The sequence below is a fragment of the Cupressus sempervirens genome, chromosome 9 (genome assembly GCF_028749045.1).
Source record: "Cupressus sempervirens isolate cs-2001-9-10 chromosome 9, ASM2874904v1, whole genome shotgun sequence".
NCBI lineage: Eukaryota > Viridiplantae > Streptophyta > Pinopsida > Cupressales > Cupressaceae > Cupressus > Cupressus sempervirens.
Window position 1 is genome coordinate 307,230,030 of NC_143126.1, and position 72,089 is coordinate 307,302,118.

Here is a 72,089-nt window from a genome sequence, read left to right on the forward strand (position 1 = left end):
GTACATTTGATTGTTGACGACTGTTCCTGCTCACAAAAGACTGGCTACTCTCAGCTGGCTGATTGGACTGATTCTATTTATTGCATTGAGCATTGCAATTGTTCTTGGTGTTAGAACCCTTGCCACTACCTTGAGCTTGAGAATTTGAGCCCTTCTGTTGCTGTGTCTGCTGAGACTGCTGCTGATACTATTTCCCCTTTGAGAAAGAAAACTTCTTGTTACCACCTGAATTATAGTTGCTTTTAGATCCTGATGCTTCTGGCGCTCCTACAAAACCACCTTGACCAAGGTTGACACTTTTCTCAACAAGGATAGCTCGATGTACCACATCCTTGAGGGTTTTTGGCTCAAATACCTTGACTCCCCCAATAATACAGTTATTCAAACCCCTAATAAAATGTTGTGTCAATTGAGCTGAATTTTCACTGAACCCTGAAAAAGACATGAGCTCATAAAACTTACACTCATACTCGATCACTGACAAGGTATACTATCTAAGATTATGAAATTCATCAGCCCTTTGCTATTTCCATTCCTCTAGTAGGAATCGTTCATGAAAACTCTCTAGGAATAACTTCCATGTAACACTGCTCATATCGATTCCCAAATTCTCCTCTATCATCCACCAAGTGGCCTCTAAAATTTTCTAGATTAGTGATCACAAACCTTGCCTTAACATTGCTGTCAAACTCCTGCATGGAAAAAATCCTGTCGAGAGAAATAAGCCACTGCTCAGCCACATAACCAGAACCTTGCCCATTGAAAGGCTTAACCTTGGATCTTGAAAGATCCTTCATCTGAGTGGACACAATGAACCTCTGACAATCCTTTCGAGGACTTCTAGATCTGGGTCTATGCTCTTGTTCTGTCTGATGCACTTTGGGCTGTTCTCGAATAGGAGGTAGACGTTCTAGAATAGTTTGCATCATCTGCCTCAAACCAACCTCTTCAAACTCAACTTGGTCCTCTCTATGACTCTCTTCCTACTGCCTACTAGAGTGCTCTTCCCTACTCTCTACATGAGCCGATCCCTCATGGGCAGAGTCATGGACACTGACAGCTCTGCCACGACCACAACCTCTACCACAACCTCTACCACGACCTTTAACAGTAGACCTAGTCCCAAATACCATCCTACAATAGTACAAGGTACTAAGTTTAGTTCTATCTTTAGGTTTAAGTTAAAATTTCAAGTTTTGAAACTAAGTGTTGAAGTATGAAAAATATTCAAGTAACAGTTCAAGTTCTGCTTCAGTTCACCTAGATCAAGTTTGAAAAGATACACTTAATAGTTCAGAGTTCTAGTTGTTCCAAAATACCTAAAGCTCCCAATGTAGAAACTCGGGCTCTGATACCAAATGTAATGCCTCGCCAAGGGATCCAAAGAATTAACCTAGAATTTTACTAAGTTTGGTAGTTTTTTTTTCTTCATGAAAGTAAACACCACATATAACTTATGCACAATAATGGAAGCAATAGTAATGTCCATTTGAAATTAAACATAACATACATAATAGATTACATTCTTTAAGATCCCTTAACGTTGGATTACATCTAGATCCATCTATCATACATGAATCCATCTAGTACAACATCCACATGAAATAATAATGATAAGTCCAATGTTTATACATTACATTTCAAATACTCAATCATCCACTATACATGTCACAGGGTATGACAAGCTCAAAAGAATATACATACATAGAATAATGTACATCATCCTATTCTAATCCATGATACATCAAAGTAAAGATAATCACATGATATACATGATACATCATCATAGAAGACATATACATCCATCATAAAGATCAAACATAATATACTAAGTGCACGGTTCCTCCCAACCGTTAATAGCATCATTAGACCATCGTGGATCCCAGCCATCCCTCCGTGCGTAACATTCCAAATCATTGAAGAGATCATCGATACTAACATAATAGGAATGTCACTCCTAATATATACAACATCATATGTAGAAAGTAATCTAACATGAAAATAAAAGCATAAGATAACATCATCTAACCTATGCTAATCATCAATGAAAAGGATACATATCCACCATCATGAAGGATGCATTAGCCACGATGTCTCAATGAATCTTAAATGATAAGAGTTGAAAATACACTACCACCCAATTGCGTGGTACCTAAGTGGTCCACTCCCACCGTGCTGAGGAGATAATCTCAAGTCCCAAATAGGCTATCCATAACACATAAACAAATCTCCATAAGTCCAGGAATCCTAAAAGTATACTAACTCAAAGGTTCCAAACACAAAATCTGACATCTAATCCCATAGGCACACAATGACATGTAGGAACCTACTATGCAAGCGGAAAAGTGTCATCGCAATTATCACGTACAAGTTACCCTGGTAGTTAGCTAAACTCTACAGGTCCATACTGATTTCATGCGGCCACTAGTATCCTCTCATACTGACAAGGCATACTACGGAATGCAAGGTCGCAACCATGCGTCTCACTACTCCCATCCTAGCCTGTACAAGCACTCAAGGCATGGGCAAGAAAAAAACTCTTATCTTTTTATGTTCATTCAGTTAGTATTAGGTGTGAATGTTATCACTTATTAATCCAACTTACAATGAGTTACCCTAGCAGCCTCTTAGGGCCCCAACCCCCATTGCAAGCCACTTCCCATCACTACATGCAGATATCCTACCCTAATGCTCATGGAATCATAAATCTCAAAATCACAAAAGATAATCCATAATAAAATCATCAAATATGCATAAAAGCATCAAATCTCCATGAGCAACATCCATAGAAAATAATGAACACAACAACTCTCTATCGGCAACTGAAGTATCACTGATAATCAAAGTATCCAATGGTTCTCAATAACCAAAATATATCTCAATCAAACTGATCGAAGACTCCAAAAATGGTTGAGTCAAACATGTCACATCATGACATCATCAAGAATAAATCTACATCACAGTCCCATCATGGCGACTAGAAAATAACCAAGGTTAACTGATTGATGACCAAAAATAATGGTTAAGTCAAGTGTCTCATACATAAGAATCTCAACTATAACAATCAATAATTACAAACAATACATAGAGCATTCCATCACATAACCATGGTTGGGTTTATAAAGATCGAGATTAAAACATCATCATGACATCACAATCACATAACTCCCAAGCCTCTGGTAGACGTCCTATAACTGGTCAACACTAGTCAACTCAAAACCCAAAACAATAACATAATGAATACACAATGTAAACACATGTTTTGGTTTGCTAAATTTTCAATTTGAATTTAAATGCAAAAGTCTCGGTTTACGTTTCCAAGTTTAGAGAAAGAATTTGAAAGAACATTTATACATTTAGAATGAATACAAATCCATTCTTTAATTATAATTTTAATCCAAACATCCCCCACCAAATCAATATTTAATATACTTAATAGAAAAATTAATTTTAATCATGAGCCTTTGATATAAATCAATTATCAATTTACAATTCTAAAACAAATAATCGTATTTACATATTATATACATACTTATATATATATATATATATATATATATATATATATATATATATATATATATATATATATATATATATAAATATAAATACATATATGAATATATAAATTATTTAATCATTTAACAAAATCGAATTAATCAAATTTGATTGATGCCAAAATTGAATATGACAAACATTTTTTTTTAAAACAACACACATTTATATTATATGACTGCCGGTACGCAGGACCCTGCGGTCGCAGGGCCTGCGACGTCAGTGGTACTGCGTACCACTGCCATCGCAGTACCTGCGATGGCGATACACTGCGATCGCAGTGGGGGGTGTGGGTCTCGTTTCCCCCTCGACTCAATGTTTATAATGTCTATATCATTTTTAAAATCGCTAACGCAATTTCCATTTGCGATTTGGTTTAAAACATTTATTAAAACATTTTCACCCACAAGTATGTTATCAATTTTTTCAGAATTTCCCCATAAAATTTTGATCTGCCAAAATTTCCAATAATTAATCTAATGGGTTTGACTATGAATCTCAACCCTAGCCTCATGTTCTTTTTAGATCCATGCATATAAAAATTCTCAAATAAATAAATTTACCCATATTGAGATTGCACAATAAATTATGAAATTCTTCAGAAGACATATAGAAGACATGAAGAAGACAGGGAATGCATGATGCAGAAATAGCATAAGTAAAATCACAAGAATCTACCCATATTTTGATGCTAATTCGATCTTCCTCAGAAACTCACGGAGCAAGCTCCTCCCTTCTTCAGAGTTCTTGAGTCCTCCAATGCTCCAATTTGCACTCCAACCGCTATGTCTAAGCCTCTATGAATGCCTGAATATAAAGAGCTTTTAGGAAACATCTAGAATGCTTCTAGATACAAATAGAAGGTGTCACCAACTAAGCATGGGTCTTTTCCAACCTTCAAGATGAGCCATAGGGTTGTAGACACCATGTGCTTATTTGATGCACTAACCCCCGTGTTGTTGACACATGAGAAATAGAAAAGTGCGTTAACTACCATGCAAGCTTATAACTCCAATTCACTTTTTATATAATTTCTATTTAAATATTTATAACTTCCATTTTAATTTTTATAACTTTTATTATTATTATTTATTTATTACTTTATTATTATTTTTATAACTATTATTAATTTTAATTTTCTTTTATTTAATTCTTTTTCGTCAATTAATTCTCATTTAATTAATTATAATCAAAATATCAAATAACATGATATTTTATATTAATTTTTTCAAATATTTAATTTATTAATTAAATCTATTTATTAAGACTTAATTAATAGAAAATTCACCATAGACCTCCAAGATAAAATATGAAAACCCATCATAGAGCAAATCACTCAAAATCAGTCTAAAGGTTAAAAATCATGAATCATGTCATCCGACACATTCGGTGGGTAAAATATCCAGATACTTGTCCTACCTCACTAGGAAAATTGGCTTAAGGGTTTGGGATTTGGACTTGAGAATTTATCTCCCTTCTCTTATCATTGAGATAGTATAATAGGGTACGCTCATCTTGGCAATTCAGGGAAGTCGATACCCAGTACCTGCAACCTGTATAAAAACCATGCATGTACATACTATATATAAAATGCTAAGCTAAATAGACAATGGCAGGAAGTGGTGCATCGTGTAGATCTTGACTAAGCAGGTGACTTCGACTCCCTTCCTTAACCACATCAGAAATGCCATACAATAAGAAAACACACACACCATACACATGCAAGTATGGGGTAAGTATCTATAATAAAACACATAAGATAATAACCATCAACTAATCATCAATAATATCTGAAAAAAATATAATGATCATCATGTATGCATGAAACATAAAGTCTAAATGATCTCATCACATAACCTTTGAATCCATAACATAATGTCTGATAGTGTCAAAACAATACCACTAATTCCATCAACATAAAACTAGTCCATCATGGTCTGATAATAATAGCAACAATCTATCCAGAAAAAATGTGAATGAGGGTAGGCACTACATCCACCCTCCCTTGGGTTAGGCTTACTCTTGGAAGCCTACAAACAGGTAGGGATATAACTCCCTCAATCTAGCTGCATCCTCCCATGTAGCTGAAGAATCATCAGTAGGGTCCCATTGGACCCTTACCTGCTCGATGGTTCGACCCCTGAGGGTCAACTTCCACTACTCCAAAATACAAACTGGCTCCAAAGCCAACTGCCTGTCCTCTACCTGCAATGCATTCCAATCAAGAACATGTACAATATCAGAAATATATTATCAAAGCACTAAAACATGGAAAACATCATGAATGTGAGCTAGGCTGGGCGGTAGAGCAAGACGGTAAGAAACTCGGCCAATCCTCTCTAGAATCTCAAATGGTCCCACAAAATGAGGTGCTAGCTTAGAACCCTTTCCATATCGGATCGAACTCTTTCGCGGTCACACTCTCAAGAAAACCTTATCTCCCATAGAAAACTGCTTATTAGTGCTATGAGCATCAGCATACTTCTTCTGCCTATCCTGTGCCGTAGTCAAGTGCTCACGGGTACGCACCACCTATTGCTCCGTATCACAAAGCATCTCAGGACCCAATAGGATGTGATCCTCAAGACTGTCCCAACTCAATGGTTTATGACAAGGATGTCCATATAATGCCTGAAATGGTGCCATGCCAATAGAACTATGATACCCATTGTTGTAAGCAAACTCCACTAGGTAGAGATAATCCTCCCAATGTGTCTGCCTATCCATCACATACATCCGTAACATATCCTCCAAAACCTAATTCACCCTCTCTGTCTGACCATCAGTCTCTAGATGATATGCCGAACTAAAGTTTAACTGCGCTCCAAGCTCATGCTGCAACGATGTCCATAATGCAGATATGAATACATGATCCTTGTCAGAAATAATCTTTCTAGGAATACCATGTAACCTCACAATATCATGCATAAAGACAGTAGCTATAGAAGCTTCTATGTAGGAAGACCTAATCGGTGAAAAATTTGCCACCTTAGTCAATCGATCAATGGTGACCATGATAGCATCATGATGCCGAACAGTCATAGGTAATCCTATAATGAAATCCATGGAGATGATATCCCACTTCCAAAAAGGAATGAGATTAGGCTGCAAAAGTCTAGCTGGGTGATGATGTTTTGCCTTAACTCTCTAACACTCAAGGCACCTAGCCACAAAATCAGCAATATCTCGCTTCATCCCAGACCAAAAGAACAAATGTCTCAAATCAACATGCATCTTCTTGACTCCTGGATGTGCTGAGTAAGGTGTACGATGGGCTTCTTCCAGTATCAAGGTACGAAGCTCATCTAAAAATGGCACATATATCCTCCCCAGATGTCTTAAAAGACCATCTAATTCTCGAACATAACCTGCAAACTTTCCTTCCAAAGATCTCCCTGAATCTATCTCTCTGCACACTTCCTAATACCAGGAATTCGTAGGAAGTGCCTGAAGAATCTGACTTCTTAAATCCACACTAAGAGTCATCGATAATACCACATGTCTCCTGCAACTCAAAGCATCCACCACCACATTCTCCTTACCCTGAATGTACTTAACCTCAAAATCATACTCGCATAGAAACTCCATCCATCACCTCTGGCGAGCATTCAAATTAGGCTGAGTGAAAATGTACTGAAGACTACGATGATCGCTGTGTAGCTCAAATTTGTGCCCCAACAAGAAATGTCTCCATCTAGTCAAAGCATGAACTACTGCTGCTAACTCAAGATCATGCGTAGGATAATTTAACTCATGATCCTTGAGCTTGCATGATTCATATGTAATCACCCATCCTTTCTGCATCAACATTGCCCCAATCCCTTCAAGAGAAGCATCTGTACATACCATGAAATCACCTTCTGGATCAGGTACAACTAGAATTGGTGCACTGGTCAAAAGCTCCTCAAGCTTCTGAAAAGCTTCCTCACATTTCTCTGTCCATACGAACTTCTTTCCTTTCCTTTGAAGAGAAGTGATAGGATGTGCTATCCTAGAGAAGTTTTGGACAAATCTGCAATAATAACTGGCTAAACCCATGAAACTGCAAATCTTTGACACATTAGTCGATGTAGGCCAATCTATTATTGCCTAAATCTTTGCAGGATCTACTAAAATTGCATCACCTGAAATAACATGCCCTAAATACTAAATCTCCAATTTAAAGAATTTGCACTTAGCTGCATTGGCATAAAGTTGATTGTCCCTCAAACACTACAAAACCAACCGCAGGTGTTTCTCATGCTCCTTCTAAGTCTTAGAATATATCAATATGTCATCAGGAAACACGAGTATAAACCTATCCAAATAAGATCGAAACACACCATTCATCAAACTCATGAAAACCGATGGAGCATTAGTCAACCCAAAAGGTACCACTGTGAACTCATAATGCTCATAGCACATTTGAAATGTGGTCTTGTGAATATCTACTTCCTTAATGCGAAGCTGGTGGTATCCTGACTTAAGATCAATCTTGGAGAATACTGGAGCCCCCTTGATCTGATCGAATAAGTCATCAATCCTAGGTAAAGTATACTTATTCTTAATAGTCACCTTATTCAATTGTCTGTAGTCAATACAAAGGTGCAAAGAACCATCTTTCTTCTTCACAAAGAGCACTGGAGCTCCCCATGGTGATACACTAGGTTGAATGCTCCCTTTGGCCAGAAGTTCCTCTAGCTGAAGACATAGCTCACCCAATTCCTATGTTGTCATGCGATAAGGAGCTTTAGAGATAGGTTCCGCTCTAGGAATCAGATCAATACTAAAGTCAATGTCCCTCTTCGGAGGCATGCCTAGAATCTCACTTGGAAAAACATCTGCGTACTCCTGCAAAATCAGGTGATCTAAAGTCTTCCTCATGGAATCTTCCTCATCAAGATCATTTACCATAACAGCAAATATCTGACATCCCTTAAGGAAACTTTTCTTCAATTCCATAGTAGAAATCATCCGCAGAGATATAGGCCTCGGTATCCCAACTATCTGCACATCATTCCCTTGGTCATCTTGGCACCTAATAATCTTCTTCCTATAATCTATACTGGCTGTATGAGATCCAAGACAGTCCATACCTAGAACCACATCATAGGAACCAAGGGGTATGACTCAAAGATCCACTGCAATATCAAAGCTTCCTAAGCTAAGCCCACACTTATGAACTACAGAATCTGTGGAGACCTTAATGCTTGAGGCTAGTTCCACTTGCCAACCACGATCTTGCTTCACCGCATCTAGCTTACACTTAAAAATTATAGATGGTGAAATAAATGAATTTGTAGCTCCTGAATCAAATAATACTACAAGAGATATACCTCTAATAGCACCTGTGGTCTCAACCACTGTTCCCTGATGATCTGCTAGGTTTTAAAAGGACTTGAAACCAAAAAAAGGACTAAACATAGTTCAAACCTAGGTTTTACAAGGACCTTGAACCTAGAGTTAAAACTAGAAAAAGTTGGAAATCACCAATGTCATTGAGTTTGTTTATGAAACCCCACTTTTTCCCAATGACATTCTTTTCTTTAGGTCTTGACACTAAAGTCAAAGTATTTTTCTTCTCAATCTATTCAATTTCCTCATTCATTGCCTAAATCCAATCTTCATTCTCCAAAGCATCTTTCACTATTTTGGGCTCAAAGTCATAGTGTAAGCATGTATCACCTTTGAGTCTATTTCTTATCATAAAACTTGATTTAACATCACCAATGATTTGATCAGGTTTGTGATGTCTTCTTACATATTTTGTTAACACGGGTAGTTTCCTTCTTTGTTCTTCTATAGGTTCATCTTGAAAATAAATCTCAAGCTCATTTTCTCTTCCTTGTTCAAGTTCCTAGCTTTTGTAAGCTTGATGTTTTCTATCCAATGGTCGACATTTTCTATCTGTGACTCAACATATTCTATTTGTTGCTTGACATCCACTCTCTATTGCTCAATAATTTGTTGCTCTGCAATGTTTCTTTTCTGCTAAGAGACTACAACTTGGTTTTCTTGTTCATTAGGAGTTCTTGGAGTATGATCATCCACATAGATGAATGCACTATAGTCTTTAGGTTCTTCTTTGCATGCAGTGTCACTTCTTTTTGTAAACTCATCAATTTTTACATTTGCACTTTCCAAAACTTTGTTAGTGTTGGATTTCAAACACTTATAAGCTTTCCTCTTAGCAAAATATCCTAGGAATTATGCCTTCCCCACTCTTTGCATCAAGTTTTCCATTCCTATTATCTTTGGTTATATAGCATCTACTTCAAAATAGGTTGAAATATTTCACATTAGGAGCATATCCATACCATAGTTCAAGAGTTGTAGCATTTGTACATTTCTTGACTTGTGCTCTTTTCAAGGTATAGATAATAGTACTAACAACTTCTCTCCCATATTTCTTTGATACACTTTTCTCCATCATTAATGTCCTTGCATATTCCATTATTGATCTATTCCTTCTTTCAACTATTCCATTTTAAGGAGGGGCTCTTGGTGCTAATATCTATCTTTTAATTCCTTTGTTGTTGTAGAATGTATTGAAATCATTTGAAATTAATTCACCACCTCTGCCATATCTCAAGCACTTTAGACTCTTCCATGTTTCTTTTTCAACTCTAGCTAAATACCACTTAAATAACTGAAAATTATTATATTTAGCTTTAAGAAACATCATACTCATCATCCTAGAGTAATCATCAACAATTAGAATGAAATACTTATCTCCACAATAACTTTGAACATCAATGGATCCACATAGGTCAATATGAACCAATTCAAAAATATCATTAGAAGTATATGGTTTTCTCTTAAAACTAGACTTGGTCATTTTTCCTAGTTGATATTTTTTACACATAGCATTTGTTAGGCTTCTTTAGTTTAGCCAATCCTCTTACTTTCTTCATTTTACCTATATCCACCAAATTGTCAAAATTTACATGACATAATCTCTTGTACCATAACTAAACATCTTCTTGTTGTGCAAACAAACATGTCTCATTTAATAAATCTAGATAGAATAAATTACCTCTTGTATATTCACCTCTTCTTGCTTACAATCAACATCATGTATCTTGACCTTCCTATTGTGAAATTCAACTTTGTAACCCAATTTGTTTAGCTATGAAACACTCAACAAATTATAGTTAAGTCCTTGAACCCAATAAACATTGTCAAATTTTATCTTGTCAGTTAGTTGAATCGTCCCTTTACCTTTTACAACACATGGAAGATCATTACCAAACTTTACACACCCACCTTTGTATGGACCAATGTCCTCAAATTTTTCTTTATCACCAGTCATATAATTTAAACATCCACTGTCAATTATCCATCTGTCACTTTTTTTTACATATGAAATCAATGCAGTTTTCTCATCTTCATCAGAGTCTTCTTTCATAGTACCATAGACTACTTCATCATTATTATTAGTTTCTTAAAAAATATAGCATGATTTCTTACCTTTGTCATCCTTGCTTCTCTTGAAGTCTCAATCATCTCTTCTTCCTTTGTACTTGCTTTCCTTCCTTTCATCCTTATCCTCTCTATTACGACACCTAGCAACAATGTGACCTACTATATTGCATGAAAAACAAATAATAGATGGTTTACCTTTATATTTACCTTTTCCTCCTCCAAATCATTTTTCAATAAGGGTTTCAAGTTCATAAATATCATCATTAGAACTATCACTATCACTCTTCACACATTTTCCTTTCTTTTTGCTAAGGACCAATTGTAACTTAAAGGCATATTCAATAGTAGTAGGTTTGTAGTTATCAAATTTATACATTTCAAAAGTAGTAAGTCTACCAATTACACCTTCCAAGGTCAAAAGTGCTACTTGGTGTGCATCTCAATTCTTGGATTGCAAAGACTCTAATGGCATAAATAGTTACTAAAGTCCTCAATACCTTGCTTATCATAGTTTCATCTTTGATTTCTCCATTTGCACCATGAATAAAATTAACAACTTCTTTAACTCTTGTGTAGTATTGAACTATATTCTCACCTTCCATCATTCTCATATCATAATATTTACCTCTCATGCTTTTTTATTTGGCTCTCAAGACATTTTCATCACCTCCATATATGGTCTTTAGTTTGTCCCACATTTTCTTTACATTGTCACAGTCTTTTAGGTCATCAAACTTGATATATCTTAGGGCTTAGAGCTTTTATTTTAGTTGTTCAATAATTAGAGGAGTAGTTGTTATGTTTACATATTCATTATCTATACAATTGACAATAACATCATTGATACTGGATATGTGCAACCTCATCAAGGTTTGCTATGTAGGAAAGTTCTCCTTATTCAACTTGGGAACATCTCTCTTGTGAGTCATGATCTTTAACTTTAATTACCTTCAAATTTCTCTCTATAAGCATTGACCTCTAATACCAATTGTTAGAAATGTTTACTCAAGGTCCTTAAGTATCATTTGAACAATTAAACAATACAAATCTTAGTGTTCTGCTTATCCTATTGTTTCTCAGTCTCTATTGTATAAAAAAAATTATTGTTCCAAATATAACATGCTTTGTTAAATATAAAATCTTAAACATATAAAGCATTCAACACAATTTTGACACTAGGATTTTATGTGAAAACCCAATTTGGGAAAAACCACAACAACATGTCACCAATTTTTACTCTTTTGAAGTGATCTCTATTAGGAGCCAACCTTGTTAAAGGCTACAATACACACTATGAAATGTGACCTGATTAGAGGATTTAATCACTTTGTTAGGAGTGACCTTGTTAGAAGACTTTTCTCATTCCATTTAGAATGTCACCTTGTGAAAGGATTTGCAAAAACTATTAAGTCTTCCCAAAATGCTTATTAGGTCAACCTCTATTAAAAGGATTTCAATACAAATTGTTTACAATGATTAGAAACAAAATAGAAGGGTTTTGATCTGTGCGATTACAACTTACTTTGCAAGTTTAGTTCTCTATTTGGTTCAGGTGTTGATTCACTGATAAGCTCTCCATAGTCATCTCTATTCTTGATTGGCTCGTCAACCCTTCAATAAATTATTCTTCCCCCTTTAACAACACTTAAGCTTTCTTTCTCAGATTTCACTTATCACTATCAACAACATCTCTACAAACTTTCTCCTTTAGCTTCACATTCACTCACTCAATTTCGTGTTTCTCATCCATCTTTGCCTCTATGCACCTCTTGCATATACTTGCACTCCTCAATTATTTGTTTAGCTTTGTACCTCTTTAAATAGGAAATTCTTGCTTTACCATTTTCCATGATAACCTAGATCCTAGGGTTTATGATTAGGTTGAATATGATTCACTATATCTATCCATCTTCTTGATCTTCTTCTAGAAATTTCTCTAGAATCAATCTGTTAGGTCTTTACCTAATCATTTCCTTGAATTGAATGATCCAACTGATCAATATTATCTTCAACATAGTTCACACCTCCCAAGAAATGAACTGAGTTAGCTGGGGATCATGATTTCCTCAAATTCATCTTCAACAATATTACTCAGCAATCACTAAGTTCTGACACTCAAGCACTATAAAACTTCTTGGCTTAGCATCAACTAAATTTCTTGATCAATATTGATGCTCTATCAACACTAGATTTTCTCAGCACTAATTGTAGCTCAGTTGACACTAGCATCACTCAACATTCCTTTGACTTTTACTCTATTGCTTGGCTTGGGTTAACTTTCTTAACATAAGCAATCACTTTGCTTTATCAAAGTCTATCTAATCAAATTTCCATTGTAGCTTTCTTTTTGGAACTCAACCTTTCCTCTCGGTTCTATTTAATGAGAAATTTCTCAAATCCTTTTCATCAATCACATAGATATGAATTTAGATTAAGTAGCAATATGTCTCATCAATATATTTGACATCAATGACAAAAAAATTTATTCAAATTGTAAGTTTCCAATAGGTAGTATTGCCATAAATTATGTTGAGTACTATATTTCAACATCCTCTTCACCTTACCTACTATCAATATTACAATTTTTTGTCATGGTTTCCTCAATATCACATTCAACTATATGCAACATTTTTGCAATGGTTGTATAGAGTTAGCAAACACTAATAGAGCATCAAGATTGAGTTCAACATCCTTTTAGTAGGGATAATTTTTTTTTTTTTATGCTAGTGAATTTTCAACACAACTTCTACAAACATAACAATCATCATGTTTTTCATTTATATTTATCCTTCAAACTATTACTAGATCAAGATCTTTAACTCTTTGTGGAAGGGTTTTTACTATTGGCTTGATATCTTGGGGAAAACTAATTGTATGGCCGCTATAATTGTATTGACCTCCATAAGTATGGGTAACTTGCAATATTGGATTGACACAAGCAATGAGTAGCTCTTCTACTCAAGTGAGTTTTTGTAACACTAATGGTTTTTTAGATGGGTTCATATTGTTAGTTGTGGAGAATCAATTTATTTATTTTTTAGAAATACATCTTCTACAAGTAGTACTTATTATTTTTTGAACAAGAATGCATACTAGGTTAGCATGCATTACATATGTTGCATGTTTCTAATGTTGATAGTGCATCAATTCTTTTTATTACAAAAATGTTCTCTTTAAATTTTTTTTTGAATTTTTGATTGTCATGTTGTGAATTGTGTTTTCATTTTCAATTGTTTGTGTTCATGCACTTGTTTCATCAAGACTACTAGTTTGTTGATTTACAATAATTGTTTTAGATTAAGATAAAAATAGGTTTTGAAGGGACTCAAAACCCTTTAACAAAAGTAAAAGATAAGCATTAAGAACTACTAGGCTTTACAACTACCTAAAACCACAAGTTTTAAACCAAACACACCCAAGTTTTACAAGGACCTAGAACCTAAAGTTTATACAAAAGCTGAAAAATAAAAAATAAAACTAGCAACACCACTCGGACCAGCAACTAGCACATCGTTAACCACAACCAACACCTACAACAGCTCTTTAATGGTCTTCTCCACCTCCTTACCTACTTCTGCAGTACTCTAGATAATATCAACCATGGTAGAATTGGGAACCTCAAGAGCTTCAATAATATTTGTCCTCATTCTCTACCTCATTCTCTTGCTAGGCCCTCCTGGACTCCTCACCCCAACAATGTCTAGAGACATAATCTCCTCATTTCTTTTCTTGCCAAGATTGGCTATTGTAACACACAAACTAGAAGTAACCTACTCCATTCTCTACCCACTATCCTTTATTAGTTGAATATTCCTTCAAATTTTCAGGGATGTTTCCAACTTGCTTTTCGAAGTGAGCTCTCATAGCATGTTCATGGTCCAACTCTTTCTGAATAACCCCAACTTTTTTCTTAGGAACCATGATCTTATTGTAGAGCCATGAGTCTCCTTGAAGAGATGCCTCCAATTTTAACTTGGCAGTATGAAGGAAAGAAAGATTTGCATGGTGAGACTCATTCCTACACCCTTCATCAATTTGAATCATAGTGTTAATGGTAGTGTCCTTATTTTCAATATTGACCCAGATTTATGATAATTGTTGGTGTTTGAGAATGGATAGGTATTATAGGATTGAATGTTTCTTTTCAGTGTTTTTTTCATTATATGTTGTGACATGCACTTATTTCCTCTTTATGTTGAGCACAATATAGATGACTTCTCTTATGAGACTATGCTTGTATTTTTTGTTCTTCGAATGGCTCTATCTCAAAATCATCTACATCCAAGTTCAACATCTAGAAAAGAAAGAAAATTTTATTTAATAGGTAATGGACCAAATCCTAGATTATTTATTAATTTATTATTATTTTTTAATATTAATTATTATTACATGTTAAGCTCAAGTAAACTCGAACCCAAGACTTCCTAGATGAGAGGCTAACAACTTAGCATTGTGTTCTAGGCTCTTGCTTGAAAATAAATAAACTTTATTGATGAACTGTTGTTATTATTCTCTATCTAATTATCCTATATGTTTTAAGTTTGTACTGATAGTATTCATTTGAGATGTGTGAAAAGTGCATAAAATTTAAACATACTATATTATATTTGAAGCATATTTAGTACATTGATTAAGTACTTAAAATAACATTCACAATTACTTGCACAATAAACATACATCAAAAATGGACTTTTGATGGCTGGAATAGTAATTTTCAATTTTCATATTACAATAATAATCAATCAACTCTATCATATTGTAAGGCTATTCTGTACATTGACATATTAGAGAAAAGAAAGATCACAATTTGGTGCATTAAATGTACAAATCCTAAATTGATATTTCATATCTGAAGTAGTATATATCATCAATCACATTGCAATAATAATGTAAAAAACATTATTTAAAAAATTAGATGATGAGTTTTGTCGGAGCCTTGGAACCCTATTATAGAGAAAATCATTGTTTGATACATGGCTCAAAGTACAACTTATATTCTAACCTAAGAACACTTTAAAGATAGTTGAATACATCAAGATATTAAGTCATGGAAGCTTTGAACAAAGTATGAATCTCATTTAGGAGGTAGTTACTTTCATCAATGAAATCAACTGTATTGACTTTGGTGATTGTTGATTTTAGTCGTGTTAATATAGGTAATTTCAATGTGTTGTACACCATTTAAATTCTCACTTATTTGAATGATATTGTCATATATCTCAATGGAATTTTCTAGAAGGTTATTTGACAAAATCATAATATTGTTTTGGTCATTTCCCCTACAATTCATAGATGTTGACATTTCAATCAGCGTCAAGACAATCTTGTAAGAGTCATCTTTGATTGTTTGTCATAACTTGAAAGTAAAATATAGTGGATGAAGTAATAAATGTGCATTATATCCTAGAAATAGGGATTGCCTAGTCTAAGTGTACTAATTAAGAAATGTCAAATACCTTTTTTACACCAACAAAAATATTGAAGGACTTAATTGGAAATGGTATAATATCAAAAGAAATACACAAAATAAGAGATGAACAAAGAGAAATTGGAGAGCATTGGATAAGAAACATATAAATATTCCCTAACACATAGAGGACATCATTGAAATGATATAACAACAAAATAAAAATTTTCTCTAAAGATTGAATGGCAAAGACACACATCTTTGTGTCTGTGCCTTCTCTACTTTGAAACAATAAATGCAAACCATTGCTATAGAAAAGTCAAGAAAGACAATAGTTAGTATATTTAATCAATAATTGATACCTAACACTATACAAAACAAACATTTACCAAATCAAAAATTCAATTTGAACCTCATTCATATGAATATGTCAAATATCTTCCAATGTGTAAGTCTTCTCAAATTTGTGGTTCCTAGAAATACTCTCACCCTATATTTATAGATAGAAGTTCAACACATAAGCAGCTTATGCAATATTTTTTAGGCAAATTTTAAATACTAAAAAAGAACAATTTATTTATTTATTCGTTTATAGATTTAGAAATCTTATTCTTATTTATTCTAATATTGATATGTTTATTTAATAAAATAGACAATTTATATTGATTATTTTAATTATAAAATTTTTTTTTTTTAGCTATATTGCCAAAATTTTAAAAAAAATTCAATTAATACAAATCTATTTTTTAATAAAAATCTATTTATTTATTATTATAAATATTTAGATGTCTTATTATTGTTTATTTTAATTTTTATATTTTTATTTTATAAAAAAGATAACTTATATTGATTATTTAATTATTGACAAATAGATTAAAAATATTGTTTCACTATCAAGATTTTTTTTTCAATTAATACAAATTTATTTATTACAAAACTACTTTATTTAATATTCTAAAGAACTAGGAATCTTACTATGGCATATCTTAATTTTGGTATGTAAAAAAAACTAATTTTACTAATTATTTTAATTAATCAAAAATAGGTAACAAGATGTTTTAGATTTTATTGTCATTAAAAAATTAATTATATATATTTTTAATTAATACAAATCTATTTTATTTATTATTATAGAGATTCATGAATATTATTTTTCTTAATTTTTATGTAGGTTTTTTAAAATTAATTAAATACATGATGATGTTTATGAAAATAAAAATATTAAGAAAATGTTAAGAAAAGGGTATGAAATGTGGAATTTCATGATGTCTTCCCATCATCTCATTACAAATTATATTTTATGGGAAGTTCATAGTGGTGAAGATGTGTTGTTTTGGTTGGATTTGTGGAATGGTTGTATTCCCTTAATTTGAGACACTCCATTCCTTGACATACATGATAGGGTTTCTTACATATCAAGTTCACATTTGATAGATTATGTTGACTATGTGGATATTAATTTTGGAAAGGTTTTTTGGAAGAATGTAGAGATGCTCCCTCTTCAAAAAGAAATTAAACTTTAGTTGAAATGTGTGTTGGATAATAGAATTGTGTTCCTTTGTCTACAAGAAAATAAGGTTGTTTGGTTGCCTTCTTCTTCAGGGCAATACTCTATTAAGTTTGAATACCATGCTCTTCAAGAATGAGAGCTTCAAGGTGGCTTGCATAGAGCATATAAGTTATGTTGGAGTAGTGGCGTCCCACCATGGGATGGTCCATTTAATTGGTTAGCTCTTAAACATCATGTCCTCACACCTAATAGATTAAGGAAGTTCATAATTGTTGATCCTTTCAAGTGTATATTTTGTGAGGATTTTTTTGAAGACTTAGATCATCTCATCCAACTGTGCAATTTTGCTAATGATTGTTGAAAATTCATGTTGGGTAAACTACAATATTTTACTCCATTATTAGCTAAGCTTTGGGACCTTCTACAAGCATGGCTAATTTTTTATTCAAACTCTCCTTGCAAAATTATGGTTAATTATTCCTCCTATTGTCATCTAGTCTATTTGGTGGAAAATGAATAAACGGATTTTTCAGAAAACTCCTTCATTTTTAACATATATCTAGTCTAGAATGGAATCATCATTAGGTGAATTGATAAATGCTATTTTTATGAATATGGCATTGAATAATTTTCATTTTTCCTCATGGGATAATCAAATGATGAAATTCTAGCCTAGTATTAGGATTCCAAAAAGTGGTTCAACTATTTCAAAGTCAAAAGTTAATAGGAAGGATATAAGGTGGCGTTGTCCTTCTTCTCCATTAATGAAGTTGAATTTTCATGGTACCTCAAGGGGCAATCTAGGGTCTTCTGGAGATGGTTTTTTCCTTTGGGATTTTTAAGGGAAATTATTTTTAGCAAAAGAAATCCCACTTATTCAAGGAATTAATAATCAAACAGAGGCTTTTTACCAACTTCACGGTCTTTAGGGTGAATTATTGACTGGAATCTCATAGATTCATATCAAGGGGGATTCCCAATTGATAATAGAGGATACGCAGCATAGTTCATGTCAGAACTAGAAAACTATTTGCATTCTTGAGTAGTGATGGGTTATTATTGATAAATTTTCTTCCTTTATGATTTCACATACTTATCAGGAGGGAAATTCACTTGCTGACTACTATTGGAAACTACAATTAGAGCAATTGTTATGTTGTCATTGATGTCAAACCTTATATTGGTAAGATAGAGTGTCAAAGCTACTAGAAATAAATTTACTAATAGTGTAGAGTGCCATATCATTTTATTGATGAAGAGGATTTGAAAAGAAGAGATGATGAGATGACCTAGTGAAAGATTGAGTTGAGATGTTTTAAGTATCATAGAAATACAATGGACACTTGATAAGTTAGTCATTGACAAGATAATGTGTTGTTAAATCAATAAATGAAGTGTAGAAGACAATTGGAAGAAGTTAAGAGTTGAGAAAAGTCATAAAGATAAGCTTGACCGAGTATCAATGTTGCATGACCAATGAAGGAACTGAAGCAGATGATTAAGGAACTTATGTAGAAGTTGGGCGAAACAATTCAAGCTAAGCACTAGTTATTGTCGAGAAAATATAGTTGCGATCGAGAAAGAATATTATGTCGAATGAGAAAGTATAGTGATTGCCAAGTTACACAAAGTTGACCAAGCTGAAGAACACAGTGATTGCCAAGTGGCCAAAAAAAGTTACAATTTGAGAAAGATTTAAGTTTGAGGTTGACATAGTTGGAATTTTGAAATAGTCAAAGTGCATGCAAGATAAGGATTTATGAGTTGGAATATTTAATGCAAGAGGATATTTTTTTACATGATAAAAGGCCAAGATTTGATTATAATTTTATAGAAGAAGAACAAAAAGATGGAAGGATTCGATGAATCTGACCTAACCCTAAGATAAATGGTAATGTTTAAGAAATAAAAAATCAAAATTACCTATTTGAGGAGGCATAAGGAATGAGTTGTAAGGTTGGTTCTTTATTGATTAGATATCTTAAGGAGAAGTTGTGAAGAGGTGAACAACAGAGGTGAAGTCTAAAGAGTTTGTGAACTGTGATTGCTTGAGGAGGTGCTAAGCATATCAGAGATGAAGATATCAATGAAGGATAATCAATGAACCAACAAATGAGTGAATGGATATCTAAATTTGAAAGGTGAGTTATACTTTATAGACCCAACCTATTGCTAGATTCTAATCATTATATCAATCCAAATTCCTTTAATCAAGGTAAAATTCTAATGGAATGTTGTCAAGTCCACTAATAAGGCCACTCCTATTAGGATGATTAAATCCTTTAACAAGGTCACATTTAACAGCGAGTTGTATAACCTTTAATAGGGTTAGCTCTTAACCAACCTCACTTCAGAAGAGTGAAAAATGGTAGCATGTTACTTGGTGGTTTTTTCATGTTAAATCATGGTGTCATAAGTGTTATTATCATGTGTGGATTTTATTATTTTGCATGCTATATTTTATAGTAGTTTATTTACTAACAGATGGAAATTATAGAGACAAAGAGTTAAGATATTGCATAAAATGTTGAATTATTGATGATATGATATAGAGACTATGTGGATATGTGAGTTTGATTAATTTGTTTGACATGTTTAAAAGTTGAATTGATACATTCATACCTAAGGATAACTGATTCACCACCCCCCTTGGGTTATTCTAAATCATTATAACAATTGGTATCAAAGCATAGGTGCTTGTCAAGAAAGTTTGAAGGGACTCAAGCCAAAGATCAAGATGTATAAAAGAGAGACACCTAAGATAAACAAGGAGAACTTCCTAGCATGGAAAAGACTAATGAGATTGCACTTATCTAGAATTAGAGATTCCACATCCTACTACTTGGACAATGACTAAATTGAGGTGTCTAGACCTTTGACAATTGAACAAATGAAACAAAAGCATGAGCACAACCAAATGATGATTGAAATTTTAATAGCCCTTAGTTATGCAAAAATTGATGATGTGAAGGAATGGACCATTGCTAAGAAAATGTGGGACAAGTTAGAAAAAATCTTTGGTGGAGACAAGAATGTGTTAAGATCTAAGGTAGAAATCTTAAGAGGAAAGTTTGATGACATGAGAATGTAGGAAGGTGAGAATATTGCACAATATATAACAGAATCAAAAAGTGGTAAAGGCTATCAGAGGATCTAAAGGACATATAACTGATGAGACTATGATAAGTAAGGTATTGAGGACTTTACTTCCTATCTATGCAATTAGAGCATCTGCAATTAAAGAATTGATATGTATACTTGGTAATGATTCAACTTTGGATAGTCTAATTAGTAGACTTATTGCATTTGAATTATCAAATTTTGATCATTATTCCCCTACAAGTGTTGAATTTGCATTCAAAGCCCAACTAACCCTTGATAGGTCTAAGGAAAAGAAGAAAAGCAAGTATGTAGCAAGTGATAGTAGATATGATGATGACATTGATGAAATTGAAGCATTAATTCCAAGAAGACTTCCTAGAGGAGAAGGAAAATACAAAGGTAAACTTCCTATTATTTGTTTTCCATGTAACAAAGTTGGTCATATTGTAGCTAGATGCCTTGATAGAGATGACAAGGATGAAAGGAAAGATTTCAAGTAAAAAAGAATCTTGCTATATTGTTGAAGATGATGGTTTTGACAGTAATACTAATAATAGTAATGAAGAAGTTGTTTATGTTTTAATGAAAGATAATTCTAATGAAGATGATAAAATTGCATTGATCTCACATGTGAGTAAGAATGATAGATGGATAATTGATAGTGGTTAATCACATCATATGGCTAGTGATACAAGTAAGTTTGATAAGGTATAACATTATAATGGAAGTAGTGGTAAGTTTGGTAATGATGCACCATGTTATGTGAAAGGCAAATGATCGATTAAACTAAATAAAAAGATCACTTGTGATAATGCACATTGGGTTGATAGTTTGAGATATAACTTGTTCAGTGTAGCACAATAGATAAGTTTAGGTTATAAAGTTGATTTCCAAAATAAGAAGGAAAAGATCTATGATGCTACTGGTGAACTAGTTGGAAGTGGAGAGCAAACAAGAGGTAATTCGTTCTATCTAGACTTGTCTAAAGATACTTGTCTATTTGCACAATGTGAAGATGTTTGGTTATGGCATAAGAGGTTATGTCATGTGAACTTTGATAACTTGGTAAGAATAAGTAAAATGAGAAGAGTTAGAGGGTTACCAAGACTAAACAAACTTAATAAAGTGATGTACAAATAATGTCAAATGGGTAAAATGACAAAGTCTAGTTTCAAGAGCAAGGCCTATTCATTTGATAAGATATTGGACTTGGTTCATACTAACTTATGTGGTCCTATTGGAATAAAAATCTATTATGGTGATAAATAATTTATTCTATTCGTTAATGATTTTTCAAGAATGATGAATGTGATGTTTCTTAAGGAAAAATTTGATGCATTTCAAACGTTTAAGTATAACCTTGCTAGAGTTGAGAAAGGAACAAGTAAGAGTTTGAAATGTCTAAGATTAAAAAAGAGGTGGTGAATTAATTTTAGATGAGTTCAACATATTTGTTAAATAAAAAGGAATCAAGAGGCAAATGAGTGCACCAAGGACACCACCACAAAATGGTAGAGTAGAAAGAAGGTGAATAGAAAGAAAATGGAAACCCTCTTCCTAACCCTAATTTTCAAAAGGAATGATCCAAATTGATTAAACACAAGAGAGTGTTCAATGCAAAAATGGATTAAGTGATGAGAAATAGGGGGAAAGAGGGAGGTTAAGAGTGCTATTTCTTCTATTTTGAGGAGAGTATATGCCAAAAACCTAAAATAGATAAAAGACAAATAATCATCTTGAATCTAAAAAATGTTGTTTTCTAATTTTTGTATGTAGTTTTTGGAAAATATACATCCTATTTCAAACTGGAAATGTCAAGAGGGAGAAAACCCAAAAATATTTTATCTTTTTGAAGGGAGGTCGACCTTGACCTTTGTTAGCAGGGCATAATCTTACCCCTAGGACACAATTGTACCCCAAAAAGTTGACCTTGACCTGCACTGCTCCAACAAAATTTATGTTCATGGATCTTGCAAGTTCAATGAAAAGGGTTTCTGACTTCAATTTTTTGTTCCACACCTATATTTGCAAGAAAAATGGTTTGTTTTGTTGAATGGGGGGTTTGCCTCAGTCAAACCCTAGTTTAGAATTAACCGTGAAATATAATTGAAACAATATATATGCATAAACAAAGTAAATGGAACTATTCACCTATCTTATGTGGAAATCGTTGTAGAGGATTTGAATCCTTAAATCCACAAGTACAACTGCTCCAAATATATGTAGAATGTATGTAGGATGTCTAAAATCAATGTCATTTTATAAAGATCCTCAACACCAATATTGAATGTATCTTTGCATAGGAAATGGCTTGGATGAATATGAATGAAATCTTCAATAAGAGGGCTTCATAGAGATTGAACCCTTCAATAGCTAACAATGGTCCTCCTTGATGAATTAGATGCTTGAACACTTAAATGCTTGATAGATAGTGGCTCGATCATGCATAGATTGTAGATAATATCTTTGATCATAGATGGTGGATAGCTTGTGCATAAAAATGCAGATGTCAAAATGAGGGAAGAAGGCTTCCTTATATAGAGATCTAGGGCACTAACTCCTAAAGAAGGCTAACACGGGAGTATTAAATCCTATTTAACCTTAACCCCTAGGAATAGACCTAGATTAAATGTAATTTAAGAGTCTACCATTCTAAAACTTGAAACAACTGACCCAAAAGCAAGAAAAGAAAATTTCCAAAGCCCAAGATCCCATAACTCCTAAAAATTAAAAATAGGACCTAGGGTCAGGGTCGAGGTCGACCTTGCCCTAGGTCAGGGTCAAGGTCATCCTTAACCTAGGTCAAGGTTGAGGTTGACTTTGAACCAAAAGGTCATCCTTGACCTAGAGGACAAAGTCTTTAGTTTCACAAAGTAGTTTGTCATAAATAGGCTAGAAATAAAGAGAGAAAAGTAGAATAGGGTTAAAACAGTCAGATCCATACAAATACCCATTCAAGGCACTTGACATGACCTCATACCACTTACTCAGAGGGCTAAAAACTCTTAACATGGAAATTCTTCCATTTTAAGATGACATATTAAGCCCACACTTTAGCAAGAGCATGGACTTGACGCAAACTCTTGGTAAAGTAGATCATAACAAAAAAGGTAATCATATTAAAATCAAAGGGACAAAGAAATCCTCAAGCCCCTAGAGACTCAATTCTTTGTCAACTCCAAGATCACAATAAGAGAGACATCTCTAGAAAAAAAAGAAAAGGAAAAAGAGTGTGATTATCTTGCCCAATGAGAACTTATGTCCCATTGTGAACCACACAAGGAAATTGTGCAACTGGAAAGATGGAATGGAACCACCTAGTGAATGTGGCTACTCACTAGTCAACCCATCAAGGATTTACCCCCAAGAATATTCTATTCTATAAGAATAAAACCTAAAGAGATCCAATCTTAAGGACACCTTTGACCTTAAGGGATCAACAATATTTGAAACTAGAGGGATCAAGAGATCCTAAAATATAAATCCATGATTTAAGGATTAGTCACTAATTTGAAAAGGGAAAAAAGTTATCTTGAAAAATATATATGTATTGAAAAGTGTGTGTGTGCAATAAGTGAGTAGAGCATATGCCCCCAAATTAAAGTCATTGCTAACACTTTAATAGGAGCAATGGCTTTCATGGAAAACACAAACAACTCCACTGATTATTTTTCTACTACAAAATTCCTCTAGACAAAGACAAATCAAGGGAAATACCACATAAACATATAGAGAACACAGAAGGGGTCTACCTACTGTGGGATCAATATGATCAGAAGATAATATATATGGTATTATTTCAAATGAATTGACATAATTCTCCGAAGAAAGTAGAACTACAATCACAAAGGAGGAAAGATTTCATAAGAAATACGAAGAAGAATATTTTGGACCAGGACCTAGAGACCAAAAAGAATTAGTGCTACCAAGTCATGAATCCAAGCAAATCACACAAGGAAACATGTACAAAAAATAGCACAAATACAACACAACATGAAACAACATATGGAAGAATAGAGATACATATAAAGGAATAATAAAATGGGTTTGATTCTTTTATCACCTTGCACCTATGAAGCAACAAAGATCATATAAAAGAATCTAACAACATTTAGGAAACATATTACGGGAGAAATATAGTGCAACAGATAAACACACAACAAAGACTACCATGAAGGACTAGCCAACCAAGCATGTTTCCTACTCTCCCCATCTCGTTGTTTATCATTTAGGGAAGGTGGGTAACTTTCAAGAGGGACTATATCCAACATAGTAGAAATGATAGTTATTTCTAAACAAGGATTCTCTTGAGAATCACAATGTTCAATACTAGGTGTACGTGTTAATTGTGAGGAAATCATATTAGGTAAATCAATGTCAATGTTAATAGTTTCATATTCATCATTAACATCATCAACCTCATCAAGAGTATCTTCATCATCTAAATTAATCAAAATAGGATCTAAGATATGAATAGAATCATCAGAATCATGCAATTTAACATCAGCAACAACTTCTTCTAACACATCATGCATAGTTGTATCTAAAGAAGGTAAATATTTTTTAATAGTAGAATTATGAGCTTTAGCTTGAGCAAGACAATTTTTGTGGTGTTCATTAGCAGATTAGTTATGTTTTTCTTTACTTGAAATGTGCTGAGAACTAGGAGGAACAATTATAAGATCCTTCACCAGTTCTATAGGTGGATTAATAGGATTACTAGCAGACTGACAAGCAACAGGAGAAACTTGATTAACAGTTGTAGGAGGTATAGAAGTTATACGCAAAAGACCACACGTAAGATCCCTAGGATCTAAGCTTAACTCAATAATCTTCTATTTTTTATTGGCTTGATATGAATGGAAAAGATGATCAGGTCAAGCAAAACATGAATTAGGTAAAGAAGGCCAAAAGAAGTCAATGATAATAGTATGATATAAACTATGATAAACTGTCTTCACTTCATTGTAATAAACAAACTTTAAGTATTTATGAATAAGTGAAGAAACAACATGCATGGCATTTAACCATGGTAAACCAAGCTTAACTTGAAATTGATCAAAAGTAGGAACAACAACAAAGGTAGTGTTCACAATTTTTCCACAAAGTTCAACCAGTAAATCAATATAACCAAATGATGGATAAAGAAAACCATTACAAGTTTGAATCCATACATCTGATGTATCATAAAAATCATGTTGCAAACTTTTCATAAAAGGATTTTCTTCTATAATAACATTGACTAAGGAAGTAGGATCAACAAGACAACCACGAATGGGTTTCTCAGCAATCTTAGCATAAATATAAATGGGACCATCAGGAGCTTTAATAGTCTTAGAATCATCAAAGGTAATCAAAATTTCTTGAGGTCATTTTTTCTTAGGTTGTTGTTGAATTTGTTGGTCTTAGATTGATTTTGACAATTGAGTGTCAATACACTTAACCAATTCTCAAGATGATGATGAGTATAATATAGATGCCCAGCTACAATGTGTGCTGAGCCAAAGATTCAATAGGTGTCGAGTGAACTTTAGGTACTGAGTGAAGTTCAAGTGCTGAGTGATAAGTGATGTTGAGTCACTATAGGTGTTGAGAAAAGTATATATGCTGAGTGAAACAGAATCTCCATAAGAGTCGAGTAAGATAGAATTCCTATATGTGTCGAGCATCAACAAATAGTAAGTGTTGAGTAACACAGAATCAACATATGATTTTTTATCTTCACAAACTTAGATGTAAACCATTTTTGAGCCGAATTAGAATGAATCTCAAAGAATATTGAAGATAAGATTGAATCTTTTGCAATACCTATGTAATCAACATGCAGCCAATAAGAAAAATGGAGAAGGCATGCAACCAATAGGAAAAGTGAAAGAATTAAGTGGGACATGAACAATGAATATTGATCATAGATTAATACCTAACCCTAAGTCTTTGAAGCCTTTAAAAGGAGGAGGAAACCTCATTGTATGAGCGCATAAGAGAAGTGTATGGGTGAATTATAGCAAAGTGCAAAGGGGTGTAAAGACTTAGAACAGACCAGCATTGCAGAATTCAGTTAATCAAGAATAGAGAACCAGAATTTTGAGAAGAGACATATTAGATCAAGCAAGTATCAGAACAGATAGAGCAGAATGAGGATTTGGAGTTAGCAATTGAAGATTGCAAGTCATCAGGTCAAGACTTTCTAATACTCTCTAGCCATTGTATTAGGAATTAAAATCCTATGATGATAGGTTGGTTTAATAACCATGTTGTAAGCCTTTAAACAAGGTGCTAAATCCTTTAACAGGGTAACATTCCAAGTGAGTGTTTGTAAATCCTTTAACCAGGTCACTTTTAATAGGGTGTAAAAGTCTTTAACATGACAAGCCTTTCATAGGGTAGACCATTAGAAGTGGTCAAACTTTGTAACCTTAAATAGTTACATATTGTTGCAGTGATACTTTGTGGGTGTCATCCCCACCCCAGTTTTACCTTCTCATTTTGGAGGGTTTCTAGGTTACCAAATTCTTGTGTTATATATTTTCATGCATGTCTTTAATTTCATGTTTATTAGATGAATTAGATGCATGTGAATGATTTCAATTAAAAGGTTTTAAAGAGGTTTAAATAATTCATGCCCCCCCCCCCCAAGGAAGTAAATCTTCCCACTTGTAAATTCCAACATAATTTTTTGTTGAGGCTTCAATTTATGGTTTCAGTTGAGGTGGAGCTAAAACTTGAGATTGAAGTGGAGGTTGAGATTGAGGTGGAGATACAAATTGAAAAACATGCTCCACTTGATTAACCACATGATTAAGATCATCCATCTTTGAATCATACACAATATCCATAGAAGATGGCAAAGCAATAGTATTAGTATCATGTGTAGGTAAAGGATTCATATAGGTTTCCAAATTTTGATAAGGAGGAGAAACAAACTTATTCCCACTACCATCAAAATTATCAACAGATAAAGCATTACAATCAATTAAGACCTAAACCTTCTGTTTTAAAGAATAACATTTCACAGTATCATGACCATTTTGGTGATGATATTGACAAAAACCTTTCAGATCAAAAGATTTAGCCACCATCGTAGTAGGTAAAAGAGGATGTATAGGAGGTAAAGTAATAACCTTAGTAGTTAACAACCTATTCATAATATAATGTAAACATTCAAAGAGAGGAGCAAACACATGATTCAATCAAAAAGAAGTGGATGCAAAAGTGGCATTGTGAGATGCAACAACAACTTGATCAGCAACTGTACTTTCTTGTTTATTTATCTTGACATAGTTGTTAAATTTTTGAACTTTAGTTAGATTAGGAGCAACATCACCTTTATCAATAGGAACATGAGCCATTGGAGTGGTTCTCTCAATTTGACTTATTTGTAATTGATAATGATGAAGCACTGCACAAAGTTGTTGAAAAGAAGTAAATTCAATAAGCAAAATCTTATCTCTAATATCCTCTTGCAAATTTCAAATAAACATATATTGAATATCAATATCAAGAACAAGATAGGAAAATTGAGCATGCAAATGCTTAAATCTACCAAATAATTTAGTCATTTTTTCTTTAGAGTTTTGTTTATAATGCATCAAATCAGTCAAAGACACCTATGGGCCAATGTTGTTTTGAAATTGTTGAATAAAAGCATTAGCAAGTTGAGGAAATGAATGAATAGAATAAGGAGTCAAAGTACAAAACCATTTTAAATCCTTGTCACAAAAAGCTCAAGAAAACAACTTCTCTAAAATCCTATGATCATGAGCATAATCACTACAAAGGATTTGAAAATTTTTAACATGATGAACAAGGTCTCCCTTACCATTATAATTCTCAAGTCAAGGCATATTAGCTTGCTGAAGAATGGGAGTACAAATAATATCTTGAGACAAAGGACTTCCCATGTCACAAGTCAAGATACTAAACTTGTTTGGAGTTAAGGATGCAAGTTGTTGTAAAGATGACATAGTTTGAACCAGATTGATAATTGTAAAATCATGAGAAGAAATAAGAGGAATAAGAACATTAGATACACTAGGTAAAGTGTAAGAAGCTACGGGAATAGAAGACACAACTAGAGGAATGCTAGGTACTACATCTAGTAGAGGAGTAGAATAAGTAAAATGAATAGTATGATAAGAAGGTTGTGAAATAGGAATGGACACAGGAAGAACACTCATGGGAATAAAGGGAACCATCGTAGTCACCAAAGAAGGAGTATAAGTAGGAACACTAGGAAGAGGAATAGAAGAAGGTTCTACACTAGTGATAGGAGTCAACCCTAAATCTTGAGCTTCTTGAGCTAAAGGTTTAGAATGGGAATGCACAAGGTGTGTAATACCATGCAAGAGATTAACACCTTAGTCACTATCATGAATAACTTTCTCAAGAACCTCTATATCTTGAATAGAATCTTGATTATAGTTTTCTTGAAGAAACCAATTACCCATTTTATCAAGTTCGTTTGAAAGTTTTTGGACTTGTTTAGGAGGAACTCTTAAAACATCATCCTCATCATGAGATGAGTGAGAAGAGTTTTTCTCCATAAGAGGATTAGAATTAAGAAAAATCAAAGGCTCATCCAAAATCATGAGGAAAGGAGAAGAAGACTCAAGCTCAAAGGTACCCATAAGTCTACGATTGCATCTAACTCTAAGATTAGAAGTAGGACTAGAAGTAATAAAGCTCATAAACCAATGCAAAGCAAATGAACTAGACTATAAAACAATAATATCTTTGTACTTTGAAAGATATTTTGCAATTTTTTTTGTATTTTTGAAGTTAAAATGCAAGATCATAAAGTAAATCTAATCTTAATGCAAGAAAAGACCTAATGAAATGAAAGGAAATATAATACCACATAATAGGGCATCTAATTTCAAAAAAGATAATATGAAAGGAAATCTAATGCAAGATGTAAATATAACATCAAAAAGAAAGAGTTGTCTATCACAGGTTCACCAAAATGAAGAGAAATAAAATGGAAACCCTCTTCCTAAACCTAATTTTCAAAAGGAATGATCCAAATTCATTAAACACAAGAGAGTGTTCAATGTAGAAATGGATCAAGTGATCAAAAATAGGGAGAAAGAGGGGGGCTAAGAGTGATATTCTTTCTATTTTGAGGAGAGTATATGCCAAAAACCTAAAATAGATCAAAGATAAATACTCACCTTGAATCTAGATAATATTGTTTTGCGATGTCTATATGTAGTTTCTGGAAAATTTGCAACCTATTCCAAACTGAAAATGTCAAGATAGAGAAAACCTATAAATGTTTTGTCTTTTTGAAGGGAGGTCGACCTTGACCCTATTAGCAGGGCACAATATTACCTTGGGGCATAATTGTACCCCAAAAAGTTGACCTTGACCTGCACTATTCCGACAAGATTTTTGTTCGTGAATCTTGCAAGTTTGACGATAAGGGTATCTGATTCTACTTTTCAATTTGTTGTTCCACACCTATATCTACAAGAAAAATGGTTTGTTTTGTTGAATGGGGGGTTTGCCTTAGTCAAACCATAGTTTAGAATTAAACTTGAAATATAATTGAAATAATATATGCATAAACAAAGTAAATGGAACTATTAACCTATCTTATGTTGAAATCCTTGTGGAGGATTCAAATCCTTGAATCCACAAGTATGGATGCTCCAAATATATGTAGAATGTATGTAGGATGTCTCAAATCAATGTCCTTAGATCTTCAACACCAATATTGAATGTATCTTTTCATAGGAAATGGCTTGGATGAATATGAATGAAATCTTCAACAAGAGGGCTTCATAGAGATTGAATTCTTCAATAGCTAACAATGGTCCTCCTTGATGAATTAGATGCTTGAACACTTTAATGCTTGAATACTTTAATGCTTGATAGATAGTGGATCGATCGTGCATAGATTGTAGATAATAACTTTGCTCATAGATGGTGGATAGCTTGTGCATAAAAATGTAGATGTCCAAACAAGGGAAGAAGGCTTCCTTATATAAAGATCTAGGCCACTAACTCCTAGAGAAGGCTGACATAGGAGCATTAAATACCATTTAACCTTAACCCCTAGGAATAGATCTAGATTAAATGTAATTTAAGAGTCTACCATTTTGAAATCTAGAACAGCTGATCCAAAAGTGGGAAAAGAAACATTCGAAAGCCCGAGATCCCAAAACTCCTAGAAATTGAAAATCAAACCCGAGGTCAAGGATGAGATCGACCCTTCCCTAGGTTAGGGTTGAGATTGTCCTTGACCTAGTCCAAGGTCAAGGTCAACCTTGACCCAGAAGGTCATCCTTGACCTAGAGGCCAAAGTCCTTAGTTTCACAAAGTAGTTTCTCATAAATAAGTTGGAAATAAAGAGAGAAAAGTAGAACAGGGGTAAAACAGTTAAATCCATGCAAATACCTATTCAAGGTGCTTGACATGACCCCAAACCACTTACTTAGAGGGATAAATGCTCTTAACATGGAACTGCTTCCATTTTAAGATGATATAAAAGGATAAGATCTATTGTGGATTACACAAGAACACTGAGGATGGAGAAGGATGTTTCATAGAAGTACTGAAGAGAGATTGTAAGCACTATAGTTCATACTCTTAACTGAGTTCAAGTGAAGAAAGGAACAAACACAATACCTTTTGATCCCTAGTATGGATATACACCAAATGCGAATTATCTTAAAGACTTTGGAAGCAAATATCATATATTGAAAGATGCAAGAAAAGGTAAATTTGATGCTAAAAGTGATGAAGGCATATTCTTGTGTCATTCCATTAAGAGAAAATCTTACAAGTGTTTAAATTTTAACACTAACAAAATTGTGGAAAGTGCAAATATTATAGTTGATGAATTTGTAGAGAAAAATGAAGAAGAATCCAATAAAGAACTTGAAGATTATAGAAAGTTTGTCTATGTCTATAAAGGTGAACCTAGCACCTTACCTGAACCAGAAAAGGTGGTTGTTGAGAATCAGTAGCCAAGCACTATCGAGTTTATGCAAAAGAGCTCTATTGAGCATCAATAATCTACCAAGCATTAGGCTATAGAAATTGAGTCACAAGCTGTGACTAGCAAACATTAGACAGAGGAAGCCAAGTTACAACTGAACATGCATAATCTAGTGAACAACAATAAGAGGAACCAATATTTGAACTTGTATTAGCAAAGTATGTGTGAAGACATCATGCATCAGAACAAATTATTGGAGATAAAAATTCATGATCCATGAAAAGAAGACTAAAGAATGAAACATGCTACTTGTGTGAATTTGAGTGTAAATATGTAAAAGATAATTTGGAGAATAAAGATTGGATCAAGGAAATGAATGAAGAAATTGAACAAATTAAGAAGAACAAAATATGGACATTGGTACCCAGATCTAAAGACAAAAATGTGATTGGTACTAAATGTGTGTTTCATAAACAAATTCAATGAGAAAGGTGAAGTCACAAGGAACAAGGCAAGGTTAGTTTGTAAGGGGTATGCACAAGAGGAAGGGGTTGATTATGGAGAAACCTTTTCCCCAGTTCCAAGGTTAGAAGAAGTGAGAAATTTTCTTGCATATGCTACTTACAAAGGATTAAAAGTGTACCAAATGTATGCAAAAACTACATTTTTTAATGGAATTCTAGAGGAAGAAGTCTACATTGAACAACCTAAAGGATTTGTTGATCCAAAAAAAAGGAATATGGTATGTAAGTTACACAAAGATTTATATGGTTTAAAACAAGCCCCTAGAGCATGGTATGAAAGGTTACACAATTACTTGGTGAAAACTAGTTTTGCAAGAACTAATGATAATAACAATATTAAATGTATATAAAAAGTGAATTTAAAAACACAATATTGCTAGCTGAAATATTTGTTTATGACATCATATTTGGAGGAAAGGATTCATTGAGAAAATCATTTGTTGATCAAATGAAAAAGGAGTTTGAAATGACAATGTTTGGAGAGATTTTTTTTTTTGTTGGTTTACAAGTTTATTGGATGAACAAAGGTATTTTTTCCACTCAATCAAAATACATAAAATCAATCTTGAAGAACTTTGGTATGGAAGACTCAAGACTAGTTGGAACACCAATGGTGACTGGACATAAATTGTCAAAAAATGATGATTCTACCGAGGTGAATTGAACATTGTACAAGTCTATGATTGAGAAACTATAATATGTTGTACATAGAAGACCTGACATTGCATTAGTTGTAGGAATTGTAACTAGATTCTCAACTAATCCTTGAGAGAATCATATGATGGCAGTGAAGAGGATAATGGGATACTTAAAAGGAACAAAAGACCATGGCCTATAGTATAAAAGAAGTGATAATTTTGAACTTAAAGCTTACACATATGTTGATTGGACAAGAAATGTTGATGAAATAAAGAGTACAAGTGGAGGAGCTTTCTTCTTAGGTAGAAGATTGATTTCATGGACAAGAAAGAAGTAGAACTATATTTCACAATATACAACAAAGGTTTAATATATTGTTGCAGCAGTGACTTGTTGAAAGATTGTATGGATCGAGAAATTGTTGAAAGGCATGAAGGAAGAAATCACTGAACCTGTTGAGATTTATTATGATAACATAAGTGCTATAAACATATCAAAGAACTATGTGATGCATACAAAGACTAAGCTTCTTGAGATCAAGTATCATTACTTGAGAGAGTTGGTACAAGAGAAAAATTGAGATTGGAGTATGTGAACACAAAGGAATAGTTAGCTAACATATTCTAAAGCACTACCTAAGGATTCTTTTGAGTATCTAAGAGGAAAGTTAGGGGTCATCCCCCTACATGAAGAAAAATGAGTAGAGATGTTGCATTGCATCAATATGTAAGAATCATAATATCATGAATATTGATGCAAGGAGGCCACACTTTAGGAGCTGCCTAAAGGTGTGTAATGGAAGACATTGAACTATGAGTAGAAGAAGATACAAGGAGTTTAAGCAGAGATGATATTGTTGTATCAGTCAAAGCAATAACATGAAGATGTATGTGTATGGTATATCTTTGGCATTTTTGTCAAAGAGTGAGATTAGCATGATCAAGTTAGAAAACAACTTACCACAAATAAAGAGGGAGAAAATGTATGTCGAGGTTTCTATTGAAAAATGTATGTACTAAATTGATAGAGGGAGTGTCTTGAGATTGAGTGAATGAGATTCAAAATGAAACTATGAAAGAGAGCAGTCAAACACAGAGGGAGAAGATAGTACAACATTGAAGCTTTTTAGACTGCATGATAACTAGTACAGTATGAGAAGTATATGGGGTGTAAGTGTTTCCATGAATGCCAAAGAGGGAGATTGTTGGAAACTACAATTGAGAAATGTTTATGGTGTTGTTGATGTCAAACCTATTGGTAAGAGAGTGTGAAACCTACTGGAGAGACATTTACTAACAATGTAAAGTTCTATATCCTTTGATTGATGAAGAGGATTTATAAAGAAGAGATGATGAGATGACCAAGTGAAAAGTTGAGTTGAGATGTGTTAAAGTATCATGGAAAATAATATACAATGGGCACTTGATAAGTTAGTCCTTGACAAGATAATGTGTTGTTCAATCAATACATGAAGTGTAGAGGACAATTGTATGAAGCTAAGATTTGAAACAAGTCATAAGGATAAGCTTGACTAGTATTAGTGTTGTACGATCAATGAAGGAATTGAAGTAGAAGATTAAGGAACTTATATAGAAGTCGTGAAAAATAGTTCAAGATGAGCGCTAGCTATTGTTGAGCAAATATAGTTGTGACTAAGCATAGTAATGGTTAAGCAAGCATGTTGATGTCGAGTGAGAAATTATAGTGATTGTTAAGTTATACAACTTGATGATTGAATTAAGGAACACAATGATTCTTGAGTGACAACAAAAGTTACAGTTTGAGAAAGATTTAATTTTGAGGCTGACACAGTTGGAATTTTGAATTAGTCAAAGTGTGTGGAAGATAAGGATTGATGAGTTAGAATATTTAATGCACGAGGAGAGTTTGTTACATGATCAAAAGAAAGGATTTGATTAGAAGTTTCTAGAAGAAGAAGGAGAACAAAAAGATGGAAGGATTTGATGAATCTGACCTAACCCTAAGATTGAGGTTGATGTTTAAGTGAAAAAAGATCAAAATTACCTATTTAAGGAGGCATAAGGAATGAGTTGTAAGGTTGGTTTTTTGTTGATTGGTGATCTTAAGGAGAAGCTATGAAGAGTTTGTGAAGTATGATTGCTTGAGGAGGTGCCAAGCATATCAGAGATGAAGATATCAATGAAGGTTAGTCAATGAACCAATAGATGAGTGAATGGAGATCTGAATTTACAAAGTGAGTTGTCCTTTACAAATCAAACTTATTGTTACATTCTAACCATCCTATCAGTTAAAAATCCTTTAATCAAGGTGACATTCTAATGGAATATTTTTAAGTCCTCTAACAAGGCTCCTCCTAATAGGGTGATTGAATCTTTAATAGGTCACATTTAGCAGTGTGTGTTGTATAACCTTTAATAGGGTTGGCTCTTAATTGAGCTCACTTCAGAAGAGTGAAAATTTGGTAGCATGTTACTTGGTGGTATTTTCCAAATTGGGTTTCCATGTTAAATCTTGGTGTCAAGATTGTTATTATCATGTGTGGATTTTTTTTTTGGTGCTATATTTTACATTAGTTTATTTACTAACAAGCGACACATATAGAGACAGAGAGTTAATATATTGCATGAAATATTGAATTATTGATGATATGCTATAGAGTTCGAGTAGATATCTAAGTTTGATTAATTTATTTTAAGTGCTTAAAAGTTTAATTAGTACATCTGAACTTGAGGATAACTAGTTCACTCCTCCTCTTAGTTATTCTAAGTCATTATAGAAAACTACATGACTAATTTGGCAATAGACAAGGAGCCATTAACTATCACACCTGATATTCGTTGCAAGGATCTTTCTCTATATGTTTTTAAAATTATAGACAAAGAGGTGTCCAAAGAGCCATAAGTCAAAATATTGGTTGACTGTATTGACATCATAGTTGATATGAGTGGTTATATTAGTGGGAGATTTTATATTTACACCTAGCTGGAGTTATTTTTAATAAAAACAAAATAAGAAGAAAAGCGTGTAGTACTGACATATGAATGACATGGCACTCCATGAGGGATTTATTGATCTTTTCAACTATAACATTCATGTGATGTTTGTATAGCCACTTGGGCTAAGCATTTTGTTTAAGTACATTGATGTAAAATGATGGTAAATTAAGGCATGTTAGAGTTGGTAATAACCAATTCTTATGCATTAGATTTGGATACATATTACAAATACAACCGTATTTTTTGACTTCATATCATATTAATATTTTCTTATCTAGATGGGCTAATGAAATTTTTGGAAAAATGATTTCACAAAACCCCCCATTCATTTTTCATTAATTTGATAGTTTTCCCATGTTTGCCAAGTTTTTTCTGCCCCTTTCCTCTAATGTGAAGTGTGTTGTTTCCCAAGGTTTAATTTGATCTCATGCCAAAGGTGACCTTTGTTTTTAGCATCCGTCATATGGCCTCTTCACTAGTACATTCAAATTAATGCATTATTTACACATGTTTGGAATCAACTCATCACACATTCTAAGAAATCATTTCGTTCACACTTGTTAGTTGGAATAAATGCACAACTTAAGATGAGTTCTCCAAATTCATTGTTTGGTTTTGAGAAACTAAATGGTAGGGAGCCAATTGTAGTTTGTGAAGGCTGTTGTTTATGTATTTTTCGCCAGATGGAACATTACCCTTACAACCTGCAAATATCATTCCCAGTTTTGCAAGATTATGAGCCGATAATTGAGAATGTGTCTAATGAAGAACTAGGCAAGTCTTTTAATGTCTCTTGTTTACTGTACATAATATCATAGGTGTGGGAGTTCTTTCTATGATTTCATGGAGGGCTATGTTATCCATTTTTGCTTCCAATGTGTATGATCTTACGCAAAATCCATAGTTTGTTTGCATGGCTTGTTTGAAATTTGATAGAAAAATGCAGGTCAGGCATATGTGTTGAGGCTATTTTGTTTTGGATAGTTTGATGGAAGTTTCATATATGGTTTTTTCCATTATACTCCTATAGATAGTTGTTGAATTTCATGGCATGGCAGTATCTTGTTAGACAGCTTTTGACGATCCTAGTTTAAGCTTTTGAGTTGCAGTGATAGGCCTGCTAGGTCTCATTTTGTGTCATGGGCATCAGTTTGAATTTGTCGTATGTTGGCTCGATTAGAGGCCAAAGCCAAGATTAATTATTATTATGTGTTGTTATTAATTGGTAATATTAATATTATGTTCAAGTAGATTCGAACCCAAGACCTCTTAGATAAGAAGCTCACAGTTTACCGTTGTGTTGCAAGCTCTTGCCTACAAATGTTGTATTTTTAATATTAAAAGTAATATATTATTTTTTTAAATTAATTAAATTGATGATATTTAGTTTTAGTAGAATAAAAATATTGAGAAATTATTTATTTAATTTTTAATAAAAACTAATCTTAAATTTAGTATATAAAGTTTTGAATAAATTATTATAATTTAATTTTTTTTAATGTGAAGATATTATTATTGCATTTATATTTTTTCTATTTTATTTACACAAATATATTATTATTTTTTAATTAATTAAAAAATTATATTGATTATTTTAATTAATTAAAAATAGAATATATTTTTATAATTAAATTAAAGAAAAAATAAACTTGTTATATTCTCATTTACCAAGAAAACATACGAACATTTTTATAGTATAATTTTACTTACACTTTTAATGCTTTCTTCAATTAATACATATCTTTTTACCAAAAAAAATATAACTTTAGGGTTTTGCACAATTAATTTTATTTATTATACTATTATTTTATACAATATTATTATTTATTTTAATGTTCAAATTGATTAATAAAAAAGATAATTAGTAATGATTATTTTAGTGAATAAAAATAGATAAGAATTTTTTCAAATAAAATTATAAATATAATGTTGAATATCATTTTCTTAACATGAATAGTTTTTCCAACCACCACAAAATAGTTTTACTGTTTTCTAAAGGTTGGTTTGTGGCTTTTAAAGTAGTTTCACGACATGAGACAAATTGTCCAATAAAAAGTTACAATTGTCAATCCCACATTAAATGCCTATTGGCTAATTACAATTTTTAAATGTGTTGTTATAAAGGAACATCCAACTAGAAATAATATAATTTAGGGATAAGAAAATAACTTCCTAATATAACATTTGTGTAGTAGAATATTAAAAAATCCTTTACTCTAGATACCATAGTTTAAATGAGTTTTAAAGTATATTTTACACCAATGATAATGATTAAAAATTTTAAAATATTTCCAAAATTTAGCATGCATAGAAATTTTGGCAAAAATCATGGAACATGGAGGAAGCTCATGCTTCCAAATAAAGCATCCCTAATTTAAAATAATTTGGGGATAAGAAAATAACTTCCTAATTCAACATTTGTGTAGTAAAATATAAAAAATCCTAGTCACTCTAGATACAATAGTTATAAATGAGTTTTAAAGTATGTTTTACATCAATGGTAATGATAAAAAATGAATAAAATATTTCTAAAATTTTAACATGCACATAAATATTAGCAAAAATCATAGAATATGGAGGAAGCTCATGCTTCTAAATAAAGTGTTCTTATAACACAAATTGGTTTGAACCAATAAAGGTGAAAATAAATTGTTATTTTTTATTGTGAAAAAATTACAAATATAAATTTGAACATTGTAAAAAGTATGATTATTTAGAAAATAAAAAAGATGAAGTGTCTCTATTAGTTGAATTTAATTGAGTGATGGGAACCAATGAAATTAAGTCTTCTATTAGTAATGGAAATCAATATGATATTTTATTTAAAATAAATAATTGCATTAAATTAATAAGTAAATTCTTGATATTATTGATTTTGTAGGGTTTTGAGTGTATTTTCTTCTATATTGTTTTGCTTGCAAGTTATTTGTCATATATGAATAGTGGCATGATTCTTAATTCGTATAAGGACTTTACATGAGAAAATATTAAAAATGTCTCTCATTCTTCCGATGTGTCTCTCATTCTTCCAATGTGTCTTATATCAACAATCACCTTTTGATGTTGGTAAAGTGAAACCTATGATTGTAGAGCTTGAGTCACAAATTACTACTAATTTTGAAATGAAAAGAATTGGTGCAACAAAATACATTCGTAGGATATAAATTATAAGAGAGTGAGTATAAATGTGTGGTTAGGCTAGAGAAGTATATGAACTCGATTCCGTAGAGTTTCAACATGTATACAGTATTCTAGTCAATTATGTTTTCTTTCTATGATAGGAATAAAGTTATTTGTTTTATATTGTCCTAAATCCACATCAAATATGGAAGATGTGAGTTGAGTGCCTTATTTTAGTGGAGTTAGAAGTTTCACGTATGTTATGGTTAATACTAAACCAAACCTTATCCGAGCTATTAGAACTCTCTCCAAATATTTGTCTAGTCCTAGTAAATTTCATTAGGATGCAGTTAAGAGAGCCTTTGGATATTCGAAGGGTATCTTAGAGTATTCTTTTTTACTGTGGTGATTTGAAAGGAGATAAAATTCCCTTGATATTTGTGGCTATGTGGATCCAATAACTGAGTGGAAGATATCAAGAGGAGAAGATCCACTAATGATTATGCGTTCACTTTATTTATTTGTGGAATTTTTTGGATGAGTAAGAAACATATTTTGGGTGTTTATCTCATTGATGAATAGGATATATGTGAAGGATATCTAGATGAGCATCACTAAGATGAAATGAGTGATAAGAGTTCCATTCGTTCTCATGACAAATGGGTTCTTGTGAACCACTACACACGAAATATTGGTCAATGAGTTTGACTCAAAAGACCACACACTTAAATCCTAATAACAATATCAAAATTTGGCTTGCTATGGAAACTATCTCCTACTTATCAATTGATGAGATTAAGGGGAATTCTAATGAATGGTTCATAAGGCTCAACACATTTTTAAGGTTTTGCAAATGATGTACTAGTAGAGTGGGTTTAACCATGGAGGAAACTATGTAGTTAAGTGCACTCATGTTGGAGTATTATTAGGATGGGTGACCTCCTAGGAAGTCTTTATGCTTTACCTCTATGATCATCACCTAGATGCAAAGTGTTATGTGTTCCATTCATTCTCATGATAGATGGGTTCTTTTGAACCACTACTCATGAAACATGGGTGAATAAGTTTGACATAAAAAACTACATAGTTGAATCATGATGTAATAAAAAAAAAATCTTTCTCCACTACCATCTTTGAGTATATTATATCTAAGTATGAGATATTTTCTACAAGAAGTCAATTTGTGATGTTGCTCTTAGAATTCAAATATGTAGTTTCTTATTAAAATTCAGTAACCCATGTTTGATGATTAGTAATTCACAAGAATTATCTCTCACTAGAAAATATGGAACACTTATCACTCTTTTCATCTAAGTAGATATGAGAATACAAGAAAATTTTCTATTTTGAGTATGCAAAATGAGTATAAAGATAGATATACGAGAAAATATTATGAGTATACTTTTAAGGGTTAGTGACCTTTTGTAAACCATCAAAAAGGGGGTTGTAAATAAGTGATTGTAAAATGCCTTAAGTGTGATATCATATTATAATATTATTTTTGTTGGATGGTAAAATAAGAAGATGATTATTTTTCTGGTGGATGTAACCCATATTAGGTGAATCACATTAAATCCTTGTTATTCTATTTATATTCTCTCTCACTTTTGTATTTTCTTAATATTATTTATTGCTCATATTTGTCAAAACCTCGACACTTGGAACTACTATGAACTAGCCAAATTCAACCAATAGATTCTAGAGTTAGTGGCTAATAAACTAGTCTATGAAAGACTTATGCACTTCAAGATCTAGTAAATTTAGGTGGATGAACCTATCAACATTTGTAGATCATTGTAGTGAATATTGAAATTTGAGTAGTTGTTCTTCAATATAAGTAACCAAAAAAATCATGATATTATCCTTAGACTAGTCACATCTTTAATTATTGATCATTTAAATTGAAAATGAGAATTAAAGCTAAGATTGTTCCTACCCCTAAAACTAAAAATTAAACTATAAATCAATGCCTATCCTAGGGCATGTAGACAAATATGAGAAATTGGAAAACTATCTATTATTAGTAGATTCAACTTTTCTAATATGTAACAGTAACAAATGTTCTTATATTACTACAAAATTCTACTTACAAATCCAAACCTTCTACTCAAAATCATTGGTAATAATTTAAAGCATTATAATTGCTCCCTGAAAAGAAAGTAATAAACAACTAATGTAAAATTAGAAGCACTAAAATATGAATCCAAACATCTTTTACATATTGCATCATATGAAATTGAGTATACAATTTAGAGACAACTTTCTATGATTATGACCAAGACTTCACAATTTGATTAACATTACTAATGAAATATCATATTTATGATTATTGTCTTTTATATGTGACCTTTATTCTCTACACATGCCAAATACAAAAGATTAGGCGAGTTGTAGCATAGAGAAGTAAAGAGAAGATGCAGAAGAAGAGGAATATTATAGAATAAATATGTACTCGACATTTGATACTCTCTCTTCCATCTTCAAGATGCCCCTTGAACTAGAGTAACTCCTCATCTTAATTGCATCATATTTTATTTTTAGTTGCACCTAAAAATTATTTCCCCATTGGTTTTCTTCTCCCCTTGCTTTGTAACTAAATATATTTGCTTTGTTTCCCCTTGGCCTTGTATTCTCTCATGAAAAATACACTCATGAAAAATTTTATACAACACATCATCATTCTTGCCTTCATAATTCAAATATCTTCATTCATAATTTCATATGTGCCTTAACTATCTATATTTTCTTATTTAACATTTTTTGCAAAATTGTTTTTGCATTAGTTCAAAACCTTGGTCTAATGAAAATATTTTTTTGTTATCTCACTAACTCAAATAGAAATTATTACCACTATTTTCAAAGGGATCCACAACCTTTCTTGGTACCATTATTATGTTTCCCCCAAACTTTGTACTATTTTCCTATGCCAAATATTTTTATCTTTGTGAAAAGAAATACACTACATTGTACTCTCCTACATACTGCTCATGTACCACATAATTGTCTAGATTTTGAATTAACAATATTAGAATAAAATCACTTTTCACCATTTATTTTATTGATTAACCTTTTTTAATGGGTAATTGGCTGAAGCCTTGATTATTTATCATTTATTAATTATTATGATTGAAGATTAATTATTGTTATGCATTAAGCTTGAGTAGTTTTGAACCCAAGATCTTGCCGATGAGAGGCTCACAAGTTACTGTTGTGTTGTAGGCTCTTGCCTTTTTATTGATTAACTTATTAAACTATTAGAATGATATGCTAAAAATGGAAATTTTTTCATCCCTAGGGAGATCCCACAATAGTGAGTTACACTTTCACCCAAAAAGGAGAAACACAAGTGAGGGGAAAATATTAAAAATATCATGTTTGACCAAACTACCTATAGCACTTTGATCAAACTCATGATGGTGCATTCCTTTGATCAAACATGTGATGTCAAGCACATTCAATTGAATACCTTGTTTCCTTAATATTTTAATGGATTCAATCAAACACAGGCTTCAATTGAATTTTTTTTCAAATTTTTTTTGAAAACATTTTTGAAGCTCAATATGATAGTTAAAAGAGTAATTTCCACATGGCAATCTAGGCTCTACACCTAGTTATAATGAACCCCTAGCAACTTTTAACTAATTCAGCTCATAAATGTATTGCATCACCCAAAACTTCAATGCTACAATATCAGGTGTACTATATTCTTTTTTTTCTTGCTCATATGTTCTTTTATGTTGTATATTGTTTTGAATTATTTTACTACTATTAGAATTTTAGAAAAAATTTCAAGCAAGTATATGTCATCTTTGTATTTTTAAATTCTTACATTCTTGCTTAAATAATTGCATATCTTGGAAATCCTTTAAATACATTAGAAAACTTTAGAGAAAGTTTAGAAAATAATTGAAACATTGTTCTATTTTTAGAAAAACTTAGAAATATCTTAGAAAATAATCATTGAAAAATTGTTGTATTCTTTGAAAACCTTAAAAAAATATTTTGTCTTAATTATAAGCTAGGTAAAAGGAAGGTACATTGTAAGATTTAATGAAAAAAAAAATCTTCTAAGACTAAGAGACTTGCATGCAAAAAACCTATCATAGAGGAGGAGAGAGAAGAAAAGAACAAGGAATTTGCTTTGGCAATATCTAAGATTGAATTATCAACCAAAATAATCAATGAAAATATACAATTGATCAATCCTTATAGAAGGAGACTGTAAAACCTAAAAGTAATTAATATTTAATTATTAAATGGGAATGTATGTGCATAAAGGGAAATCTTAAGAAGGGAGTAAAGGTAATTTAATAAAATTAAATTAAATTAATCCTTTACTCTAACAACACCCCCCCCCCCCCCCCCCTCCCCCCGCCCCAATAAGATGAGCAACAATGCATGAAAAAGAAACAAAACTACAATGACAAAAGAAAACTTGGGTCCCAACAACATGGCATAATGATGTACCCAATCACAACCAAATCTCTATGAAATGAATAAACATGGAAAATCGCATGGGAAAAACCCTACTCCAAAAAGAGATAGACAGATGCTCAATGCTGAAAAAAAGTCTCAAGAGACTCTCTTTAGACCATGAATACAATAAAACCCTCCATGATAGACAATCAAGACTCCATAGCCCCCCCATAATAATAGAACTTGTGTGTCACTGATGAGACCAATGTGTCTCAAATCAAGAAGAAATAAAGGTGGTGAACAAAGAAGATGGAACCCCTCAATGTAAGGTGAAGTTGAAAGTCCTGACTAATGCACAAAAGAGAACACATGAGAATCCTGAAATTGAATTTCCAATGAAGGTGGGATAAGAGGTGTGTTGAATCTATCACCAAAGAGGAGATGAATATCCTCTGATATGTCATCAACAACTACACTGGGTGGCTCAATGAATGGAGCTGGCATGCAGCCAATGTTGAAGAGGAATCATGTGTAACAAATGAAATCTGAATAATAGAAGGAGGTGGAGAAGTCACAACACTAGTCGTAGGAACAATACATAAGTTCAAGTGACCTAACTTCACCTCAATTGGCTCTCATGGAGAAAAAGAGTGATTCTCTGATGGTGGACCAAAATGAGACAAAGAGTACAAGCGGAAAGAATGATCAACAATCCCTATAGAAATAATATTGCATGTCTCACTATCTCTAATGTATGTTGAATCTCGTTTGAACTCAACTATCCTCCCTATCCCACTGTGAGTAAACTAATAAATAGAGAAAAGGTTAGAGGACAAGGATGGAACACATAGTACATCATTGAATGTACCATCGTCAATGTCAATATAAACTTTTCCACATATAGTCATAGAAGTTTTGTTCCAAAATGTGTGGAGTAGGACAAGATTCAAAAGAAGAGAACAAATCCAAAGAAGATGTCATATGGTGTGAATCACCTAAATCCAGTAGCCATCTAGAAGAATGTAGAATATTAGTTGCACATAATGCATGAACCTTTCCTATGTCTTTACCATCTAACTGAAATGGTGATGAATAAAAAGATCTATGAGAAGTAGAAGGAATATCAATGTTTCTCTTTTGAAGGAGAGTTCTCAATCTAAAACTTGTTCAGCATAGCCATCTAACTTCTTCTCATAGCAATGTGACTTGTCTTGATTGGGCTTATTACAATAAGCATAGTTTGGTCTATCTAGCTTTGACTTCTCTCCCTTACAAGGAAGTGGGTCTGATGAAAGGGGAGGGCTAGAATCAATCTGAGACTCTTTAGGATGTGACTTCTATTTCTTCTCCTTCTTTCTAGAAGATGTCTAAGCTACCAATGCATGAGCCTATGAGAGAATCCAACTAAGAGAGCTTAGCTTTCTCTTGAGTCAAATGATCACAAAAAATCTCAAAAAATGGCATGGTAAATCTAGTACCCAAAGCATCCATGGTAGAATTGAGGTAGAAGCAAAAATTTGAAAGTTTTCATGAGCTTAGAAAGAATCAGGTAAATGTACTCAATGTCAGTCTTGGTCTTCCCACCACCCTACACTAAAGATCTTTGTTGTTTGAACTTCATCAAGAAGTCCTCAATAGAAGGAAAAAAATTTGGTACAAGAGAGGTAAGTTCTTCCTCAATCTGATAGCCCTAAACTCATTCATTGTACTAAACAAGTTGTTAAGCTTGGTCCACATAGCTACAAGGGTATTACACCTATCAAGATGAAATTGTAGACTATCTAATACATATAAAGAAATCAACCCCATTACCTCATCCATCTTTTTCCAATGGTTCATGACCTTGAAAGGCCTCTGTAAAACTATTTGCACTATGTCTAACCAAGACCACAACCCTTTTGATCAGAGAAGTTGTGTCATTAGGGATTTCCATGTGTGATAGTTATGAGGGGCCAGAAGTTCTAAAAAATAAGAGGTCTTAGCCAAATTTTTGTGAAGGGTTTTTTTATATATAATTTTGAGTTTACTAAGGGCCCGTTTGGTGAGCGAAATAGGAATACATATTCTGGAATACGTATTCCAAAAATTTTGAATTCCTTGTTTGGATGCACCAAAACGAGATTGGAATACGAAGTAAAAATGGAATACGTATTCCATTTTTTGTCCAAAAATGGGGTTTTGCAATTCCACCAAAATAGGTGGTATTGGAATATGTATTCCTATTCCATTTTTTTAAATTTTAGAAAAATAAATTTTTGGGTCTGCGAATTCCCATCAAATATTGGCTGAACCAAACGAAGAACAAGAATACGTTTTATTCCAGAATAAGTATTCCTCTTCCGCTCACCAAACGGACCCTAAAGTAAATTACAAAAACATGAATGGAGAACACCCTCCACAATGCAAAAATTGAACCCTAGAAGCTAGAAGGAATGTGTGTATAAGTAAGAAAAAAATATTCAAATGAATGTTATGTGTACCTTTTAAAAATTATGATGAAAATCATAAAGAGTATGGAAAGTACTTGAGAAGAGCTTTCTATGTCTCTTCCAGATAAAAAAATGGAGCTAATTTGAGAAAATTAGATCCCCCATAATGCATGAAGGATCAACTAGATTCAATTGAAAAAATAAGTACCATAATGGGAAAAAAATTAAGAATAGACTCCATGGCTATTAGGGGCTCAGAATTAGCATTTTGACGGTATCTCATTTTCCCAATTTCGATAACATATGCTCAAGATATCACAAAACCATGATAGGGTACTCCAAAAGGCAACATAAATATCAAATAAACCCTTGAGCAAAAAATAGTTAAGCCCCTCGATCAACCATGTGACCATAGGTGGGCCATTAGGGGGCTAGAGGTGCATGGTGGTACATGGGTGGTGGCTGATAGCAGTGAAAGTGTGTGAGTGATGTGGCAGTGGGGCGAGAGCAGCAGGGTGACATAGGTGGTGACACAACAGAGGTGGTGCACAAGTGGTACGCTAGCGACGCATTTTTTATAATGCAGTACGTAAAAAAATCTATTTTTAAATATTTTTTGTAATTTTTCATTTATTTTCTACCTCAATTTTTGTGCTAAGGGTTGTACAACCCTAGTAGCCAAAAAACATTTGCCTCAAAATTGCCCAAACTCCAAAATGGGCATACTTGATATGGAAATAGGGGTTTTGACATCCATTGAATCCAACAAACCCTTGAGTTTTCTTTCTTCAATAAATATGAACAAGTTACAACAAATTTGACTCTAATAACATGTTAGATTTGATGAAAAACAAATCTTCTAAATCCAAGAAATGCACATGCAAAAAACTTGTCACAGAGAAGGAAAGAGAAGAAAAAAACAAGAAATTTGCTCTGACAATATCCAAGTTTGATTTATCAGCTAAAAGAAAGAATGAAAATATACAATTGGTCAATCCTTATAGAAGGCGATCATAAAACCTAAAAGGGAAACCCTAAGAGGTAAATGACATTTAATAATTAATATTTAATCATTAAATTGGAATGCATGTGCATAAAGGGAAATCTTAAGAAAGGAGTAAAGGTAATTTAATAAAATGAAATGAAATTAATATTTTACACTAACATGCATCATATGGATCCATTATTACAATAATATAAGAGTAGGATCAACATCAAGATCTAATACAACAAATGTATAGGGATTGGCATACAAGTTTTTGTAGCCAAAATATCAATAGAAAAATATTACATGTCATATCAAGACACAACTATTTTTGCAATAAAAAAGAAAATTAGCAAGGATTTATTTAATTAGATCTTCATCTTCAAAGGACTCTAACTAAGAAGTGAATGGTAAAATATGTTGCATGTATGGTGCTCAGGCGTTCAACTCCTAAACATCATCAAGACTAGATGGACTTGCTTTGTTTCCTAATGAGAGAAAATAGGGAGGTGTTGAAGTCATCTTTTTTTAATTCAGAAATGAATCCATGTCACATTCTTCCTTTCAAATTCTACTTTACCTTCACTAAGAAACCTCAAGAATTTTCTTTCTTTGATCTTCAAATAGCTATAACATATGAAGAAATATCAAAATAGATGAGTCTTTATAGAGACCTAGTAAGGGTCCTAATCTTACCATCAAATACATCATTCTTGCTCAATTTACATATGTGTCAAAGCAATAAAGTAGAAAAAATAGACCAAAAAGAATTACAACCTTTGTTGTTGCTTAAGACCAAGCCAAATAAAAAAATTTCTATATCAAAACCTTGAAAGGGAATCAACCCAAAACTAGCCTAGATCTCCTTAGCAACTTGGTTCAGTCAAGAAAGACATGGGTGAAAAACTCATCAATATTGAAAACTTTACACAAGTTAGGCTTACCCCTAGGATTGTTAAATGGAAATTTGTGTAGAAGGAACCACCATAGGAAATAGAATATTTTAGGTTGAATGGGACGCCTCCATAGGTTAGATAACAAGTTTTTCCAATCACTCAAGGGCAGGTTGAGGTGCCAAACTAAGTTCAAGTGAGTTAATATACAATCATCATGAGTAAACAAGGTATAAACATATTTGGTTTTCACTTTATTCAGAGGAGAAGAATTAGGCTAGTAGAGGGAAAAGGAGAAGGAAGTGGAATCACAACAGGTTGGAAGGAGATTATAATTTTCAAAAACCTCTTTAACCACATAATATGTTCTCCTTTGGTTAGATGTGATATCAAATCTAGAACTCATCTCATTCTAAGGTATCAATTTATTGCCAACCACAAAGTCCTTGAAATAATTGATACCCTTACTTGCCCATTTCTTACATGAGCAACGTTGTAGTAGTAAAGTGGCTTGTTCTCATGTTTTAAATTCCATAATATGGACTTATGTCTGCATAGAATTTACTTATGTTTCAGGTAGTCCATGTTTGTAAAAATGTGTCTCACATATTTCCAACATTTTAAAATTGATATGAAAACATTTGACCCTTGGATGTTGAAGTCAACATCCAAAGAGAGTAGATCAGAATATTAAAACCAAACTAGTCTCTACTATGACAAGGTGAAGCTTTGGATAAGTTACATCTAACAAGGATTTTCCAAGGCTCATTTCCAACAATGGCTCTTGTTATTCATTTGGTGGCCAAAGCAATGCCTTGGATCCTTAAATCTTTTAGACCAAGGCCTCATATTGCCTTAGCCTTAGTGCACCATTTCCAATTAATAGCATGTCTCACTTTGTTTCCATTTCCACCAGACCAAAGGAAATTTTGAAGGACCTCAAATTGGTTGTGATTGAACATATTTTCCAATCCAAGGTCTCCCAAAAATTAATGAGGTTCTAAAAGATAAATTTGTCTTTCACAAAACTAACTTGAGAAGGATTAATGATCTTGGGAAGGATGTCCACAATTCTTAATGCCAAAATTTTGTATGAGACATTTAAAAGAGTAATGGGTCTCTAGTTCTTTACTAGGGTTTTGTACCCATCTTTAGGAATCAATTTGATCAGCCTTGATTAATGGATGCACCTAGTGTACCCCTGCTAAAGGCTTCATCGTACACAAGGGATAATTCTTCACTAATATAGTCAGTATTTTTCTTATTAGAACTTAACTAGTAACCCTTCAGTCCCCAAGGTCTTGTCATTACTAAGCTTTTAAATAACTGACTTGATTCCATCTACTGATACTCGTCTTTCCAACATCTTTGCATCCTCCATGATACCTTACTTAGAATGATGTTCATTACAATATCCCTTGCTTCCTCCATCTCAAGGCCACCATCTTCTGAAGAGAATACATTAATATAAAATCGTGTAAAAGTAGCCAATATCTCCTAATGAGAGGTCAAGTTTACACTATTGTCACACATGCATTCTATTCTATCTTTGGCATCCTTGGCTTTGAGCATATGGAAGAATAATGAGCCTCTATTACTTAGGTTGAGCCTCTATTACCTCAAATTGGTTGATCATGCACATACATTATAGTATGATTTGGGATCTATTTTTCATTATATTAACACTATGATCAATAAATTAAAATCTATCATAGAGGACCCTAATTTTGATGTTATATATAAGGTAACTTGTAGAACTTTTGTGACTATCCTAGAGAATCTTAGAGAGGGTCTAAGTAATTATGCTTCATATATTCCATAGATTGTAGGTGAGATTTTTTAGAGGTTGAGGGAGGTGATTAGGGATGGTATTTTATTTGATGAGGTTTAGTATCACATCCCAAATGATGTCATAAAATGAGATGTATTTCCTTATTATAGCAAGAAGGCTTGGGTAAAGGATTACCATATGATATAGGGAAGTAACCTAGCTATATTTTTTTCTCATATATCTGTGATGCCTTGTGCATGTGATTACTATCCTAATAATGACCAATTTCACTTCTTTTTTGCTCAATAAGTCTACACTAAGGTTTGTTTGGGCCTTACTATTAACTACCTTGAAATACCTATCTTTATAGGACAAGGGCATGATAGAGTTACAAATCATGACCAATATTATAGAACTTATCAATGGGTAACAAAAAATAGATGTTTAGGCTATTACAGGTTCCTAGCTAGATCACCATCCTTTGTACCCATAGAAGGCCACATGGTCATTGCTTCCTAGAGGGAAGTAATTGATAGGATCAAAGATATTGTAATAGTCATAAGTACAATCTCATCTTACAGGTTTGGAAAATATAGTTCAAGACAATATTGACTGAAATCATCTTCGAGTGTATATCTAGCATTTGTTTGATAATTCTTATTCAACTATTAGAATCTTGATACTATAGGTGTTGGAATCTTAAGAGGTGATCATTGTCTTTAGATATGTCATTCTTTTGTAGAGGACCTCTTCAATGCACACATTTTTATTTCATCAGACCTACATATACTATTACATGAGACAAGGAAAAAGGTGTTCAAATAATCACATGCTATGGTATTATTGAGTCAAACATTTGGCCATTTACAAAATTCACATCACCCAAAGATACAAATTGAGAAGGTCCATATCGCATCAAAGGGCTTGGATTCATTCTAGAAGAATATGTAGGGACTGAGCTAGACTAGTGTTATGTATATTTTATTATAGACATACTCAACATCACTCCCCTCTTAGATGCATAGCCCCCTACACCCATCATTACCAGAGAGGGTCATGGATAAAGATGACATGCATGTAGTAGTTGTGGTTGATATGATGGTAGTAGATAATTATCTTATGCTTGACACTCAAGTATAATTTGATTTAAAATTAGTCACTTAAATTTATTTATTTTATTTTTTATATAAATGATTTCTAGTCCTAATGTATATATAACTTTTAAAGGCACAATTAGCTCACACTACCCCTAGCTTGGGCTTTAAGCATGCATGCAAATGGGATTTAGTTGATGCCACACCTCTTATTGGACAAGTAAATTTTAAATGCTTACATATAAATATTTTTATATGCACACATATACATGTTTATGTTCTTTTCAATCAACAAGCATGATTTTTCTAATATTTTAACATAATGTTCTACTAGCTCAAGGGATAGTCGTAGCGCATCCATCAAAGTAGGACATTTCTTGCAAAATTGTTTTTGCATCAGGTAAAAAACTTGGTCTAATGATTTCTTTTTCACCAACTCAAATAGAAATTATTGCCACTATTTAAAATGGAGCCATAACATTTTTTAAAGTTATTATTATTTTTCCCCCAAACTTTGCACTAATTACCTATGCCAAATATTTTCATCTTTGTGAGAAAAATCAACCACATTGTACTCTCCTACATACCACTCATGTACCACATAATTGTATATATTTTGAATTGACAAAATAAGAAGAAAATCACCTTGCACCATTTATTTTATTAATTAACTTATTAAACTGTTATAATGATACATTAAATTTGGAAATTTGTTCATCCCTAGGGAGATCCCACAGTAGTGGGCCACACTTTCACCCACAAAGGAGAAACATAAGTGAGGCAAAAATATTTAAAAACCAAATTTGATTGAATAGACATGTTTGATCAAACTACCTCTAGAACTCTGATCAAACTCATGATGGTGCATGCCTTCAATCAAACATGTCATATCAAGCATGTTCAATTGAATACCTCATTTGATTAATATTTTAATGGGTTCAATCAACATAGCTCTCAATTGAATCTATTTTCAACCAACTTTTTTAACAAACATTTTATAAGCTCAATGTGATAGTTAAAGAGTGATTCCCACATGGCAATCTAGGCTCTACACCTAGATATAGTGAACCAAATAGAAATTTTCAACCAATTGGGCTCATAAATGCATTGCATATCCAAATCTTTAATGCTACAATGCTAGGTGCACCATATTCTTTGTTTTCTTATTAATATTTATTTGTACATTGTGTATTTTCTTAATTATTTGTCTACAGTTAGATTTTTAGATTTTTTTTAAGGCTACTATATGTCATTTTTGTAATTTTAAATTATTCTATTATTGTATAAATAATAGCATATTTTAGGAAACCTTTAAGTAAAGTAGAAAACTTTAGAGAAAGTTTAGAAAAGCATCAAAAAATTATTCTACTCTAAGTAAACTTTAGAAATATCTTTAAAAGTAATCATTGAAAAACTGTTGTACTCTTTTGAAAACCTTAAAAATATCTTAGAAATTTTTATTTTTATTTTAGAAATAAATCTCTAAATAAAATAATCCTTCAATCAAAACCTATAGGAAGCATGAACAAACCTTATAAAAAGAGAAAACTTGGAAATGTAGTTCTTTATGAGATAAATGATTAAAAGATCTATAAAATATGTTAGATTTGCAAATATGAGGAAAGATCATAGGTAATTTGTATACTTTTAATATGTCAAATCCATTAAAAATATATATCTAATACATTCTTTTATATATATTATTTATGTTATTTAAAATAATTTTGTCACACTAGAACATATATATTAATAGATTTGTTAATAATAATAAATTTAAATAGTAAAATATTATGCAAGTCTAATTGTTGTCCTTTATTTTAGGATTGAAATGGTGTATAAACATTGTTTATGTTATGTTGATTATACAAACGCCACTATCTAATTAAGTGAATTATCAATATGATATTTATAGTCATGTTATTTTTAGGTGATAATATTTTTTACATAAGTGTGAAAAGTTAATTATGTGTAGTTATATGTATATTTGTTCTAATTACTTATTATTAAAAAATATTTGATTTGCAACATTGAAATTTGTCTAACTACTATATGCATACGAGTAAATATGAGTTGTATGTATGATGTTAATACTATTTGGTATATTAACGTTAAAAAACCATAAATGTATGAGATCTGAGTAAGAAATTATATATAAGACATTACTAACCTGCAAAGTTCATATTGTTTATAATTTGCAAAAAATTATTCAACCCTAGCATCGATAGTCAACGGACATTGGAAAATTATATTTCATTTTGTAGTGATGAAGGACTTGTTTTTCATTTTGTTTGAGTTTTGCAACGATGCCTAGACCCCCAACATTTCATTGGAGTTTTAGCACAAAATAGGTTTTATGTTATATTGAGCAACAAATTCTTCCTAGGGAGTAGCTAATTGGACCCAACAAGCAGCCACCTGAGCCTCTGGAAGGTAGCATGATCTAATCGAGGGGGATATTCATTTTTCCTTGGCATGATCTAATTTCACATGCTCCTTGCTTAGTAATAATAAATTGAAAATAAATTAAAATTTTGTTACAATGCTTTGTTATACATTTTTTTAGCCTAGGTCATTTCCCTCTCTGCAACTTAACATTAATGAATATGGATGGATTAAAGTTCATCCTAAAAGAATATGGCAAAAACTTATTTCAAAACAAGCAATAGATGCTTGAATTAGAGAAGGAGATATTGGAACAAATCTTTAGGGTATAATTTAGGAGAAATATCTCAAACGGAGGTGGCAGGAAAGAAATCCTCTTTCCCTCTTCAAAAATCCTCTAAGATTTTAAAGGAAAAATGTCACCAAAACAACCTCACCTTCAAGAAGGGGTAGATAAAAATTAAGGGAAAAACACTTAATACTTTGATGATAAACAATTTTCTTTTTCATAATCCTAACAAATATAAGATCAGAGTAGACAAAGAATCAATCATTCACCTACAAAAACAATGTATAAAATTTTTTTTTTTGTTGCAAAATATACGGGGATCAAGTAAAATTTTGAGGAAGATAATTTTGTATTGAAAACCATGTCTATCAACAATTTTGAGTCAATATTTTCTCTATATTAATTGTAGCAACATTGATTTAAAACAACATTGATTTTTTGTAACAATTTCACTTTTGAAAAGTAAACTTTTAGAATTGTGGATTTTCAACCCTTCTTTATGTTAACCCCAACTAATAATATTGATTAAATGTATATGAATGTGTTGGAAATGATTGAAGAGATCATGAATGAAGAATGATGGAACTGGTAAAGAATGTTTTCAATCATTGTTTTGTCATTGATGTCAAACTTGCTACTTGTACGAATGACAATCGCTTTAGTGATCCAAATACTATCAATTAGTTGATTAACAAGGAGGTGGCAATCAATAAGATGTAACTAGAACACCTAGAGAAAGGTTGAAGTTATGATGTTGTAATGAAGTACAAGGATCTGCTAAGCCATTGATGAAATAGTGTATTGATGACATATTCTAAGATACAAAGAATGAACGCAATTAAACACATCAAAGATGTAAGGTTTAGCGAAGTCATTTGTAAAGCCTAACTAAGTTCATAAGAGAGTGCCAAGAAAGCTAGTTAGTGCCAAACAAATTCTTAGTTGAAGCTGAGCAAGTCCACCTTTAGAGTGTGCCGAGTAAATATCAAGTGCTGAGTGATCTTCAGATGCCGAGCGAAGATTAGATGCCAAGCAGAATACAGGAGTTGAGTAATACAGAGGGTGCCGAGCATCAGTAAACCAATAGTGCCGAGGTGCTGCATTATTTTGAGAGTCAAAGATTTGCCAAATCTGAGTTGACAAGGTTGTTATCTAGAATTCTGTGAATCAAATAGAAGATAAGAATGATGAGTTGGTGGCACAGAACTCTATTTAAAATATTTTCTAGATGAAGATAAGATATGGGATAGATACATTGTATCCTACCTAATCTATTGAAACCCTAAAGTTGAAGAGGGAGAATTGAGCGAGAAAGGTATTCCAAATTTTTATTTAAGGAGTCATAAGTTCACGAAGCAAGTAGTTGGTCAAGCATAAAAGCATGAAGTGTTGAAGAAGGTGCTAAGGAGACAAAGCTTGAGAGGAAGACAAGTTGTCAAGAGCCGTAGTGATTAAAGCCAAGGAAAGGATTGAACTGAAGTGTGATCTGTAATCTACAAGATATGTTGTAAGTTGTATCAGATCAAAAGTCATTATTGTTACTCTCTAGCAATTGTAACAGTTAGTCTAAATCCTATGGACTTAGGTTGGTTTAATAGCCATATTATAAATCCTTTAACAGGGTGACATTCCAAGTGAATGTTCCAAAGTCCTTTGACCAGGCCCATTCCTAAAAGTATGGTAAAATCCTCTAACAAGGTCACATTTAACAGTGTGTTGTAAGTCTTTAATAGGGCAGGCCTTTAACAGGGCATCACTTCAGAAAAGTGAGAATTGAGTAGCATGTTACTGGTGGTTTTTCCCAAATTGGGTTTCCACATAAATCATTGTGTCATGTGTTAGTCTTGCATGTTTTAAATCTGAATGTTGATTTGCTATAACTTGCTAAGATGGATGTTTTAAGCTTGGATGGATGAACAGTTCAATGGGCTCATTATAATTTGAGAAAAAGTACTATTAGGGCATTTAGACCTTGGATAATTGATTCACCCCTCCCCCCCCCCCCCCCCCCAGTTATTCTAAAGAATTCTAACAGAATGTGTTGTGTCAATTGTTATATTTTCATTGGTGTCAAGCCTTAATTGGTGAGACATTATGCTAATTCAATAGAGTTCCATATCATTTGATTGATGAAGATGATTTGATGAACGTATAATGGTGATGAAAGAGTTGATAAATGTATGGTATTCAATGGGAACTTGAATGACTTATAATCTGACAGTACAATGTTTGTTTGACATTATTTGATAAGTGTTGATATATTTAAAAAAATTATAGTTTGGTCGATGAATGAAGGACTCCAATACTAACCAAGCTACTATAGTTGTCACTAAGAACCTAATAAAGAAGTGAAGATCACACAGTTTTAACCAAGTTGTTACCGTGTTAACTGAGCCTAGTATTGATCGAGTGGATGTACTAGATCCAAGCGATGAAAAGTAATAATAGTTTGAAAAGATTTAATTTGATGCCAACATTTGTTGAAAAAAAAGATTGTTTGAGAAGTTTTGAAGACAAGAATGAAGCTATTTTTGAGATCACTAGTTGGAGAAATTCAAAGATTTGATGATTTGAATTGAAGCACAAATATTAAGGTGAAGGTGTGATATCTGAGTGTCTAGATTCAATGAATCTTAGTTAGATGAAGATCTAATGATTGTGATTAAGCAAAAAAACCTAGAAGATTCTAGAGGAGCAGAAAAAATTGTCTATTTAAGGGATGCACACATTGTTCATTATTGTTGATCAAAGTTGAAGAAAGAAAGTGATAGCCAAGAGGATAATCGAGAAGAACTACATTGTGAGGATCAAGCAAGAGAAGTGCTAAGTGGATGTGTGAGTGAGTGGATTAGCCAAAAGGGATCAGAAGGAAGAAAGAGGAAAAACATAGAGCCAAACAAAGATCTAAACTAGTAAGGTAGTACTAAACCTAACAAATCATATAATTTTTGCATTCTAACCATTATAGCATAAAATCTCTTAACTGAGTGGACCTAATAGTTTTATTTGTAAATCCTTTATATGGTGACATTCTATTGAATATTTTGTTTAAGGCCTTTAAATCATGTCACTCTATAGATATTCAGTAGTGATAAGGTCTATATGATCTTTAGTGAAAATCATCTAACAAGGTTACATTAACAATGTGTTTTTAACCTTTAACAAGGTTGGATCCTAACATAGCTCACATCAAAAGAGTGAAATTTTTGGGTTGTCAGTTTCCAAGTGGTTTTTCCTTTAATAGGATTTCCATGTTAAATATTGTGTCAAACTTGTGTGGATGATTACTGTGTTGTGTGCTTATTTTAGGTTTACTATTTATTGCTACAACTCAGTATACACAAAAAAGTTTACTCTAATACTCGATATACAAAGTTAAAAAAAAAAATTGGATGATTAAGTTCAATATTATATCTAGTTATCGAGATATTAATCTAAAATATTAAAGAGTTCAAGTTTTTGGAAAAAAGTGTTTTAAGGCATGTAGGATAACTGGTTATAACTGATTCACCTCCCCCCATCTCAGTTATCTAACAATTTAATCCCAACAATTTAGAAATTTTCAAAGTAGATAGACCAATTTTTACCTAATATAATAATATAGATTTTGAATATAGAAACTTTAAAATTAATTATAAATAAACTAGGTAAGTATGTAACCTACAAGGAGGAACAATTTTCCTATGCTTGTCTAGTTATTGTTGTGAGTATGGATATATCATATTAATGTCAAAACATTCCAAAAATTGACATCAAGGTTAAAAATCAATTGATTTTTATAGTTCACCTAAATTTTATAGAGGCAATCTTAGGGAATGGATTGATCCTAATAAAAGAGAGAATATGGATAATCCTACTCACCCTACTTGTTATCCAAATGTTCAAGCAACTATGGATATTGTTAAGGGGGTATTTTATATTGAAAACTCTAAAAATTTGAACCCCTAGAAGATGGATAAATTAGGGAATAGAAGGTGGCGTCTCCTTGTATAGATACCTTAGATATTATCCAAGAAGCAGGTAGTAGTAACTCCAACTCTTATAATGTCAAATCCCCAAAGTCAGTATCTTTAAATCATGAATCAAATCCAATAGAAAATGTTGATAACCCTTCTAATTTTTTAACTCTTGGATCGATTTACATAAAAAAGCTTAATATTGATTATGATTCCAAGAAGGAATTCCTTTGGATAGGTGAAGGGAGTTTGCTAGGAAAAAATTATGTAGTTGAGTCTAAGGGAGTATTAGAACGAGTAGAATTTGAGGTAAATATAATCTTGGATTACCTTAGTCATCTCATGTCTAATGATCTTATGGAAACATTTAAGGATGAAATATTTGACGAGGAAGAACTTCAAAGACAAAAAGATCTCCTAGTTGATAACTTAAAGAGGGTGGGTGATGGAAGAATTAATAATGTAGAGGAATTAATGATGGATTTAGACCTTTTAGAATAGGAAAATTATGAAAATTTTAGGTTAGTTGTTACTGTTCTAAGTAAGAGTGCTCCTAATTGTGCAAAACCTTCAAAAAGAAGAGGAAGGAAAACTAATCAAAATTGAGAACTAGAGTTGGAGAAGCCAATGACCAATCCAAACTCACTAACATTCTGAATATAGGGAAGGGGAAGTAGTTTCACATACTAACTGCTAGTCTCAGATTGGTTTTGACAATTGAGTGTCAACACACTTAACCAATTCTCATATAAAAGTTGAGTACACTATATATGATGAGCCACAATATGTGTCAAGCTAGAATTCCAATAGGTGTCGAGTGACTTTAGGTGTCGAGCATGATACAGGTGTCGAGTGATCTATATGTGTCGAGTCATTATTGATGTCGAGCAAGCCAGAATGCTACATGTGTCAAGCAAGCCAAAATCATACATGTGTCGAGCACCAGTAATCCAATATGTGTCGAGTAACACAAAATTGGCATATGAGTTTGTGCCTTCACAAACTCAGATGCAAACTATTTTTTTTGAGCTGACATAGAAGAATCTCAAAGGATATTAAAGATAAGAATGAATCTTTTACATTTCCTATGCAACCAGCATGTAGCCAATAAGAAAAATGGAAAAGGCATGCAACCAATAAGAAAAGTGCAAGGAGTGAGTAGGAAATAAAGATTTAATATGGATCGTAGATTCATACCTAACCCTAAGTCTTTGAAATCTTTAAAAGGAGGATGAAACCCCATTGTATGTGTGGATGAGAGCAGTGTATGGGTAAACTATAGCAAAATTTAGAGGGAAGTGTAAAAAGACTTAATGAATGGATTAGCATTGCATATTCAGTTGATTAGAATGGAGCAAGGGCATTGAACAAATATCAAATCTTAGAGGATCAAGATCAAAGAGAGTAGATCAAGTGCCTAAATTCAACAATCAAGGATTGTAAGCTATCAGTTTTATTAATCTAATACTCTCTAGCAATTGTATTAGAAAGAAAATCCTATGTTGATAGGTTAGCTTAATAGCTAGGTTGTAGAACCTTTAACAAGGTGATAAAATCCTTTAACAGAGTGACACTTCATGTAAAGTGTTTGTAAATCCTTTAGACAGGTCACTATTGATACAGTGTAAAGCCTTTAACAGGGTAGGCCTTTAACAAGGCAGACCATCAGAAGTGGTCAAACATTATTATTGCAGTCATATTTTGTGGGTATCATCCCCACCCCAATTTTACCTTCTCATTTTGGAGGATTTTTGGGATACCAAAATCTATGTGTTGTCTATTTTCATGCATGTCTTTACTTTCAAGTTTAGTATATAGATTGAATGCATGTGAATGGTTTTGGTTAAAAAAATTAAAAGGCTTAAAGTTAGTTACTTCTGACTCACCCCCCCTCTTAGAAGTAAATCTTCCCACTTGTTAATTCCAACACTAACATGAATATCCTAACTTGGAATGTTAGGGGCCTTAATGTCACTAACAAACAATAGCTACTCAAATGCTACATTTCTAAATCTAAAAGTGATATTCTAATGCTCCAAGAAATAAAGCTCAAGCCTTTAGAAATGAAAGGTCTTAAATAGAAACTTGGTTTTAAGGAATTTTTGGATTTCCCTCCTTCAAGTTCCTCTTGGAGTTTGGCTTTAATATGGGAGCCTAGGAATCTAATCGTGTTTGCCCTGGAATTTCATAAAAACTAGACCAGTGGTCTTGTTTCTTGTCCTAAGTTTAATATATCTTTCAAAATTGTAAATATTTATGGACCAACTCAAAATAAGGATAAAATTTTGCTTTAGAAGAAAATTGAAGCCTTTTTCTCAACCTCAAACAATTAATTATAGATTTTAATGCAATTATAAAACCATTAGAAAAGTGGGGAGGAATTATTAAACTCTTAAAAGATACAAAATATTTTTGCAACTAGGTAAGAAGAAACAACCTCTTAGAAATTGAAACTTCCAACAACTCCTATACATGGAATAGTAGACAAAAAGGTTGTAGTAATATTGAAGAGAATTTGGATAAGTTCTTCATAAAAGAAATTTTAGTTAATTTCCCCTTCTCAGTGATATCTAAAATCAAACCACTCTTAGACTCCTATCATTATCTTGTAGAACTCAAACTGGTGACATATTCAAAACTGAATAAATTCCCCTTCAAGTTTGACAAGATGTGGCTAAGGGATGAAAATTGCCTCAACCTTATCAAGAAATGGTGTCAAGAAGTTGAATTTTAAGGCTCTAAGCTCTTTGTCATGGTAAATAAACTTAATGTAATAAAAAAAGTTGAAGGAATGGAATAGGAATATTTTTATCAATATATTTGAGATCAAAGAATCCTTAGAAGCCAATATTGAGAAGCAAGTAATGAAGTAATGTTTTTTTTATCGGTAACATGTAATTTTATTAATCTAAAATAAGTACATCATTTTACATTGTAATGCTCAGGGCCACCTTCCAAAAGGCCAAACTAAATTGTGACCACCAACTTAATGGAAATATTGTCATTGATGTCAAAGAGATTCACTGCAAGGATAAGATGTTAGAATAGTCTACATCAATGTAAAAGGTGTGAAAGCAATAGAAGCCAAAACTATGATATGCGAAAAAGTTTCAAATTTACTAAGATTAATGTTAGAGGCATTTATAAATAGAGATGTTATCAATAATAGATGATTGGAAAAGGTGAAATCATTGAAGGTAAGGTTATAGACATTATCATTGGACAAGCATTGATATGTTATTAATCACAAACAAGAAATCATGAATCCATATTACAAGGAAAGTGATTCATTTGAGATGATTAGAAATCAGCTATGTTCTAAGGTAGGAATTTTGATACAAAGATTCAAACAAATACTACTAAGGACATATATATTATGATATATATTTCCTATTCTTAATTTATCATGTTGATACAAAGTAAAACAAACAATGGAAAGAAAAATACTAAGGAATTAGCTCAACAAAGTGAAGTGACACATAATTCAAACCAGGCAACAATTTTTTGAATCAAGAGACTTCATATGGATTTAAACATATGTAAAGCAATTGTTATATTGATTGAAGTGTCTAGATTAAAGTATCTATGATGTTAGTCAATAAATATATGCAATAAAAAGCATTAAAACTTTACGATAGAAAATGAAAAGATATGTACTATAAAGACATATCCCTTGACAAAGACACATTCTTTACTTGAAAGATAAAGGTATATATAGAGGATCTATCATTTTCAAAAAGAGGTTATGAAGAGTGCAAATAAAAAAGAATAAAATAGAGAAGAAAATTTAAAAGGAAGTCAGCACTTAAATGTAGAATTAGATGTGAAGAGAAGTATATCGAAGAGAAAACATTAAAAGTTTGGAGTAGAAGAAAAGTGTTATGGTGGAGAAAGAATTAGAGAAAGTCAAAAAGGGAGAAGTAGTGAATGAAGTATATATTATATAAATAAATTTATAATTATAATTATAATTACACACACACACACACATTTTAACTAGATAGAAGATATGGAATGATTAAAAATGAGAGTAAGGTGTGAATAAAGAAGTGAAATAAAAGTCAAGTTATGTTAGTATGAAATAAATATCTTTTTGTTAAAGCAAATTCGAGAGTCATGAGTGGATTTGAAGAAAAGGAGGAGGAAATTAACTTTATACACGCGCACGCGCACGCGCACGCGTGCACACACTCACACGCACGCACGCACACACGCACGCGCACGCACGCACACACACACGCACACACACACACACACACACACACACACACACACACACACACACACACACACACACACACACACACACACACACACACACACACACACACACACACACACACAATTATATTTTTTTATCTAATTGTATATTTATCACATAAAAAGATAAAATAAAGAAATATATCAAAGGGGAATAAGAAAAGTATATATGTAAACAAAAATCATAAAGTTTTTGAGGCAGACTTGAAGTAGAAGGAAGAAGTGTGTGTATTTATAAGTATAAAATTGAAAAAGAGAAGTTGTGCAATAGAAGCATCTATCATCATTTTAAGTAAGAAACATCATCGAGGTGGAGAAGAAGTTTGTACGCAGTGGGTTGGTGCTCATGAAGACAAGCAAAGGGAGTTGGAACTTTCAGTGAGTTGGTGCTCATTATAGAGGTTGTAGCCTCTAGTAGGTCAAAATCTACAATACATTATAAAAAGAATAAAGTTTGTATAAAAGCATTTATTTTTCATGGTTTTGTCCCACATTGGGTTTTCACATAAATCTTGTGTTATTGTGTTCATGTGTATAATGTTCATTTCAGCATTTGAAGTTAATTATTTTGATAAAAAAATTAAATTGGAAAAAAAATTATTATACTAATTCAACCCACACACCCCCCCCCCCCCCCCCCCCACTAATATAATTATGTTCTCTTCACAACCAACCTACCCATACAATCCACCATTTGTTGAACCACCAACAAAAACCATGATTAAACCCTTAATAATCAAGCTTTAAATCCAACGAAAACCCCACCAACCTTAAAAAAAAAATTATTACATCACCAATGGAAATACAAACTAGTAGAGAAAGCCTGAACATATTACATACAGAATTCTACATGGGACAAAAGAAACACAATTCCACCTTAATCTTGAAACCACATTGTTGCCTCTTTCCTTGTGAAGTTGGGAATGCTTGTAATGCCCTGCCAAGGAACCCAAAAGAAATTAACCTAAAGTTTCACTAAGTTTTGCAAACATTTTTTTTTTAAGATAACAACTTAACAATAACAAATATAATATAGCGGAAGCAATAACATACACATAAACATATACCATAAAATAGATTACATTTCTTAAGGGTCCCATGATGTTGAATTACATTTAATTTTAATTAATACTAAAAATAATATATAAAATTTCCATATTAAAGAATAACTACAAGTACAAATCCATTTAAATAATATACAATTATCTTCAATGTCACTTGGCAATAATCATAATGCACAATCATCTATTGTACAAGTCACGGGGTATGAAATGCTGAAGGAATATACATCATAAAATAGATTACATCATCTCATAAGATCTATGAAATAAAATACAATTAAAAATAGAGTATAACCATCCATCATAGTACACAAGAACAGAATGAAAGGTAATACAGAATAGGGAACTCCAGCCACAACATCAAACTATCGAATCTCAATGGTAAAAGTAAAAAGCACTACCACCCAATCTCGAGGTAACCTAAATGGTCCACTCCCACCACACTAAGGAGATAATCTCAAGTCCCAAATAGGATAACAAACTCAAAAGTCAATTCCAACACCTAGGTCAAGGAAATCCTAAAAGTAATCTACCTCAAAGGTACAAAGACACAAATGACATTTAAACCCAGAGGCAACAATGACACGTAGGAAATCTACTATGTAAGTTGGCAAGTTTCATTGCATGAGTTAACTCTAAGGTTACATTGGCAGCCTCACTAGACTCTGGCCCCCTAGTGACTATGTGTGGCACTAGTATCCTTTCGTACTAACAAAGCATACTAATGAAGCAAGGTTGCAACCAAGTGTCCTCTCTACTCCCATCATATCTTGTATTAGCACTTGAGGCATGGGAAAGGAACAAAAATGACTCTTATTAATTCATTTTACTCTCATTGAATGAAATGTTATCACTTATTAAAATAACCTACAATGAGTTACCCAAACAACCTCTTTCGAGCTTTGGCCTCCATTGCAAGCCACTTCCCAACATAACATATAGATAACCTACCCTAAGCTCAGTAAAAGAAAAAGATCTCAAATGACCATAAACCACATATCAATTCTTAAACAAGCAACTGGAAGGTACTGAAATATCACTAATCAAGATCACAGATTTTACCAATATAATCATCCTAACAAGGTTGATCCAAAATCAAGTACACATATACAAAATATGACATCACCAAAAATAATAATTCCCAGCCTCTAGTAGACATCTTAAAATTGGTCAACACTCTAAGTCAACCACAAACCCAACATACAAGAAAACATACAACTGATGTTGTAGTTTCATAGTTTCTATTTGGTTTTGAAAAATCCAGTTTGATATAACAGTAAGGTTCAAGTTTACATTTTGTTGTAAGTTTTTGACTTTAGTAAAATTAACAATTTTCTTGTATAACTAAACCCATTTTCACTTTTTAATTCGACCACACAACTACCACTAACTTCTATAAAACAATAATGCCTAATTAAATATTCTAAAACAATTTAAATCATAATTATTAAATTATTAAATTATTAAAATAATAATTATCAATTTATTAATAAAATAATACAAGATTATCAATAATCATAATCATTAAATAATAATATAACAAAAAAATTAATTTAAACTTTTCATATAATATTTACTATTAATTAAAAATTAATTAAATTACATTAATTAAATTAATTAAATTACATTAATTAAATTAATTAAATTACATTAATTAAATTAATTAATAATTAATGAAACTATATTAAAAAAAAACATTAATTAATAATAATAAAATTATTTAAAAATTTAAAACAAATACCGTCATGTTTAAAGGCTCGTCGGTTTGTCAGTTCACAACTGTCATAGTAAGCTTGCTACAACTGTAGCAAAGTATTGTTGCACCAATACTTGTTGCATGCGCAATAATGTTGTTAGTCATTGTAGGAGAGGAGGAAGGTGGGTGGGGTGTTGGTGGCCCCACCAACCAAGCTATTATTATTTTTAAAGAATTTTGCTTTTTATAAACAACAAACAAAAACAACGCAAATACCTTCCCCAAACCTTTTTTTTTTTTAATATAAAATTGCGAACTAGAACTGATAGGGAAAAACTCAAATAAACAATCAAACCCTACATTTTATAAATTGATTTCTTTTACAAACCCTACCCATTTAAAATATCATTCTATTAAATTAACAAAATGAGTGTAATGCCTACCCCTAGTTGACTTTTTTAATTTGTTTTGACTGGATTCTTTTAGACTTGTTCTATTATTATGTTTTATGATTAGCGGTACTAGATTACTGGAATTGATTAGTTGTATTCCATATTCAATTGATGTGTGTGTGTGTGTGTGTGTGTGTGTGGAGGTACTTAGTGCTAGTTATTTTAGTTATTGAATGATGTTAGTTAGACGAATGATTTTTATGCAATTTCTAGGAATACTTACCCCATACTTGCATGTGTATGGTGTGCGTGTATTTTTTCTTTATGTTTGGCATTTCTCATGTGGTTGAGGAAGGGATTCGTAGTCACCTGCTAATCAGGATCTACACGATGAACCACTTCCTGCCATTGCTTGTTTAGTTTAAAATATTGTGTTTGTACATGTGTAAATTTTATGTAGATTGCAAGTAATAGGTATTGACTTCCCTAAATTGCCAGGATGAGTGTACCCTATCACAATATTTCAATGGTATAAGTGGGAAGATAACTCTTGAGTCCAAATCCTAAACCCTAAGCCAATTATCTTAGAAAATAGGACAAGTACCTGAGTTAGTTTACCCATCTAAATTCATCAAGTGACGTGAATTCATGATTTTGACCCTGGAGTTTGATTATGTTCTTTGCCTTCAATTAAGTTGTCTTTTTTGGTTGAGGGTATGTGGTGATTTTTTTTTATAATTAAATCAAATTAAAAGATAATTTAATGGAAATTTTATAAAGAAATTTGATATTTAATTATATTTAATTAATTGAGAAATTAATTAAATAAAAGAATTAAATTTAAAGATTTTATTAAAGTTTTATTTTGGTGTATTTATATTTATTAGTCCCTGCCTTTTAAAAGGCAGGGAACTATTGTTTTCTTTTACCCCCTCCAATTTTTTTTCCTACCAAACATAAATCATATTGTAAAGTCTGAGAGAGAATATTTCAAAAATCTAAATATTATATGCTAATTCTAAATTTTTCATTGGCTGATATGAATTTCCTAGGGATTTTGGATATATTTCATTTATATTTAAAATGAAAAAATCACCAAACATGAATTAAATGTCTCTGAGAAGTGCAGAGGGAAGAGATAGGAATGAAATAAATGCTCCAAGTTCCCCATATAGTAAAAATATTTAGATTTTTGACAACTAACATGATCTTTACTAATAAAATTATGATAGATTTCACCATGGGCTCTCATAAAGGAATTCCCATATACTGAGGGGAATTGAGGCTACCACACTAAGCTTTTTCTATGGTATGTTTTCACAATAATAAATTTTGATCATCTAAGTTCTCTCTGCCATTTCTCACATGAACAATCATTGTCTTTAGACTAGTAGGTAATGAATGCTTACTGTAAATCTCCATGATCACATGAGTAAAATTTATATTTCATTTCATTTTCATTATAGTAGCTCGAATTTCCAAATCGTAAGGTGGGGATTTTTCTTTTGTGATTACTCCTTTTCCTTCTATATTTAATCATAATCTTAATTGGAAGGAGGCATTATCAATTTTAAACTTTATGGTGGTACAACTATTTTATTGTCTTTAAGTGTCTCGCTAATTTGTATTTCTGAATATTGTACTTTTCTTATTTTCAGTTCTTTATGAAGTGATAACCCAATTGTAATTTATGTTTTCCTTTCTATATCACAATTCCTAGGTGACAATTTATATTAAAAAAATTGTTGTTGAAATGGTAAGTGACCTTTTATTAACTTATAAAGTGTCTCATTGGAACAAGTGTTAAAGGGATTCTATATTTATTCTTATTAATATGATAGATTGATATAAAAAATATTTTTAAAAATTATTATTGGTGTACTCAACAAAAAAAATATCAAATAATTGGTAGGCTACAATTAAAAATTAAAAAGTTAACAAAAGAAACAAATATTGTTATATTTTGATTTTTAGAACTATATTATATTAATCTTTTTTACAAATGTTCGCAAGGTTACATTTCAACTTTAATATAAATTTTAAGTTTAATATTTTCTCAATAATATTTTAAGTTTTTTACTTTTTTAAAATGTTTGTATTTAATTGGATCAGATATTATTATAAAGGTGGGTAGCTTAATTTATTTGGTGAAAGTTTTCTATCGTTGAATATTCTAATTAATTATTTATTGTTTCTATTTTAGAAATATTATCTATGTAAAATAGATTAAATATTAATATAAATTTAAAAAAGTTAAACTAATATAATATCATTAAATCTAATTAGTTCATATATTAATCTAATTAACTAAATTAATATAAGTAAATAATCATTATTTTTCATATAAATCATTTTGGATTTACTATAGGATAAAAAAAAATTCTATTAGATATAAGAGTTTCAGAAAACAAAAAGGAACCAAATAGTCACCATGAATAACAACAACAAGGCCAAGCCTCACCACGGAAGAGTCATATCAGCTATACATCAAGACAAAAAGAAGAGAAGATAGATCATCCAACTAAGAACATCATAGTGAATATCCATCCAAGCAGTCCATCCTAAGGGACCCTCCATCCAATTGATACTTTTACGTTCTTGAAACTACGTCAACAAGAACAAATCTTCTTTTCTAGCATTCATGTTCTTTTTTATTTCTTTGTTCAACCTAATACAAGTTTTCTCAAAAGCCTGCAAATCATCTAGGGTTCTTCGTCACTGGTATCCATGCTTCAACTCATAGTAGAAAAAGGTAGCATGTCTGTCCTGAAGGAACCTTTTCAGCTTATCCCTCTCAATCAACATAGTAGCCTGAACCTACAAAGAAATTTTAAAATAAGTGAGTTTTTGAAAAAACTCAGTAAGAACCCTCGGCTTACCTTGGTACCTTTCCTCATTCCTACACTTCCAGATCTTCTAGAGAATGTTAGATGACAACATATTCCAAAATAGATTGGTATCTTTAGGAAGACCATTAATATGACCAATGACAATATCAAGAATATTAACATCAATAGGATACACAATGCCAAACATATTCCATATCTCTTTAGCAAAAATACAATATAAAAGGACATGTCTACCAGTTTCAGGAACTTTGCATAAGTTACAAATATCAAGATTAGAAAAATCTCTCTTAATAGGAAGTTTATCCAACAAAACTAACCAACTGAAGCATCTAATTTTAGGCTCAACAAAATTCTTCCACAAGACATCATAATAATTTTTCCACACATCAGCATCATAAGAAGAGTACCAAACAGCATTGATATGATCAATAATATCAGTATTGTAATCAAGGATTCTATAAATATTCTTGGCCTTAAGCATATTAGTGATAACTCCACCAAGCCCATTACACTTTAGGTACTTGTGAGAGTCAACATGGCATATAGTGGGAAGACCATTAACAGCTTGCACAACCATATTATAAGTTCTTTTATGAGATTCTGGGATATCGTATTTATTCTTAAGCTCATCCTAAGGAATGATTTAATTTTGTTCAAAGAGGTCCATGAACTGCTTAATACCCTTCTTAGACCACAGTCTGGAAAAGCACCCTTGGGTAGGGGCCAAAGGTTTACCATTTAAGTAAATATTCCACCAAATGGATCTTTCATCATGGAGTTGACTGTTAAGATGAAAATCCTTCTTAGTGATGAAATTCCTAACATGCTCCCAAGCCTTCCAAATAGACCTGAAAACTATAGAACCTCGGACCATGACTAGAAAGTTACCAGTAATGAGATCACAAAAAGGGAGGTTATTCCAAGACTTGACTTTCTTAGGAACACCCCTCTCAATGTTATTTCTAACTAGCACTTTCCAAGGACAGTCACCCTCCATGGATTGAAAGATCCATTTGGCAAATAGGGCTATACCCTGCATTCTTAAATCCTTAAGCCCAAGTCCCCCAAGGGTCTTTTTAGTGTGGCACCAAGCCCAATTAACTGAATGAATTTTATTTTTACCTTGTCCATCATACCAAAGAAAGTGTATGATGGACTTCTAAATTTTAGCAATCTAATAATTGTTAAAAAACCAGGCAAAAGAGTAATAAATGGTGTAAGAGGACAACATCTTCTGGCACACCTGAATTCTACCACCCAGAGATAACACCCTATTATGCCATTTATTAAGCTTCTTATCAATCTTCTCTTTAACCCAAGACCACATATCTTTGAGGGTAGGATCCACCAAAAGAGGGATACCAAGGTATCCGGTGATTTTATTGGGGTCTCCCCATTGAAAATTGTATTGGGAAAACCAACCTGGGGGCTACTCATCCCACCCCAAATAGATAGACTTGGTTTGAGAGATTTTAGCACCAGATATAGAGCAAAAAGATTTGAGTTTATGTTGCATGGATTTAAAATTACTTTTTGAAAGCTCAAAGAACAAAACTGTATCATCCGCAAATTGATAGTTGATGAGCTCTTCATCATTAGGAAGGTAAATACCTTTGATTTGAGGGGATATGGAATTATCTCTGAGGATATAGTCAAGAGCCTCCGAGGCAATAAAAAAAAGAGAGGGTGCCAGTGGGTACCCTTGTCTGATGGATCTCCCAAGAGAAAAAGGGGCAAAGAGAACACCGTTAACTTCAACTTGGGTAGATGCATCATTAAGAAGCACTTGCACAGTATTGCAAAAAAAGGGAGGGAATTTGGAGGCTTCCAACATCACAAGAATAAACCTCCATTCAATCCTATCGTAAGCCTTCTCAAAATCCAGAAGAAGCATGGCAGAGTTTTGATGTGAGCATTTAGACCACTCCATGGCTTCCCAGCTAGTGATAAGATTCTCGAGAATATAGTTAATAAAACTCACATCTAAATATAATGTAACTTTTATAGTTGAACATAAAAAAATTATATTTGTATTCTAAAATTTTCATATATTTTATGAAAATCATTACAAATTTAATGAGAAAATAAATTTTAATTATTTTATAAAATTATGAATTAACTTCATTTTTTTAGAACCAAACTATTCAATAATATTTTTTTTAATCAAACAAATAAAAAATCAAAAGGCAAGGACTCTAGCTCTTCCAGAGCTCTTATTTAATTTAATGATAAATATTTAGGAGTTTTATTTTAATAATAAACTCTAAATAATGTTATTAATTAAATTAATAAATATATTATTAAAAATGTTTCGTGAATTTATTAAATAAAATAATTAAATTTAAAGATTTTATTAAAGTTTTATTTTTGACATGTTTATATTTATTTTATTTAATTATTATTATTTAGGAGTTTTATTTTAATAATAAACTCTAAATAATGTTATTAAGTTAATAAATATATTATTAAAAATGTCTCTTGAATTACTTAAATAAAAGAATAAAATTTAAAGATAAAGTTATAGTTCTAATTTTAGTATATTTATAATTATTTAATTTAATAATTATTATTTTAGATGTTTTATTTTAATTAATAAACTCTAAATATTATTATTAGTTAAATTAAATAATTGAACATCCAAAAAGAAATGAGTACAAAATTAGAGCAAGGGAGGCAAGCCTCAACCACCAAGCTCAACCATCAAGTTCAACTGAGATCCAAAAAATAGCTAACTCACACAATATGAATCAGTTTTTTCAAGAATACAAAAGAAAAAGATGAAAATTAATCCAGAATGTTATCATGGTCTTCAATCCAAGCAGTCCAACCCTGCTCTCCTTCCATCCAAACTATTTTCTTGCTCTCAAGGATATGTGCAAAGAAATCCAACCTATCAGCAGAAGGCCCTCTAGTGTCTCTAATTTCCTTCAGCAGATGCTTAAGGGCAACCTCAAAAGCTACCTAGTCATCTAAAATGTCTCATGATTAATTAAAGTGAGAAAGAAAATTAATTTAATAAAGATATTTTAATTTAAATTACTTAAAGTTGTTGCCTGAAAATGGTATATAGAAAATTCAATATTTAATTATATTTAATTAATTGAATAATTAATTAAATAAAAGAATTAAATTTAAAAGATTAAATTAAAATTCTAATTTTAGCATATTTATATTTATTTAATTTAATAATTATTATTTAAGAGTTTTATTTTAATAATAAGCTCTAAATAATATTATTAGTTGAGTAATAAATATTATTTGATTAAAAATAAAATATTAAAATATGTGAATATTGATTAATTAAAAACTAATTAAATTTATGCTTTAAATAAAAAGTCTAAAATTAAAGGTCTAAATTTAGAAAATTGGTTGAAGAAAGATTTGAATATAATGTTATTTAATTAAATTATTAAATATTAACTTTATTTTAAAATATTTATTTTAAAATTTTAATTTAAGAAGTTGGATGAAAGTAGAATTAAAACACTAAAAGATTAAAGATTTAATATTGTTTTATTATGATTATTTAGTTAATAATTATTAAATTAGAGTTGCATTTAAATAATGAGCTTTAATTATTCTTATTAATTTAAATAATAAACTATGCTTTAAATAGTGCTTACACTAATTAATAAGTGGAAGAAAAGAAAATATAAAAGAAAATTTTAATTACAAAGTTCTTTAAATGTGCATGAAAGAATTAAATTTAAAAGATTTAATTAAAGTTCTAATTTAGGCATATTTATATTTATTTAATTTAATAATAATTAATTTAGGAGTTTTATTTTTAATAAACTATAAATAATATTATTAGTTAAATTAATAAATATTATAATAAAAACGTCGCATGATTTAATAAGGGAGAGAAAGCTTTAATTTAATAAAGTTTATTTTACTTAAATTGTATAAAGTGTGTGCATGAAATTTTAAATATAGTAATTAAAGACAAAGGGTTTTCGCATGATTGCATGATCAAAGCCTTGATTTGGGGAAAAATTCTTTATTAAGGAAATTAGAGCTCATTTCTAGATACACAGGTTTGGAGGAGCCAATTTTCGAAAAGAGGGTTTTCAAAGGAAAAGGAAGATTCTTGCATGTTTATACATTCATTATTTTAGCATCAAATCCGAGTAAAATCTTATGGGTTTATGCAGTAGTTGCTCATTCTTTGAATTCATGTCTTCTTCGTGTCTATTGCATTTTTATTTTTAGAAGTTCTCTAAGTTGAAACTCTTGTTTGAGAAAATTGATTTCCATTATAGAATTGTCTGTGATTTAATCTAAAAAATTTTAGTAAATATTGAACTTTAGGGTTTTCAAAATCGAATGAATTATGAAATTCACTTTTGTATGCACTTTATGTGACGTGTGATTTATTGGTGTTGGGGTTTTTTGGGTTTGATTTAGCTTTGGCTAGTCATGATGTTTACCAAAG